Source organism: Solanum stenotomum, chromosome 3 (assembly GCF_019186545.1).
Source record: "Solanum stenotomum isolate F172 chromosome 3, ASM1918654v1, whole genome shotgun sequence".
Lineage (NCBI taxonomy): Eukaryota > Viridiplantae > Streptophyta > Magnoliopsida > Solanales > Solanaceae > Solanum > Solanum stenotomum.
Genome location: NC_064284.1, coordinates 68,823,365 through 68,895,453, shown reverse-complemented (window position 1 = coordinate 68,895,453; position 72,089 = coordinate 68,823,365). Strand labels below are relative to the sequence as shown.

The following is a 72,089-nucleotide window of genomic DNA, read 5'->3' as shown; positions in this document are numbered from 1 at the left end:
TAATTTTCCCCATTTGGCGCGAGATGAATGAAATTTCTCGAATATATCGAAACTCAAAAGTAGTTAGCTTGACACGTTTCCAAAATCACCTGACTAATGGACCACAAAACACGGATATTTCTTACATTTCAAAATAAATGAGGTTTTTAGTTTGAATATACCTTTAAAACTAGTCATTTATATTTTATTTATTCATTTTTAATAAATATCTTCTAAAATAATATACTAGGTTTTTATTACTCTTACTATGTAAAAAAAAGAATAAAATTAAAAAACCGGAAGGAAGTAGTAACAACACTTTTTCATTTTATTTTTAATAAAATAATTTATAATCACTCAAATATCTATTACTTATTTTATACTGCCATAACTTTTTATTTAAAAAATTCTTAAATTTCATTTTAAATCATGTAAATTAAGATTGAAAAAATATTTATAAATAAAAAAAAAATCTTCGAGGATATGGCCCACTTTTCCTTCAGTCTCTTTGTAATTCTGGAACACAGAGACCGTACGTACATGTTTCTCCATGGCCCACGTGGTAAGAGATGATGGGAATCAGCGCCAGTTTTGTTAATATGCAAATGACCATTTGGATTTACGTGGAGTGTTTCGTGAACTCATGCTTTACCCAAGTAATATTGATATACTAGGAAATTTATCTGCGTTTCGCGTGATTAAAAAGATGATAAAATGAAAATAATTTTATGAAAATATAATATAGATAGAAGAAATTTTTATAATATGTGCATATACATTATATATATATATATATCTAGACCTATAAGTGATTTCATAAAGAAAAATATTTGGTCAATAATTATATGACTTCCAACAAAGTCATAAGTTGTTATTTTGAACCAAAAAAATTTATAAACTTAGGATAATAAAAAAAATCGTATAAAATATAAAACAAAAAAATTATGAAGAGAATGAAATAAATAAATAATGCAACATCATTCTTATGATCTTAATTATTAAGAAAAAGAAGAAAAAAAATGTGAAATCAATGCACAATTTTTTAAACTCTAATGTGATCATTTCTAAAAAGTCTTACAATGTCTTTATTTATAGACATTTAGATTTTTATGATAAAGAATAAAAATGAATGCAAAAATAGTAATTAACTTTTTATTATTATAATAATAATAACAATATTTTTTGCCAAAGAGAGGTGTCGATTTTATTCATTCATTATTGTTGTCTTTCATCTTATTTTTCATCATTATCTAAATAATATTCATATTTTTAATTTTGCTTCTATCCTTTTTATAGTAACAAAAACACATCTTTCTTAGAATCTTAATCATAAGAAATATAAATGGTTCTTTGTACTGTAAAAAAAATATCAAAAAAAAATTGTATTTCACTATTTGATATATATTCAAATTTTCTAATCTATCAATAATAGTGTTTGAACCTTGATAATAATTAGCATAAGACAAAGTTACAGTAATTAATTTTTGTCTAACGAAGTACAAACAAAATGCTCTTAATTACATTCCAAGCTTAAGAAATTACATAGAAAGAACACAATACACAATACCTTCATCAGAATCTTAATCATACGAAAATAAATTTTAAAAAATATTAATTAATTAATGTACAACATCTAAGAGTCCTCTTTATTGAGTCTACATATACTACAATAACAAAACATGAAAAGCCCGACTTTCAATATGAAATAAAAAGAATAATTGTGAGTAGGAGTTTCATGAAATAAAAAATTATGATTCTATATGGACAAAATAGAGGAATCTTTAAAAAAAAAACATAAATAGTTTTTTGTACAATAATATTGTTGAGCATTGGTTAGTAGTTAATATTATTACACACAAAGTTACAATAACTGATTTGCATCTAAACAAAAATATAGACTTGCAATAATGAAAAATTATACAAATTCAAACTAAAGAAGTTACAGGCAGAAAACACACACATCTTCCTTAGAATCTTATCATAAGAAAATAGATAAAAATTAGAATACAAAATAAGTGCCCACTTTTTTGAGCTCTTTTTTTTCCAGTCACTTTTTTGAACTCTTGGTCGACACCTTTTTTGTCAAATTAATCAACATTCAAGAGTCTTCTTCATCATGTACTACAAAGAATAATGAAATATAAAAAATAATCTTGAGTAGAAATTTCATGAAACAAAAAAATTGTGAATTTATAATGACAAAAAATGGAGAAATATCATTAAGTATCTTAATTTTATAATTTAATAGCTGGGGGTTATGAATATGAAAACTGAAAAGTCATGAAATTAATTATATTATTAAGAATAGAAGTTTAATAGATATAAGTTATGGAGGTGAAACTTTAAAAGTAAATAAAGAAGGAAAAAAATAAAAAAGATAAAAGAAATACCTTTATACTAAATAGAGATATAATTTTTTTGAATTGAATAAATAAAACAGGTGAAAAAAGAATAAGGAAAGGAAGAGAAGTGACTAAAGAAAATGTTATAAATTAAATATCATAAATGATGAGATTTAGGGAACAAAATCGTAATTTTTTTAATAAAAGAAACTTTATATTATATAAAAATATAAGTTTCTTGAATTGGATAAAAAGTAAAAATAAAAAGTAGAAAGGAACTAAAAAGGGAGAAAAGGTGATTTAAAGAAATGATATAAATATCATTAGGGAAAGAAATTAAAATACTAAAAAGAAGAAGATGAGAAATAATAAGGAAAAAAATAAAATCCTTTAATGATAAAATAAATTAAATATGACTATTGATAAAGAAAAAATTAAATGTGACTATCTTTAATATTTAGGTGAATTGTTTGTATTTTAAAATTTGAAAAATGGCAGAAAAAACCACAAAAAAAAAAGATAAATAGCTACATCAGCATGCCTAACATTCTCTTTTATATAGATATATAGATTAAAGGAAAAAATATAAAATAATTATTTAAAAATATAATTTAATATACTCAATTGTATAATAACTACTTTTATGGCTAGAGAAATGAAGTGAGGAGATTTTATTGAAATTCTAAATAAAAATTTGAGAAAAAGGTTTAGTTATACCCAATCAATCTTAACATTCTCTATTATTACATGATTTTCTCCTTTTTAAAAACTCATAGTTATATTAGGAATTTAACAGTTGAGTATGTTAAGATAATTTGATTTAAATCATAAAAAAAAAAAAAAGATAGAAGAAAAGAGCAAGAGATGCATTTTAAGGAAATGAAATGAATGTTAATAATGAAGAAAATATATTTATTTTTAATAATTTTTATAATTTGTTTGATAAAAAAAATAAGAAAAAAGTTCAAAATTATGAGAAATAAATAAATGGTGATACTTTCCAATGAGACATGTCACTTTATTTTTTTTACTGTCCAACTTTAATATAATATATAAATATAGATCCTTAGAAGAAGAAATGAGGCAAAAATTCGAAAAAAATGACAAATCAAATTTTGTAAAAAATAAAATGCAATGTTGTTAAAGTTATAATAGTTAATTCCTTGAGTTGAAAAAATAAAGAAAGCTAAAAAGAACAAACAAAGGAGAATGAGTGATTTGAGGAAGTGATATAAATAATATTAATGATGAAATTAAGGAAATGTAGACAAAGAGATTGATAACATTAATAATGAAAGAAATTGCATATAATTATTTCAAATATAAAATTGTAAAGTAAAATTTTTAGTCTTCTAAAATTAGAAAAAAGGCCTTTTTTTAAAAAAAAGGACTGTAATGACCCGAAAGGTCATTTTTGGAAAATTTGGATTATTCTTTTAACTTGGGTTAATTAATTGAAGGGTAATTGTAGATAATTGACAGTTAATGGTTATGATTTTAGGTTAAGCGTTTTATCTAGGTTTTTAGGGTTTAGGGCTTTGGATATTTTAGGTTAACGTTTTTTAGGGTTTTATAGGTTTAACGTTTAGGGCTTAGGTTTTTTTTTTTTGTGTTTTTTTGGGTTTAGCATATAGGATTTTGGGCTTTATAGGGTTTAGAGCTTAGAGTTTATTAAAAACCCTATGCCATTAGCCCTAGGTATTAGAAATAAGTTAGTAGGGTTTATCAGTTTTAATACATAATTATTTTTGAAAAGAAAAGAAAAACTAGGTCGATATGCTTTACCTGTTGCGCCATTGGCATGAGATCTACCACCACGTAATATAGCCCCTTTAAGCTTCAACCTTTAATATTTATAATACCTATACTTTCAATAACTGTTGCCGTATATACTAAATGGATGAAGGAAGAAAAAATCAACTTGTTGAGGACTAGTGTTATTGGACAATCATGGGCATAATCACTGTGTAATTATGAGCATATGATTAGGGATTTAGTGATATAATATAGCAGCTATGAATTAAAGTTAAGGGGAACAAGTTTGAGAAAACAAAATATTATTAAGACTTTACGGAAATTCTCTTCTCTGTTGATATATTTTTATACCCATTTCTTTTATGCTTAATTGTTGTTTCCTTAAGGATGGCTTAGCCTCTAAAATAAAGAGAATTTAGTGTCTGATTCTGCTTGATCTAGGTGAATATGGAGTAGCTGAGTTATATGTTATTACTCTTAAAATATAATACACAAATTCATAGAAAGAGATTTTTATAAATTTTAAGTTACAATGTCAGTTCATTAAAGGCTTGGTTAATTAGTATGTAGCAAAAACTTAAAACTTATTTCGACTCTACGTATATATGGGTCAACTGATTTTAATAAAATCTCATGTTTGCCTTTATAGGTTTAGATTTATAGATTGGGTACGAGTTTTTACGTCTAGGCTACATCGGTAGTGCTATAGATGTTGTAAGTTTTGAAACCTTATTATGATCTTTTATTTGAATAGATTGTTTTCAGTTGGAAGTTCAATGAAAGGGGAAGACTCAAGTCTCGGAGTGAATTCTTTATTGATTGAGGCAAGTGGATTTCTAAACTCTTGTTAAGTGTATGAAATTCGTGTATTTCCTTGTAATATGTGTTTGGGGGTAACGAGACTTGGTGATGGGTTGACTTGTCCACATTGATTAATTCTAATGATGAAAAAAAGGTAATAAAAGACATTGTGATTAATTGTTTGTGTGTGATGTGTTGAGAATGGTTTGAAAGGCTTGTTGAATCATTGTTGATGTTGTATCATGATTGATTTGTTGTGAATTGTGCAATGTTATAAAAATGGTCATCTCTTCATTATTTGTGTGAACATGTCATTTGCATTGGTTTTGAGACATGGTTGTGATAAGTGTTATGTGATAAGAGGATGTACCATTTTGAGGGACGTATCGCACGCCGCAATGGATACTATATTTCGAGGGACGTATCGCGCACTGCGATGGATACTATATATCGAGGGACGTATCGCATGCCGCGATGGATGCATGGACAGATATATCCTCTATGGGTCCCGGACTGAGAGACAACGGGTGTGTATCACTAGGTCAGACATGCATCACTATACTTGACATTGCATTCCATTGCATTGCACATATTTATCATTAGTGAACTTGATATTGTGTTTTGCTGATCTTGTGAGTACCTTTCTGTGGAACTTTGATTGGTGAATATTGAACTTAGAGTGTTGTTGTTGAGTTGTGTTCTATGTAAATTATGAATTATTAGATTGGGCTAGTTTTAAGCAAGTTGTAGTCGTGGAGACTATAATTGATGAATATTGAGCTTGTTGTTGAGAATATGTAATTGTTAGAATGTTGTTATTAAGATATGTGTTATGTGAATTGTGAACTGTTAGGTTGGGTTGATTTTATGCAGGTTGTAATTGTGAAGGTTCAGTTGGGGTGTAAGGAGTATCCGTATTCCATCCCCTTAGCTTATGTTTAGAGGTTTACTTGCTGAGTACCGCGTGGTTTAGTACTCACCCCTTGCTACTACATTTTTTTTTGTAGGTTACTAGCCCAGACCTTGTGATATATTCTCTTCTTTTTCGAGGCTTCTGGGAGATTTGTGAGGCAGTTGTTTGTCAACTCAGCATACCTTCTTACTCCGGTTTATGATCTTGTTCTACTCTAGAAACAATGTCATATGAGACTTATATTTTTCTTTTGATTCAATTGTAATACTTTATAGGCTTGTACACTTGACAACCAAGATTTTGGGGTATTTTTGAATTTATTATAAAATTTTTTGTATTTTATTGTAATGGTTGAGTTTTAGGCTGACTTGTTTTAGTGGGTTAAGACGAGTGTCATCACGTCCATTTTGGATCGTGACAAAATGGTATCAGAGCCCCAGGTTCGTAGGTCTCACGTGTGTACAAGTTGAGTCTAAGTAGAGTCTCGATGATCGGTACGGAGACGTATGTACTTATCTTCGAGAAGCTAAAATGACTTTAAGGAAAAATCTTCACTTATTGGATCTCTATCATGCGTACTTGGTCTGGTTTTGATTTTTAGCGCTTCACTTCATTCACTATCACTTATAGTGATGACTCGTGCGTAGTTTCTCATGTGGGTAGTTGAGGTGTTGTGTATGGCTTGGAGTCTAGATCTGGTTTGGAAGTGATAGAGTTATTGAAAGGAGGTTTGGTCAGACTAAGAATGTTCAGCAATTTGAAAGGGTTGAATAAGATTAGTTACCCTAGTAAAGAGAATAGTACTTGTATGGTATATACGACATTTAGAGTGGTTTAACAATTGGAAGTGAAATGATTAAAATTATGGCTAGATAATGAACATGTATCTTTGAAAACTACAATTAATAAAGTTGTCATAACAGGTATGAGTTACCTAGCGAATGGTGAGAATGATGTTGCACCAATTGAGGTTAGAATTTCTACTACGATTTTATAGATTGTGCGTATCTATCAAAAAAGGCCATGAGACGACTACTACAATAGTATCGATGCTTACTCGGATAGATTTGTAGAATAGGTTGTTTTTGATATTGACCTGACCAACGAAAGTATAGATATAGCTTGGGCTAGATACGGAACTGATTTAGTGATATTTTACAGCTACTCGATGGGTAGAAATGTGTGACCTATTTGGATATGATCTTCTCGGTAGGTGTGATATGTTCTAGTGGTGGATCTAATAATCTTTTTTTTGTGGTGTGATACTAGTGGTATATAAAAACAGATACGTCGATTGTTAAGTGCAAATACTAACTACTTAAGGAGTTATCTATTGTATCACATGCTCATATAATAAGATTTGGTGTTGGATTCATATTTGAGAAACCAACTAGCTTATTAGTACGGATGGATGTGTTAAGTATTATTTATAAGAAAACTTTTAGTGGTGGATCTTTGGTATGATATTGATGTATTGAGGTTGTGAAATGTATCTTGAGGATTTCAAATGAGTGTTGATTTCACCGTAAGCTCCATGGAAGAAGATCAACATTAAGATGACAAGCTTATAGGTAAAGGAAGTCTCAACGAGTATACTTGTGTGAACGTAATTGAGAATTTTAGTAAGAAAGTGCGTATAAAATTGTGTTAGTCTTTTGAATTTGATTGGTATAGTTGGTTTTGAGATGTCATGTCGATGACAAAGTTGACTTTGTGGTGATGTCAAGAGCTAACTGAGCATAATGGTAATACGAGTTCGTGATGGATTGTGATTGGGATGAACTATATGATAAAGATTGTTGGTTAACTGGACTTTTGTATGGTAATGACAACTTGCGAGTATCTAATGTTATAGTTTGCTATTATTTGGTGAGTAACATTATTGCATAGAAAGTTATAGGAGGAGAGAACAATGGTATTTACTCTAATTGTAATGGACAATGATGTATCTTTAAGGGGTTGAGAATTGGATTCAGAGACACGTGATTTCATTCATTTTGCTCTTGTCACGGTAATAGTGTCATGGGTTAATTAGATTGGATTAGATTTGAGAAAGAAGTCTATAGGCATTCGATTTGAGTGTGGTAATAAGTGCTTTGTGTTTTTGAGTTTGATAGCTGGCACAGTTGGAATCAGAATTCAAGTTTTTCATTGCAAGCCTCCGTTCGTGGTAGTGTGGTTTGTCAAGGTATGAATTAGTAAGGTAAGAATTGATCGATCACATCGGGTATTGAACATTTGGAAGAACATGTGCAAGGTTGGGTCGTAGAGTTGTTACTTTTGATTGTTAAAGGGCCTAAGAAAGTACTTATCTTAAAATTTTGGTTTAAAATATAAGGTAAAATATCATAGGTGGTTGGTCAAAAGATAAGATTGGTAAGCAAGTCAGCGAAAGGAAAAAGAGTCTGGTGTATTGAAGAGTTCAAGGTATTTAAAATTTGTGTGATAGAAAGAATTTAAGAGATGTGAAGGAATAAGGCCTCTCATATAGACTCTTGGTTCGGAGTTGAAGGATGTAAGAATGTCATACGTAAGTTCTAATATGACTATGAATGTGAATTGGTTCGGTATAGACTTACTAGGATTTTATCATCGACTTTTATAAAGATGGAGTTTTGGTTTGGGTTATAAGCAATGATGTGTGGAAGATTCTATGTGGTTATGTCGACCTAGATTGTTCAAAATATGATAGGTAACTTATGGATGTTAAACGGTGTGGACCTACTGTTTAACATGATTAATGAGGATTTTGAGGGAATTGAAGCTACTTTGTTGATGGGACGATACAGACTATTATGATGTGCTACATAGGCATTTGATGGTGAGTAGAGATTATGAGATGATAGTATATCGAATTTTTGGAAGTGACCTAGAATTTCGTAAGTGTTAGTATGAGGTATATGATGGTTTTGAATATTAGTTGACATTTGGTATCTGAAAGATTACGTGGAGTTGACAATGGACGTGATTCAATTGCTCTGTCTCGATTAGGAAATACTATCAGGTTGGTAATTAATGCTTGCCTTGGGGGGACTCATATATATCATGAATGCTTAAATGGAAAGAGAATGGGCCATAGTTTGAAATTTCGTAGGCAACAATGTGCTAAGAAGATTTTGATAAGAATGTCGATTTGGGAGTAAGGTAAATGGTCGGTGTGATTATGATGTAACGTATTAAGAGTTTTGGCTTTAGTGAAGTATTGCGAGAAGTATATATGGTTTTGATAAATTGAGTATGTGTGCAATTATAATAGGGACTAGATTGGTGATTGTGGGAAGCTAGAAAATCAAAGAGATAGAGTTAGATGAATGAAAATGTTTGATATGGGCACTATGGAAGAAGTATCTAGAGTTATTCGACTTTGGTTCTGTATATTCTTATGTGACCAACTACTTCATTGTGGACATGGTTTAGAGTATGATTCACTTTCTACGTCTGTGTGTGTTTTCGCTTCCATGGGTGAGTTTCTAGTAGTGGATCAGGTGTACCGATCTTGTGATTGTCCTCCTAGTAGGGTGGCATCCTTAGTCAGACTTGGTCATTTTAGTTATGAAAGATTTAGTGTTGTTTGGGATAGTAGAGGTATACCACTGGTTCTACACGTACGACCTTGTTTATGAGAACTTATAGAAAAGCTTCTGTGAATAATTACAGTTAAAAGAAAGTATTGTTAAAGGTTCTGTATCTTGGGTGTACCGTTTGTTGGGTGGTTAGTTGATCTTGAGCTTCTTTGGGTTAGATAAGTTTGATTCTCCCTTGATGAGTACACAATGTCTAAAGATCGGATTTTTTTATAACTTAAACACATGAAAAAATTGTGTTGTGAAAAGGAAATGTTGATAAAATATGTGATGGTTTGTGCATTATGAGTGTGTGGTGGTTGGTTCACGTTCTCTTCTTGTTTTAGCCAGTATTGATTCATGGTTATGTGAGAAAAGATTCATCCTGATGATTGTGTTATGATCTAGAGAGTTTTGGTCCAGATTGGATGAATGAGTTAGTTTATGGCTTGGTAATCACTCCTAATTTGTAGATATATCAAATTTGATTTAAAGTCCAATTCATAGTAGTTGATCTTGATATAATGGTCATAAGGAGGAGCTCACTTAAAGATATGAACATCAACTGACAGGTCATAACTTAGACTTTTGGTAACGTCGGTTATTCTTCCTTCTTCTTTCTTATGATGTTCGAGGACGAACATGATTTTTAGTGGTGGATAATGTAATGACCCGAAAGGTCATTTTTGGAAATTTGGATTATTCATTTAACTTGAGTTAATTAATTGATGGGTAATTGTAGATAATTGACAGTTAATGGTAATGGTTTTAGGTTAAGGTTTTTATCTAAGTTTTTAGGGTTTATGGCTTTGGAGATTTTAGGTTAACATTTTTTAGGGTTTTATAGGTTTAACGTTTTTTAGGGTTTTATAGGTTTAACGATTTTTAGGGTTTTATAGGTTTAACGTTTAGGGCTTAGGTTTTTTTTTGTGTTTTTTTGGGTTTAGCATATAGGATTTTGGGCTTTATAGGGTTTAGAGCTTAGAGTTTATTTAAAATCCTATGCCATTAGCTCCATGTATTAGAAATAAGTTAGTAGGGTTTATCAGTTTTAATACATAATTATTTTTGAAAAGAAAAAAAAAACTAGGTCGATATGCTTTACCTGTTGCGCCATTGGCACGAGATCTACCACCACATAATATAGCCCCTTTAAGCTTCAACCTTTAATATTTATTATACTTATACTTTCAATAATTGTTGTTGTATATACTAAATGGATGAAGGAAGAAAAAATCAATTTGTTGAGGACTATCGTTGACATTTTCCCAAAATTTTCTTCAAACCTCTTCTATTGTTCTTAGACGGATCTCTCACTCTAGTGTTATTGGACAATAATGGGCATAATCACGGTGTAATTATGAGCATATGATTAGGGATTTAGTGATATAATATAGCAGCTATGAATTAAAGTTAAGGGGAACAAGTTTGAGGAAACAAAATATTATTAAGACTTTACGAAAATTCTCTTCTCTGTTGATATATTTTTATACTCATTTCTTTTATGCTTAATTGTTGTTTCCTTAAGGATGGCTTAGCCTCTAAAATAAAGAGAATTTAGTGTCTGATTCTGCTTGATCTAGGTGAATATGAAGTAGCTAAGTTATATGTTATTACTCTTAAAGTATAATACACAAATTCATAGAAAGAGATTTTTATAAATTTTAAGTTACAATGTCAGTTCATTAAAGGCTTGGTTAATTAGTGTATAGCAAAAACTTAAAACTTATTTAGACTTTACGTATATATGGGTCAACTGATTTTAATAAAATCTCATGTTTGCCTTTATGGGTTTAGATTTATAGATTGGGTACGAGTTTTTAGGTATAGGCTAGATCTGTAGTGCTATAGATGTTGTTAGTTTTGAAACCTTATTATGATCCTTTATTTGAATAGATTACTTTCAGTTGGAAGTTCAACGAAAGGAGAAGACTCAAGTCTCTGAGTGAATTATTTATTGATTGAGGCAAGTGGACTTCTAAACTCTTGTTAAGTGTATGGAATTCGTTTATTTCCTTGTAATATGTGTTTGGGGGTAACGAGACTTGGTGATGGGTTGACTTGTCCACATTGATTAATTCTAATGATGAAAAAGGGGTAATAAAAGACAATGTGATTAATTGTTTGTGTGTGATGTGTTGAGAATGGTTTGAAAGGCTTGTTGAATCATTGTTGATGTTGTATCATGATTGGGTTGTTGTGAATTGTGCAATGTTATGAAAATGGTCATCTCCTCGTTATTTGTGTGAACATGTCATTTGTATTGGTTCTGAGACATGGTTGTGATAAGTGTTATGTGATAAGAGGATGTACCATTTCGAGGGACGTATCGCGCGCCACGATGGATACTATATTTCGAGGGACGTATTGCTCGCCGCGATGGATACTATATATCGAGGGACGTATCACGCGCCGCGATGAATGTATGGACAGATATGTCCCCCATGGGTCCTGGACTGAGAAACAACGGATGTGTATCACTAGGTCAGACATGCATCATTATACTTGACATTGCATTCCATTGCATTGCAGATATTTATCATTAGTGAACTTGATATTGTGTTTTGCTGATCTTGTGAGTACCTTTCTATGGAACTTTGATTGGTGAATATTGAACTTAGAGTGTTGTTGTTGAGTTGTGTGCTATGTGAATTATGAACTGTTAGGTTGGGCTGGTTTTAAGCAAGTTGTAGTCGTGGAGACTGTAATTGATGAATATTGAGCTTGTTGTTGAGATATGTGCTATGTGAATTGTGAACTGTTAGGTTGGGTTGATTTTATGCAGGTTGTAGTTTTTGGGGTGTAAGGAGTACCCGTATTCTATCCCATTAGCTTGTGTTTAGAGGTTTACTTGCTGAGTACCGCGTGGTTTGGTACTTACCCCTTGCTACTACATTTTTTTTTGTAGGTTACTAGCCCGGACCTTTGTGATATATTCCCTTCTTTTTCGAGGCTTCTTGGAGATTTGTGAGGTAGTTGTTTGTCAACTCAGCAGACCTTCTTACTCCGATTTATGATCTTGTTCTACTTTAGAAACAATGTCATATGAGACTTGTATTTTTCTTTTGATTCAATTGTAATACTTTAGAAGCTTGTACACGTGACAACCAAATTTTGGGGGTATTTTTGAGTTTATTATAAAAATTTCCGCATTTTATTGTAATGGTTGAGTTTTAGGCTGACTTATCTTGGTGGGTTAAGACGAGTGCCATCACGTCCATTTTTGGGTCTTGACAAGGACAAATAACAAATATCTTATTTATAGTTTGAAAATTATTGCACCGTCAAGTAGTATCTATATTTTATATATATATATATGATTACCCGTATTCTATCCCCTTAGCTTGTGTTTAGAGGTTTACTTGCTGAGTACCGCGTGGTTTGGTACTCACCCCTTGCTACTACATTTTTTTTTGTAGGTTACTAGCCCGGACTTTTGTGATATATTCTCTTCTTTTCCGAGGCTTCTTGGAGATTTGTGAGGTAGTTGTTTGTCAACTCAGTAGACCTTCTTACTCCGATTTATGATCTTGTTCTACTCTAGAAACAATGTCATATGAGACTTGTATTTTTCTTTTCATTCAATTGTAATACTTTAGAAGCTTGTACACGTGACAACCAGATTTTGGGGGTATTTTTGAGTTTATTATAAAAATTTCCGCATTTTATTGTAATGGTTGAGTTTTAGGCTGACTTGTCTTGGTGAGTTAAGACGAGTGCCATCACGTCCATTTTTGGGTCGTGACAAGGACAAATAACAAATATATTATTTATAGTTTGAAAATTATTGCACCGTCAAGTAGTATCTATATTTTATATATATATATGATTGGAAATACGTTACAATAGTTCTTTGCTTTCATTTTACTATAATACGAATAAATTTAAGATTTTAATTATTTTAATAGTCATAAATAATGAAATGATCCCATTAACTAAATATTTTTTGGACATTTGATAAAAATCAATTGTGTCATTGAATATTACTAAACAAATTTGTGTTCGGCGATGTCTCATCCATATATTAAAATATAAATATAAAGAGATTTAATGTTAAAGATATAAACTTTAATTAAAGACACATAAATAAAAAATAAATGAGGAAAGTATTTTTGATTAAAAAAAAACTAAATTAGTAGAATAAATAAGTTTAAATAAATAATGTCACCACTAATTTTGGCTCCTTTTAAATTATAAAATATTTTTTTTATTCTCCTTCTAATTTGATATGATTTCATAAATTGATTGATTTTTTCTTTAAATAATTATTTCTTATTTTTCTCCTAATTTAATTTGAATTCCATAAATGGATAATTCTTCTAAATAATTCTTCTTTGCATTTGAACACTAATCACCCATCCTATAAATTTCTCAATCAAGTAAATTTTTTCTCAGCATGTAGGAGGAATTATAGTGTAAGTCTCTCTTCTTACACCAATATATTCTCTCTTCCTCTTCCTCTTCATCTTTCTTTTTGGATGGAATAGAATTATGTATGCCAACAAATATGTAGTATCAAATGCTGACATTCACTCCTAACAAAAGTGTAATTTTTTAAATTTTTTGTTTTTGTATAAACTGATAAATATAAATGTGAAGAAGTAGAAGAAACGAAAGAAGAATAAGTGAAATCATGGAGTCCATTGTTGGTTATGGATGCTCAAATCTTTTTTAATTTATAGGCAAAATCTATAAACAGTAATAAGAAATGAAAAGATTTTTTGTTTTTTTCATCTTCCATTTACTTAAATGTATAATAATTTAAGGGATGTTTTTAAGGAGAGGTGATTAATTGGGTAAGATACTAAGTGCCTGTTTGGATTGGCTTTTGACATATTTTTGTTATTTTGGCTTTAAAATAAGTGCCTATAAGCACTTTTTAACTTTACCCAAACACTTCAAAATTGCTTTAAAACTATTTTGGCTTAAAAGCACCTAAAATAAGCCAATCCAAACAGGTTCTTAAATACTTTCAGTTTTTAAAAAATATCAATTTAAAAATAGAAAAAAATCCAAAAAAAAAAGATAAAAGACAAATAAAAATGTTGATCATAGAGAGATGCCACATCAGATTTTTTATATCCAGCTTTATATATATATATATATATAGATTACTCCCTCCGTCCCATTTTATATGTCACATTTTTACTTTGCACTTGCATTAAGAAATGATGTAATTTTACCCTTCTACCCTTATTTAATGTTTTCTTAAGTCAACTTTATTAATAAATGACAAGATTAATTAACTATTTTATCAAGGGTATAATAAGCAAAATATGGTAATTTATCCATAAATTTTATAAAATAACAAGTATTGTGATCCAGCTATTTATAAAAAGAGATGACATATAAAATGGGACCGAGGGAGTAGTGATTTAAAATTTTGACTTCACTTTTTATTTTATAGTATTATATGAGGGGAAAAAAAACAAAAATACGTTGTGGTCCTAATACGTGCATGTATGGTGAGACAACCAGGACAAGTTTTGGCTTGTGTAATCTAATCACAAAACCTCATTCAAAATTTCCTTTATATAATATACTAGTATAGTTTAAAAATAATAGGTTAAGGTACGAATAATTTAATTTTACGTTAAGGAGATTTAAGTTTATTGTGATATAATTATTGATTTATCCCTTCATGATACAATAATCTAATATTGTTGTTAGAAAAATGATTCTAGTATCTCAGAAAGAAGTGTTATGTATTATTTTTTATATTCATCATATTAAATGTGTGTTAATATCCAGTTAATTGTCTTATAAATCATTATTAATTTTGGCCTAAATATTGCAGTTGGCCAACGTCTCTTTCCTTCTTATTGGTCCTCAATCGTTTGCCTTTAATCTTCTTAAAACAGCCTTTATAATTCTTAATTCTTCTGACCGTTGGTTGATGATTATTTTTGGGTATATATATATTCCTCTTGTGTTCTTATGGAGAATAAGAAAAGATACAAAACAATATACATTTTGAGAGTAAATCTTTCCTCCTATGTTCTATTGGTGTGCTAAGTTTTGTTCTTTAAATCTTTATTAGTTTCTGGCTCCTAGTTTTATACTAGAAGAGCTTATTGAATCCTAGGGGATACACCCATATCGGGTGAAATATTCTTAAGGACGGTGTCTTTTGACACGCCTCAAGCTATGAGAATTTTCTATATGAGTTAATTGGTGAAGTACAAACTTTGATGAATTCGGTACAAGTGTTCGTGATGAAGATAATTTTCGTAAGATTTCCAACAATTTAAAGGATATTTTATTATAATCTTATGGAAAAGCCATTTCAGGTGGATATATTTAACTGTAAATAATTAGCTATGGCTAAACTCAAAATGATTAATATTTTGTTAGTGGCAAACTATGTTATCATATCTCTCTATATTTGAGAAGATTCGGAGAAATGATAATTCCGCTAAGTAAAAGTAAATTTAACTAAGCGGATGATATAAATTGTTGTGGTTATTTACGAATCTTGTGGCTAATATGTGAAAGTGAGAAATTGGGTGTTAGAGTTTTATTATTATTGAGTACATTTATGCTAACTAAAATTATTTTCTGTTTCCAAATTAGAATAGAGAAAAATTTATATATGTTGGTGATTCTAGAACTACTCAAGTTCTTGGAATAGAAAAGCTCTTCTTATTAAACTCACATATGAAAATATTGACATTATTTGAGATGGTACATGATTTTAATACTTGTGCTAGATTGATGCTCATGGATTTATGAGAAAAGATTGAATGAATGTTTATTTGAATTTGATAATGTGTTAACAAATGTTATTATAGACAATGATGTTATGTTAAACATGATTTATTTATGGTTAATATTGTTCAATATGAAAATGCTAGTGATTACATTTACTTGATTGATTCATTTGAATTATGACATGAACTTAAATTTATATTTTTTAATTAGTTTTATTTTAATAGTATACAGTGTATTATTTCTATAAAATCTTGAAGTGTGAAGTTTGTGTTGGAATTGTGCATACTAGAAATAAAATAAAATTCTATGCTTAGGTTTAGAGTATTTAAATTGTTCAAAATAACTCTTCAATTTTTTTGTGAGACTTGTATAAATAATGAGTAAAGGTGACAAATGTTATTGTGTTACATTTATTGACTATTTCTCTAGATATGCTAAAGTAATTTTTTGTTGAGAAATAAAAATGGAGTCTTTTGATATATTTTAATATGCTATTGTGGCATACAAAATTGAAAACTTTATGAACATTGAAAAAGTTATTCCTCTATCATGAAATTTTTGAAAGTGTACGGGTGTCTTGCTAAGGTTGTGCTACATGATCCTAAGAATGAAAAAATCAAATTTAAGATTTTGGATTGTATGCTAATAAATGTTGCATATACATATTTGTGGTAATAAATTGTGATTTGATTGAATGCAATGTTAGAGTTGGAAAAAATAAAATAAAGTATTTTTGAGATTTTAAAAGTGAAAATACTTCTAATGTTCTTGTTGTTGAAAATGATAGTGATTCTTGATACATTATCTTGAAAAGAGTCTTTGGTAATACATGAGAAGTACGATAAGTACAATACTAAATAAATTGAATATTTTGTTGTACAAAGGTTACAATATAAGATTAAAAAGGTAAAAGAAGTTGGCACATTTTAGTGAATGTCATAATATAAAAACAATTAATTAGAATTAGTTGGTGTGGAGTTGATTGGTGATGAGATTAAGTGGTTAAGACAACTCTTAGTGTGTATGTGACTAAATTAGATACATGTGTTTAAGACACAATGTGATGAAAATACTGCAGTGAGATGAATTATTTACGTAAATACATAATGTGTAGTCGAAGGTGAATCTGATCAATTCACTGACAAATGAAACATCGAGGGGAGTAAGACTTTAGTCAATTTGAGAAGATCAAATGGTAACCCAACTTATGTGATTGGAGATCCCATGAATTAGGTTCATATGGGTAATAACAAGTCATTATTTATCAAGTAAGCACTATAAAAGTATGTCCCTCCTATGATGTGTGAATATAGTGCAATAGACTGCAAGGCAAAGTGAGGTTGAGTTAAGCTCTTAATCCAAGTCATATCCTTTATAGGTGGTGTATTGCTCTGCAGAATACATTTGATTATTGGACTATTATGAGTGTGAAGTGGCTCCGCTTCTATGAAATAGTAACAGATTTCTAGAGCACTAAAGAATACCAGGACACGCTGATAAGTCTACAAATTGGACTCATTTAGGGATATATTTTAATAGAAATTGTGTCCACGAATGCTTATTTTATCTCAATATCTGATAAAAACCTTTAAGTTTCAGGTATTTCAAGTTTTAGTGGAAGCATGGACACTTAGGCGCAAAAAGGAACAAAAAGGATAAAAAGAACGAAGAAGCTGAAGCAATCGCCAAGCTTGGCGATTCATCGAAATGACGTACTTATCCCTTTGTTCCAGTACGCGAAGCCCTGAAGGAGCAGGATAAAAAAGGCGATGAAAGAAGCAGTCGGTGTGTCGCCGAATAATTTCACGACGCAGTACTATGTTGTCCAACGACACAGAGCACGTCGATGCTGAAGGCTAGTGCAAGACGACGACGAACTACACCAAAGGGCGAATCGCTGAGTTAATCAGCGATTCCGACTAATCTCGCTGAACGACCCACCAGCACTAATTTCTAAAGTCTATAAATACTAAACTCTTCATTAATTTTTAGGAGTCGAACATTTATTTTCATTTTCACAATATAATAGTGCTTTTTGCTCTAAGTGAGAGGGTTTTGGAGACTTGAAGGAGATGAGGGTTCTCATCTTCAAGATTTGGAGTTGTGTCACTTAGATTCTTCATTCTCGGCCTGTAACAAGACTTAAATCTTCATACCCATTTGAATGCAAACTCATTTAGGTATAAATTTCTATCTCTTGATGTGTGGCTAAAATCCTCAATTCTTGGGGTGTGATTTAGCGAATATGGGTTAAGATATTTGTTGGGTCTTGCTTGCTGATAGTTTATTTGTAGTTTAATTGTGATTTCATTTAGTGGTTGTGTATGAATCTAATGAATTTGTAGTTGCAAATACAAGTTTATTTATGTGTTTTCGGCTTGCGAGAAAGAGAGGTCGTAAAACTAAGACCATTAAATTGATGGCCTAAGGAGTGGGTCGACATGAGGTTCAGCCCGAGAGGGTGAGCCCTAGTCCCATATCCTAACACTCAGCTTGAGATAGTGAGTGGGGTAAGGCATAGACAGGCCTTCATGCGGCAAGTGGATGTCCGAGAGGAACCCATTTGAAACGGGGTAAGTTGCTCAAGAGAGAACTTATTTCCACATAAAGATTAGCCTAGTCACTATTACTCTATAACTTTTCTATCGAAAGCATGTACCCACTACTTTAGATTAACCCGTATTCCGATCATATCCCAAGAATCCCCTTCTCATTGCTTAGATTTCATTGTTAATTTGTTGTTTTTATTTATTTGTGACAAAACCCCCCATTTGATATTTGACACTTTGTGTTACCCCCTTTTATTTATTATGTTTTTACTCGTTAATGTCTTTAGCTACGACTAGTTAGAACTTAATTTTATTTTTCAATAAATTCTCAAAGCCACTCTCTTGGGACGACCCCAACCCTTGGTTGGATTATTATACTATTGCACGATCGTAGACACTTGAATTGGAAGTTGTGTCATTGATTACGACAAAACTCGCCGAATTGCTCAGCGGTTTGCCTAATGGCATCATTTCGCCGTTAACTGGATGTTGTAAGCATCGAGTGATCTATGGCTTTAGGCGATCAGCCTAAATCGCAAGTCGCACTCGGTGACTCGCTGAATGACCCTTTTGTTCTCCTTTTGTCTGCGCCCTTATATCATTTGTACATCATTTTCAGCAAATAGCCTAGCTAGATAAGCACTTCGCCAACTAGCTTGGCAAAGTGATTCTACACCCAGGACTCTCCTGCACATGTTTAAATATTGTCAAACTTTGTCTTGAAGTCTTTTACAAAAATGGTTAGACCAAAGGTCGCAGGGAAAGATATGCCACATCGACATGTAAGAGCATGAGATTTCAAAAGAGACGAGAAGATAGCAGAACTGGAAAATAAAAAAGAGAAAGTAAGTAAGCAAGCTCCAGCAGAAGGGTCCCCATAGATCCCTTCATTCGTGGAAACGTGGAGTCTACACGACTATAAATTCTTTTTTGGCGAGCAATGCCGTGCATAGAATGGGTGCTGCTAACATCACTACAGAAGCTAAGGCAAATGAAAACAATGAGAACCAGAATGACAATCCGGTAACCATTGTCGAATTTGAGGCTAAAGCATCAGGAAACAGTTCCCCGACAGATGGAGCAAGCGTGTAGACAGGATCCCCTCTTTACCTTTTTCTCTATTCTTTCTTTATTTTAACTGTTGGCTACTTTTATTTGCACTTGAGGAAAAATGATTTTTATTTGTGGTGGAGTGAGGCCCACACCTTTTGTGCTGATAGTTGTGTTTTGTGTATATGATTGGGTTGTTCTGTGTCAAAATTATGTTTATCTGCTTTTCTGTGGATGTTTGAGCTTGAGGCTCCTTTTATTTTTAATTACAATATGATTTTGACCCTTTTGAAAAATTTTAAATTTTTCGCACATTTTTTCCACCCCTCGTGAGTTGAGTGTGATTGTTCTTTTGCAAAAATTTGAGTCTCGGTTTCGATTAATACCGATGACTTGAATAGTGCTTTCAATTGAACGAACATGAATGTGCAGCTACGATGAGGCCAAATGAAGTTGCATAAACAATGTGTGAACTCTTTGCATCTCGTTGTGATTAGCCATTTATCGAATTGATTCTCTTGTAATGACCGTTGCGCACTAGCGAAAGTGTGTAGTCTTGTTTGACTTAAGTATCAATGCCTTGTGTGATTAGCTTGCTTTGAACCATGCATGAATAAACCTAGAATTTGCCCCGTTAGTTTGGTTGATTTAGAAAGGTGTCCTCTTGAGATGATCTTAGACAACTTTAAAGAGTGTGTGCCAAATTTAACATATACCTCTTTTGTGGCCTACCCGTGAAACTCTCTTGAAAACCCTTTGAGCCTTACCTTTCTTTGGAAGAACCTTGATGAACCCTAGACCTTACTTGACCCACTACCTATAATCCTCTTGATTTGTGATTTAGCGAATAGACAACTTAGGGGTGGCGGTGTGGTGAAAAGGAAAATGAGGAGTCAAGAAGTGCAGGCAAAGTCTCCCTTAACCAGTGGTGTTGCATAATAATGGAACCCCTAAAAACAAAAAGAAAAAAAATGTGGAATAAAGTACAAAAGAAATTAGATTGCCAAGAAATCCATGAAGGTGAATAAAAAGATGACTTAGAAGCACTAGAAAAAGAATTGATAAAGGAAAATAAGGGAATGCCTTGAGAATACCACATCTCACGAGGAAAAAGTCACTGAGCCTAAATGACCATACATTTGCACTCATCCCCATTACAAGCCTTAGAAAGACCTTTTTGATCTTGAGTGAGCCGGACCGAAGATCGATCGAAAAATAAGTGCAAGCCTATGGGTGAAAACATGCATTGTGTTCCTATTTTTGAGTGTGACCGTTGCATTTGATTCCTGATCTTGAATTGATTAACCTATGTGTGTGAATATGGAATCATTATTTATGTGAGGGCATTTAGATACTTTTTGTTGAGCTTGAACTTGCACAAGTAGCAAGTATTACGAGCATAAGAATCTTTGGTAATGGTGTGTCACAACTTGAATCTTTGAGTACACAATTGATTCCTACTTAAGTAAATTGAGTCTTGTTGTGTGCATTCATGATTGAGTCTTGTGTAGCACTGTTTGAGACATCCTATTTGAACTGTTGAACTTGAGTTTTACTTGAGGACAAGCAAAAGTTTAAGTTAGGGGTGTTGATGAGTTCACAAATTGGACTCATTTAGGGCTATATTTTAATAGAAATTATGTCCTCGAATGTTTATTTTATCTCAATATCTGATAAAAATCTTTAAGTTTCAGGTATTTTAAGTTTTATTCGAAGCATGGACACTGAGGTGCAAAAAGGAATAAAAAGCCTAAAAAGAACGAAGAAGCTGAAGCTTGAGCATCACCAAGCACGCTTGGCGATTCACCGAAGGGACGCACTTTGCCCTTTGTTCCAGTACGCGAAGCCCTGGAGTAGAAAGATCAAAAAGGTGATGAAAGGAACAGTCGGCGTGTTGCGAATAGTTCCACCAAGAAGTACTATGTCGCCCAACGACACAGAGCACGACGATGCTGAAGGCTAGTGCAAGACGGCGACGAACTACACCAAAGGGCGAATGCCGAGTTAATCAGCGATTCCGACTAACCTCGCCAAACGATCCGCCAGCACTAATTTCTGAAGTCTATAAATACTAAAGTCTTTATTAATTTTTAGGAGTCGAACATTTATTTTAAGTTTTACAATTGAATAGTACTTTTTGCTCTAAGTGAGAGGGTTTTGGAGACTTAAAGAAGAATAGGGTTTTCATCTTCAAGATTTGGAGTTGGGTCTCTTAGATTCTTCATTCTTGACCTGTAACAAGACTTAATTCTTCTACCCATTTGAATGCAAACTCATTTAGGTATAAATTTCTATCTCTTGATGTGTGGCTAAAAACCCCAATTCCTGGGGTGTGATTTAGCGAATATGGGTTAAGATATTTGTTGGGTCTTGCTTGTTGATAGTTTATTTGTAGTTTAATTGTGATTTCATTTAGTGGTTGTGTATGAATCTAATGAATTTGTAGTTGCAAATACAAGTTTATTTATGTGTTTTCGGCTTGCTCGAAAGAGAGGTCGAAAAACTAAGACCACTAAATTGATAGTCTAAGGAGTAAGTCAACATGAGGTTCAGCCCGAGAGGGTGAGCCCTAGTCCCATATCCTAACACTCAGCTCGAGAGAGTGATTGGGGTAAGGCGTAGGCTGGCCTTCATGCGGCAAGTGGGTGTCCGAGAGGAACCCATTTGAAACGGGGTAAGTTGCTCGAGAGAAAACTTATTTCCACATAAAGCTTAGTCTAGTCACTATTACTCTATAACTTTTCTATAAAAACATGTACCCAATACTTTAGATTAACCCGTATTCCGGTCACATCCCAAGAATCCCCCTCTCATTGCTTAGATTCCATTGTTAATTTGTTGTTTTTATTTATTTGTGACAAAACCTCCATTTGATATTTGACACTTTGTGTCACCCTCTTTTATTTACTATGTTTTTACTCGTTAATGTCTTTAGCTACGACTAGTTAGAACTTAATTTCATTTTTCTATAAATTCTCAAAACCACTCTCTTGGGACAACCCCAACCCTTGGTTGGGTTATTATACTATTGCACGATCGTAGACACTTGAATTGGAAGTTGTGTCATTGATTACAACAAACATCACACGCGCATGGCCTCTTAGCGCAAAACCGCGATAACGACAAAGATTGTGAGAGTATAATGTGATAGAATAAGACGCTGGACTTATAAAAAAAATTATTGGTTCATAGAAGTTCTAAACTTCACCAACTATTCTGTAAGTTTAATCTTGTTTTATCTAGGTCTGGTTCATAGTCTACGGACACCAAATTCGATGTATTAAACTCATATGTGAAAACCTAGCAAAACTTCTTATTTCATTCTATTTATTAATATTCTTTTTGAGATATGTAGGAGATTGTTAGAAAAATGATTCTAGTATCTCAAAAAGAAGAGTTCATATTACCTTCTATATTCATCATATTAAATGGGTGTTAATATCCAGTTAATTGTCTTATAAATCATTATTAATTTTGGCCTAAATATGGCAGTTGGCCAACGTCTATTTCCTTCTAATTGGTCTTCAATCTTTTGCCTTTAATCTTCATAAAACAGCCTTTATAATTCTTAATTCTTTTGACCGTTGGTTGATGACTATTTTTGGGTATATATATATATTCCTCTTGTGTTCTTATGGAGAATAAGAAAAGATAGAAAACAATATACATTTTGAGAGTAAATCTTTCCTCCTATATTCTATTGGTGTGTTGGGTTTTGTTCTTAAATCTTTGTTAGTTTCTGGCTCCTAGTTTATACTAGAAGAGCTTGTTGAATCCTAGGGGATACACCCATATCGGGTGAAATATCCTTAAGGACAGTGTCTTTTGACATGCCTCAAGCTATGAGAATTTCCTATAAGAGTTATTGGTGAAGTACAAGTTTTGATGAATTCGGTACAAGTGTTCGTGATGAAGGTATTTTCCGTAAAATTTCCACAAATGTAACTCAAATATTTCTAAAATAATTAAAATGTCCAAAAAGTTTCACCAAAAGACACCTTCATTCAATACAAAAAAAAAATCTCTTTAATTTTGATTAGTGAATAAGTTGGAGATTTAGAAATCACTTCACTAACTGTACTATACACTACAATATTTTCCACACTTCTCATAATTCTCATTCTACACAAAGGAAGAAACATTATTTATGGGCAACCAATCTTACTAATTCAAGAGTTAATTACTTGTCTTCCCGTGAATTTTCAATATTACTATTTCTATCATATTTTAGTCTCTAGATACATGAATCTAGCGCATCAAGATACATGTATCTCGAATACAGGCTAAGAAAATACATCTAACTATGTGTATCTAAATATGTAAGGTAAGTAAAACACATCAGTTTACACTACATCTTAGTTGATGACTCTCGTGATGTATCATATAAGGAGCAAATGGCTAGTGTCTTACGCTATTTTGATAGAAGGGGAAGTGTGATGGAGCAATTTCTTCGTATTGTTCATGTTCGTGATACTACTTATTTTTCTTTACAGAATGGATCGAAATTATTGGTTTACTTGATCAACATTCTTTAAGTCAATCTTATATACGTGGACAATGTTATGATGGAGCAAGTAATATACAAGGTGATATAAATAGGCTAAAAAAAATTATGCAACAAGAAAGTAAAGGTGAACTTGAAACTGGTAAGAACTTTTGATGCAACAAGAATGCATTGTTTTGCTCATCAACTTCAATTAACTCTTGTTATGGTTTCTAGAAGATGTGATGAAGTGCAAGAACTGATATTGTTGATTTCTGATATACTAAATATGGTGGGATCTTCTTTCAAGCATAGAGATTAACTTAGCGAAGCACAAGCAAAAGAAATTGTAAAGGAATTACGTAAAAGTGAACTTGAAACTGGTCAGGTCTTGAATCAAGAATTAGGTCTTGCTAGAGCAGGTGATACTCGATGGGGATCTCATTACAAATCTTTTAACAACTTTATCCTCATGTTTGGTCCTAGCATTGATGTATTTGATGATCTTGTTGTTAATGCTCGTTTTGAAGAGAAATGCTGGACAAAAGGATATCTTACAACATGTTTAACATTTTATGTTATCTTCATGTTGCATTTCATGTGCATTGTTTTAGCAATCACAAATTATCTAAATGTCATTTTTCAAAAGAAAGAGCAAGACATTGCAAAGTCCATGTTACTTGTAGGAGTGGCAAAGCATCGATTGCAACAACTATGAGATGAAGGTTGGATTCACTTATGAATAAGGTATCTAAGTTTTGTATCAAATATGATATTTTGATATCTAAATTTGATGAGCTTTATGTTATCCGTGGAAGATCACGTCTTAGAATTGTTGAGTATACTGTTTTACATCATCATCGGGTTGAAGTATTTTATAAAATTATTGATTGACAACGTCAAGAACTCAATAATCGCGATGAGGTGACTATTGATTTGCTACTTTGAATTGCTTGCTTGAAACTAGTTGGTTCTTTTTCTAACTTTGATATTGAATAAATACTCGACAGTTGACCTTCGCTTTCAACTTGAAGAAACATTGTTGGTGTTAGCTAGGGACGATGATAAAAGGTTTTTCAGTCTTAAGAGACTTGCTAATCTTTTCAAGATACACATAGAGAAAAAGAAGCATGAAACTTATCTTCTTGTAGTTCGACTAGTTAAATTTGCTTTACTTTTGCTGGTGGCTACTGCTATAGTTGAGAGACATTTCTCAGCGATGAAGTTGATTAAGACTGATTTACGAAATTGAATGGATGATGATCTTTTGAGTGGTTGTTTGGTTCCTTATATAGAGAAAGAAATATTTAGTACTATCTACAATGAGGCAATTATGAATACATTTCAAAATATGAAAACTCGTTGAGAATAGTTGTAGTAGTTTACTTGATTTATGTTTTATGAGTACATTTTAAATAGTTTTTATTAATATGATGTTGTTATTTTATCAATTATTTATTATTTATTTATTTTAAAATATCGACACCACTTACAAAAATTCTATGTATGTCACTGCCTCTATCCAACAGTTGTACACTATTGACTTGACACACACTTTAAGAAACAATAATTAATATGGTAATATTACTATATTACCCTTTGAATATATTAAATTTAATGTTTTGGAAAATGTATTAGATACTCCTTTTATCCACTTTTAGTTGTCATGTTGCGCTTTTAGAAAGTCAAGACTAATTTTCAAAGTTAAATTAGATTACATTAATTCGATATTTTAAACCAAAAATTTAGATATTTAAAGATTATAGGAAAAGTACTATAAGTTGCAATTTTTTTATAACAATACGATGAAAAAATGAATTGTAAAATGTTAGTCAAAGTTCTTATAGTTTAACTTTAAAAAAGAAAACCATGACAATTAAAAGTAAACGAATGGAGTATTAAATAGTATATAATAGCAAGAGAAATAGACACAAGGGCTCTTAATTTTCCAAACTGAATTAAGTATTGTTGGATAACTATTTTTAATATAATAGATAAATAAACATGGATGGAGGGAATACTCCTCCATTCAACAATAGTTGTCTACTAAACTATTTGTGAGATAACCAACAATACTTGCCCACTTTAAGCCCCGTAAAGTTGATTCGCTCGGTCAGGTTCAGTTATCAGGTGTTGGTTCATCCCACGAAGTAATTGAGGTGTAACATAAATTGAAACAAGCGTAGCGTGATAACAACAACGCAAAACTTGAATCAATTGAAATTGACTTTTTCTGCATTTGTATTACCAAATTCATCATTATGATAGTTGCTACAAGCAATTTGGCAATATAGCTAGCAATAAACAAAAGAAACTGTTTCCTAGTAAAAACAACACTGCTTAAACATAGGGACTTGCCGCAACATGTTTTTTATTATCCTCGCGAAACAAAGTGCTAGTTGAAATTAGGCAAGATGAACTATGCTGATGCTAGCCATGTGATCGCAATCGGGCTTCTTACTTTATGTGTTCCATCTTTCCATATCAGGGATCCAAATTCAGGTGCTTTTTGACGAGATATCGTTTTGAATGTCACCTTGTAAGACAGTTTCTGGTTTTTGCTGGTGAAATTTAATTGTGCTGGCTCGACCTTCACGACTGCGCCTTTGAATGATGAGACTACAACATGGTAATTTGAGATGGGAGAACCCACATTAGTGACTGTTCTATGAAGGGTCAGCATTGAAACTTTTTCAGGAAATACTGCAGAGATGGCTGGGTAGTTCAAGTCCCCTGGATTAGCAAGCGAGTGGTGGCAAGTTCTGTTTGAGAACTTTCCGAAAACCATTAGCTGTGAAGGGCTGAGTTCTTGCGTGCACAAGAACTCAAAGTAATCTTGTGCCCCTATGTCATAAATCAGACCGGGGTCAACAGCTTTCATTGGATTGATGTGTCCTGCACCGTGATCATATGGGGTCGAAGGAGTCACGGATGAGGCATCTTTTAGGGATTTGTAAGTGTTATCATGAACATAAGCAGTTGTCATGAGTGCGGATTTAATTGCTGCTGGACTCCAATCTGGATGTCTGGCCTTGAGCAAAGCAGCAATGCCACTAACATGTGGACATGACATTGAAGTTCCAGACAATATATTGAAATTCGTCCTTCGTTGATCAATTGGCAAACTAGACGGACCCAATGCACCAGTCCAACCAGCAAGGATATTCACTCCTGGTGCCACCATATCTGGCTTTAGAATCTCCAGAGTGAGGAAGTTAGGTCCTCTGGATGAAAATGCAGCAACCACCGGCGAAGGCCTGATCCCTAATTTAGTCCCAAGAAATCTCAAAGTGGCAGTAGCGTTTCTACCAGACGCGTAACGCTTGATTGCTCTTCCTTCTCTTTCACCAACTGCTACTGCCGGTAGAAGGTGACAATCAGCAACCAGCTCTTCACCATTAGCTGCAGTGTTTGTCAAAATCATTCCTACTCCTCCAGCTTCTTTTACAACTTGCCCCTTTTGAACTCGAGGACTAATTCCCCTGTCACATATCACAATTTTTCCAGCAACTGAAGCTTTATCTAAGGTACCATCTAAGCACAATGAGCTCGGCATGAGACTGCTCGAATTACTTCCTAAGTAAATCAAAGGAAACTGTTTTTGTGTTGAAAGATTCATCCTACCTTTATAAAGTGAAGCTCCCGTCACAATTTTCCCCGTCCCCAGCTTAACAGTTGCTGGAAAATCTCTATCCATAGTGCTTGCTCCTACTGTAGTGATCCATGGTGACACATTTGTTAGACTAATTGGATCAGGCCCACCATTTCCTGCTGAACATGAAACAAAAACCCCTTTCTCCATGGCCCCAAAAGCAGCAATTGACAAACTGTCGCGATTATAAGACGAAACTCCACCACCCAAAGAGATTGACAGAACATTAACCCCATCAGCTACAGCTTGATCAACTGCAGAAAGTATATCCGAGCTAAAACACCCACCCACCCAACACACCTTATAAGCTGCAACTCTAGCACCAGGGGCCATTCCTCTGGCAGTACCATAAGCATAACCCAAAAGATTAGCACCACGGACTACAGACCCTGCAACTGTTCCAGCAGTATGAGTACCATGCCCATCTTGATCTCTTGCCGATTTGAACTCACCCCTTTCATTTATTTTACCGGAAGCTGCTTCATACCCACGGAAAAACACTCTAGCACCAACAATTTTCTTGCTGCAATGATGCTTCTCAAAACCCCTCCCTGTTTCACAAACCCCTTTCCAGTGAGCTGGAACACTAGTCATTCCAGTATCATTAAAACTCGGGCTTTCCGGCCAAATCCCAGTATCAAGAACGCCCACAATTACATTGTGGTCAGATAATCTATCTGCCCACAACTTGCTGCTATCCTCACGGTCAAGCCCAAGAAACAGAGGACTTCTAGTGGTATGTAACTGATACTTAATCTCAGGAAAAACAGCTAAAACCCCATTTCGTTCTTGTAATTTTTTCACTTCTTCTTCACTAAGCTGAGCAGCAACACCATGAAAAGCAGTTTGGTAGCTGTAAAGTATCCTTTCTTCTTCATCCCCTGTTTTTTCTCCCTCTGGTGTAGATGGCAGTACTGATTTTACTAGTGATGAGTACCATTTAACATGGTCGATGAATACATCTGGTTTAGCCCATTTATCCATTTGGATAATGTAAGTTTTCTTTGTGTTTGGGATACATTTGGCTAGGTTGATAGCAAGACAAAGTGATACGAAGAAAAACAAGCATTTCACTAGTATTCCAGCCATTCTTTGAAGAAAACAAAGGAGAATGAAGAGTTGAAGAAGAGAGGTTTGAATATGAATAGTGTTATCTGGGAGTGCGTCGGTGTGTTAGATAGTATTGAATACTTAGCAGAATGGATGGGCAATTAATGTGTCTTCTTGTGTTGGTAATAAAAGTAGGTGGTTGTTTTCATGAATGGTAAGTTAGTTAAGGCATTTATTGAGACTGTGGTGCATGCATCACTATTCTTTTCTTAATCAGAGCTCTTAGGTTTGAATTTTAGAACCTTATAATGCACAAATCTAAAATAGTCAAAATTTAATGCAAATATCAAACGGACAAAAAAGGCTTTTATTAAGAAAGGGAAGCTGGCTCAAGTGGGTTAATAGTTATGGGACTATGGTCCATGTGTTTCCATGGTTAAATAGTTAAATGCTGCATTATTTTTCATAATAACACACTTGTACTTTGAGAAGTTTATAAACCACTAATTATGTTTTACAAGACATAACTTAATTTATATATATTTTTTTTTTGTTTCCCATTCAATGTCCAAAGTTTATATTAGAGATCCGACTAAATTCAAATCGCACACTGTAGGACTTATTCACGAGTGGCATTTTCAACAAGATTTTCTTCATATCCAAAACTCGAACCCGAGACATCTGTTTAAGGTAGAGCAGTCTCACCACTGCACCATAATTCATATTGATGTTTGTTACATAACTTATGTTAATAGAAGTGTAAATTAAGTTTAATAGTAATTCATAAAATTATGTCTTGACATAACAGGGTTCAATAAGAGTCTGTTGATATTTGATTTTAGTGCACTATTCTTAACACAAGTAGATTGATCGGTTTTTAATCATATGGAATTCATGTGGAAGAATTACGCCATATTAGATTCCCTCATTCATTCATCGATTTCATTGCTTTTTTTGTTCTAGGTATGAACAAAGATCGAGATTCTTCTAAGATTCAAGTCGATGATATACCTTTTCTATTGTTCTTAGACGGATCTCTCACTCTTGATAAAGAAAAAGACTTCAACTTTAAAGATTTGATCTTCTTTTCATTCACCGATTCCTTTAATAAGAAGAATGCGAGAAATGCGTAGTACTATAATCTTTTTGCTACTAGTTTATTCATGTCACACTTTTGCTTTCCCCACTCTTTGCTTTGCTCGCGTAGTAAAAAAAAAAAAAAAAAAAAGCATCTATAGAGAAGGCAAAAATTGTCTATTAAAAATAAGATATAGTAAAAAGTAGTCAAAAATAGATTGACCCATAAATTTTCATTAATCTAGACATAAATGCAAAAATTAAAATTCATCCAATAATGCTAAAGCTTGCCCAAATAGGAGTATTGTTTTAACTTCAGGTACTAACTCTGTCACTTGAGACCTGACTACTTTTTTCCTTACGATTTGAAAGCCACTTTTAATTTTCAAATTACTACTTATTTGTTCAATGTCCCATTATTAGTTGGCTTCTCGTACCAAATGGAACATACAGTCAGAGTTCTGAATAATTATGATGAAGGTAACAGTTTATGTTGCTTTATAAGATTTGAGCCTATAATATAGGCATAATGAACGAATATTTTAGACATATCGCATCTTATCTGATAATTTATTTATATTATATCACATAAAATAAGATGTATGTAACTATTTATTTAATTTTATAGTTTCCTTTATTAAATTTTGGGTGAACCCATCGGCAGCCCCTTAAACTTGGCACTAACTTTCACTTAGACACCTCAAGTAAGCTTTGTTTATTTTGAACACTTTAAGTAGGAGTTCGTTGTGTCATTTTGACACTTTTCGCTAACATGGCATAATGAGTGTATAACACTCACTACCAGCAAGTCGAGCTTTATTTAGCCTTTTTTTTTTTTCTTTTTTGTCTTGTCCTATTTTCAACTACCATTTTCATAAATTTAAACTCCTTCCATGGTGAAAAGTGTTGACAGACATTTTAGAGTTAAATATATATTTTACTGATTTAAATTTAATAGTCAAATTAGTTTATTATTTGTTTTTAAATCAGGACTCGTTTAAATTATGTGGTTCAAAATTATGATTGAAATTAATACAAACAATTTTGTTGCTTGATAGTTTACCCTCAGATTCATGTTAGATCTAATTCTCTCAAAAAATCCTTTTTATCTCTTTCTTAGATTCCATTCTGTATTTTATGCTCTAATTAGTCTCTAACTCTCCATGGGAAACGGCACCTGCACTTAAGTTTTCAATGATGATATTGAAGATAAATTTCTTCATTTTGTTTGGTCCTAATTTCCTCAATTTTCTGTTTTTACTCCACTACAGATATAGAATAGGAATTATTTTTCATTCAAATCATTCAAATTCCATCGAATACTTATTTTATAGGGAAGAGGATTTAATATATTTTGAATCTTTAAAGAATAGAGAAAGCTCGGATATGGCGGAGAAGACGAATGGGGTAGGGGTGGATTTGATTTATTTTCATGGAGAAGACGATTGGTGTTGGCGGGCAGGGGGGGATAGGGGTCAGGGGTGGTTTGGTATTCTGCAAAACACTTCTTTTTAGAAGTGATTAAGTTTTCCTTTTGTAATTATTTGGGAAAAATGTCACGTGTCATCAATTCACTTGTTATCTTTTTTGTTAGACCAAAATTCATTGTTTAAGAATTATTTTGGGGGAAAATGTCAAATGTCCTTACTTTATTGGACACTTTACAGGTCATCGCGAGTGTAACGCACGCACATTATATATTTTTGCTTATTGAAAAAAAAGTGTCAAAATGACATAACGAAACCCTATATGAGGTGTCTAAAGTGAACATACTTCAGTTGAGATGTCTAAGTGAAAAAATTGTGTCAAGTTTAGGAAGTCAGCGATGGGTTTGGCCTTAAATTTTTATGGGCATCACAATCAATAATGGTCACCATCGGCCCCGAATCCGATGTAAAGAGTAACCTATACAGTAATTTAGAACAGCAATTTTCCTAAAGACACTCATCTGTCTGACACACGCTCATCTCTCACTATAATTACTCACTAAAAGAGAAGTAGCTACGTGACCAAATATTGGTAGTTCGGTTCTTCGGTTTGGTTTTTAAACTTTAATTTAGTTTTTTGATTTTATTTTAAAAAAGTGAGCATCGTATTTTAAATCAAACTAATTTGGTTCAATTTTTTCTATTTTGATTTGGTTCAGTTCGGTGTTTTTAGATTAGTTTTTTGGTGTTAATGAAAAATAAAATGAGGACAAAATTAAAATATAAGATATTTAAAAATTTAAAATTATGTTAATGAATGATGTGTCTCTTCGTGGAACACTTATTGTGCTAACTAAAAGATCCTATATTTGTCTTTGTTAAGAACTTTGTGCCTCCAACTACTTTTTGAGAAAAACAAGGACAAAGACGGGTTCCTTTACATAATGTACATTGATAAAATATATGTTTGGGTTCCTCTTGGAAATTAATATTTGAAGGTAACTATTAAATTGTACATTTGTTGCTACTTTGATTTGTTCATAAATGATTTGATTGTTAGTTGACTTTTTATTTTTAGTTAGGAGAATGCTTATATATATATATATATATATATATATAATTATTATTTTTAATTTTTAATTATTTAAATAAAAGTTCAGTTCTTAGATGTACCTAAGTTCTGAGACTCTTACATTGAACACCGAACCGAAGAATCGAACTTTTGAAAAAATAACATCGAACCGAAAAACCGAAGAACCAAATTAGTTCGGTCTTTCGGTTTTTCAGTATTTTTCTCACCCCTACCAAATAGGATTGTGGTGATGTGATAAGTATTTATTCATCCTTAATTAAGGGTTTGAGGCCTTTGTTAGGAAGCGACTTTACTTTCAATGTGACACTTTTCAGCATCAATTCAAATTTTAATATAAATACTGAATACCGAGTGAAAAAGAAAAAAGAAAAAAGAGAAGTAGGTGGGTATATAGGTAAGAAATTGAATAAGGAGCATTCAAAGCCATGTTACTGTGGGGTTTGTGACAAGCAAAATGGTCGCCAAATTTGACTACTTTCCCCTATCAGTTAACACCACATCAAACTGTTGGCTCACACTTGTTTGCTAATATTTGAGGATATGCCGTTTGGACATGTAATATATTATAAAATTATGATTCGAAATTATAAATATGATTAAAGTGATATAAAATTAAAATTTATTTAGATATATAATTTAAATTTTGAGTTATATCTTTTCATATATATATAAAAATCTAACAAACTGAGAAATTATAAAAAAAATATTTTTTATATAATTTTATCAAATGAATAAATTATAATCATAAATAAAATATCGAAATATTTTAAGACGTCGCCATAATAAATTACATATCTCATGTTATTTTTAAAAATAAATATTTGAAATTACAATCTTTTAAATATATATAATTATATAAAGATTTATTAATCAACAATTATAATACTCTCTCTCTATGTATCATATTAGTTGTCTAAATTACTATAAATAGTGAGCTCAAGTTAATAGTCATTTACAAATTCAATATAGAATTAATCAAAATTTTCACATTCTACCCTTAATACTTATTATTTTTTTTAAAAAAATAAACAAGTTTGTAAAGTTTCAAAAAAAAGTTCTCAAGAGGTAAATTATTAAAACCACTCTCTTTCTTATTTATGTTTTCTTACAGGCATGTAAAATAAAACTTAATTAGATAACTATAATTAATATGAAATGAAGAGAGTAACTAGTTATTTTCTAATATATTTTTTTTCACAAAGTACAAACAATCTATTTACGTCAAACATTAATTTTTTAAAAATTAGATAACTTGCACTCTCAAGAAGAATTGAACAGGCAAATTAGAGAGAACAGTTGCGGTCCAAGTTGCACAGTCCTATTCCACTATCTTATCACTCTTCTTTGTTTGACTTAGTTGATTTTTATATTTATATTTTATATAAAATTTAATATAAGGGGAACTCTCTAACTAGTGAATGTTGTGCTCCAGGTTCATTTCTTTTCGGGACTTAATTGTAATTGTGCTCTTTCATTTGTTTGTTTTTGCATATACTTAACTAGATGTACTTTATCGAAGGTCGTAATGGAGTCATAAGTATTTTTGAATTCGAATCTTCCTGAATACAAAGTTAGATTAGAGTCTTTTTGGATACATAGTCATTTTTGTTAGGAAGTGTTTTACCACCTAATGTAAAATTTTCTAATGTCAATTCAAATTTAATTGAATTTCAACATAGATATCGAGGACCAGGTATAAAAATCTCATTAACACCGTGTCTACGTACAATCACAAGTAGTGGCCTGCCAGCATCTTAGAGCTACTACTGGCTCCAACAACTTACTTGCGAATTAATTAACTCCACTCACTAATTAAGGAAAGTTGAAATAAATGAAAAATATGCCACTAGGGAATAGGTTTGTTTGATATTAATGTAAAATCACTGTCAAAAGAATGATATTAGGATGGATGAAATTTATCTGCCATTAATCAAAGATCTTCAATTTGAAAATAAGTAAAAAAAAAGTAGTATAATAATCATAGGTAATAAGAAGTTAAATTAATCAGACTAGTACATACTAAATACCAAATAATTATGTCGACTAAGTGCATAAATAGTCATTTTAAGGACTCCTATTTTAAAAAAATAGCAAAAGCTTAAGGGTCTGTTTGGAAAGCCACCTGGTAATTGGAATTGGTGTAATTACTAGGGTAGTAATTACTAGCCTAGTAATTACACAATCTAGTAATTACATTGACCTGTTTGATTGCCACAGTGTAATTACAGTGTAATTCCCTTTGTCCTGTTTGGTTGGACGAATGTAATTACACAGCTAAATTTTAAAATAGATCAGATTTTGAATAAATAAAATTACAATGTATAACTGATTGTTAGAATCGATTTTTTAATTTTTTTTTTTAATTATTATTATTATTATTATTATTATCAGAAATTAAAGAAAAAAAATTAATTCTCATATTTATTTTAATCTCAAAACTAACAGGAGAAAATACAAAAATAAAATTCATACATAATTTACCTAGACATCAAAATATGAAAGTAAAATGAATCAAGAAATAAATCTTACTTGAAAGAAGAAGTACATGGCTTGTTACTGTGCTAGCGTTCTTAGAATGGAAATGTCCAGACAAAAAAGGAAAAAGTGTCTTGGTATTCCAAACAAAAAAATATTAAAAAATTCATGTAATTACATGGTGTAATTACACTCAATTCCTTACCATTCCTTGGGAATTGAGGAGTGTAATTACTTCCCTTCAATTACACCCAATTCCCCTCTTACCAAGTAATTACTTGGTCTACCAAACAGGACAAAGAGAGTAATTACACCAATTACATCAATTCCCAATTCCATTGTGGCCTTTCAAACAGGCCCTAAGTAAATTTTAATTTTTAACCATCTCAAAATCAAAATCAAATTCAGATTCATGAGTTCAAGTTGGAATTGGCCAGGCCTAACTTCATACCTGAGTGTCTAAAGCTGAATTTTAAAGTTTGAAGTTTGAATAGAAAGACCTAGTAGATTTGGAAAAGAGTTTTTTTCTCTCTAAAACATGTGGCTTATTTTTGAGAAAATGATCAAAATAGTCTTTCATATATAGGGTTTGAATTATTTTGATCATTTATCTATATCATCTTATCTAAATAGTCCTTAATGTATACATAAAAAGTATCATTGGTCCTAGCCTTAAAAACTAACTAAAAACATAAAAAAAAACTTTTAAGTTTAATTGTGGGTCCCACACTCTTCTTCCTCCCTCTTTCTTCGCCATTGCTTCTCCTTCATGTTCTTTTTTTTTTTTTTGTCATTTCTTCTACGATTTCTACTCCCAAAATCCTCTCATATTCGGCAATGAAAGCGATAATTTGTGATTGATTGTAATTAGCTTCCTTGAAAAGTTGTCAAGATCCCCTTTCCCCTCCATGAAAAGGAAGGAAAATAAACATAAGGGAATCAGTAGCTATGGTACCTTTAACTGAAACATTTAAGTTGGTCTTTCCAGATCAGCCAGGATTGCGAAGAGGTATAAAATTTTATCCAACTGATCAAGAGATTATTTGGCACTTACTTGGAAAAGTCGAAGGTGGTGATCAGAATTCCCATCCTTTTATTGATGAGTTCATTCCAACTGTTGATGAGGATGATGACATCTGCTATACACATCCTCAAAATTTAGCAGGTATACAAATTATCACTTTCATTGCCGAATATGAGAGGATTTTGGGAGCAAAAATCGTAAAAGAAATGGTAAAAAAAGAAGAACATGAAGGAGAAGCAATGGCGAAGAAAGAGGGAGGAAGAAGAGTGTGGGACCCACCGTTAAACTTAACAGTTTTTTTTATGTTTTATGCTAGTTTTTAGGGTTAGGAACAAAATGATACTTTTTATATATACATTAAGGACTATTTAGATAAGATGGTATAGATAAAGGACCAAAATAATTCAACCCTATACATGAAGGACTATTTTGATCATTTTCTCCTTATTTTTTACTTATAAACTATTTTTTTTTAAGCCAATCCAAATGGGCTCATAGTCACATGCTTCAAGAAATAAGTACTAATTTACGTTTAGTTAAAGTCAATAATTATACATTGTCTATATAACATGCAAGTATGATACTAATTAAACCATACTTTGCACTTTGTCTAATGTAAGATAAGCCTTTTCAAAAAGGTTATTGGGGTCTTTCATCAAATTGAACTTTTTTGGCAATCGTTTTGTATAAATGAAAAACTTAAAAAAGAACTATCTTTCAAGCTTTATGACATAAGAATGCACTACTTATTTATCTGATAAAATACATTTGTGTGTTAAGTTTACTCAACTTGAAATGATTAATGCAAAGTGTGTTTATATTCGTTGGGGTTTGAAGTGTCAATTTTCTCTTTCGATGCTAAAAATGATTTAAGGTGACACATTTGTGTTATGATTAGTGGAATAGCCACATGTATTTCAAGAGATGTAATTGATATCCTTAGTTGGAAAATTGTCTTGTATAGCTAGTTCATCTGTAATTTCACCTAATGACATTGGGAACGATGGTTTTAAACTTTTAATCCGGATTTGCCTTATGGGAAAATCTTCAAGTTTAAAAGTCATAGGTGTTGTCCATAGAAGAGTCGAAGTTTTACTCATGAGTCGAGTCAGGTCAAAAGTATATAGTAACCAAATTTGTGATGTTAAGTGCAGCAAGAGTCGCAACCGGATTATATTGGGACGGAGAAGTTGGATTGATGGTACCAACAAAAGGTGATTGAAAGGGCAAAGAAACAGTGCTAACAAATGGTCAAGGTAAAGTATATGACGGAGAAGGACAAGGGATTGAAGTGTGCAGGGATGGGACAGAAAAGGATAGAGGGGGAAAAGAGAGTGGCGGGGTTGTTTGATTGGGGAGAGCAGAATCTGAAATTGAAGCGGTAGAAGGGGAGTACTACCGTCGATTGGCTAAGAAGGCAAAAGTGGTGATGATGTCTGCTCACTACGGCAGAAATCGACATATTTTGGCAAAAGGATCGCAAGAAAAGGGAAATAGGAGATAGAATAGGCCCTTAGCAATAGATGGCTCTGATACCATGTGTAAAGTAATGTTTTTGCACATTACGCTCTTCTCGTGAGCCTTGTATATATAATAAACAATCATATTACAAGGTTCAAGTCGTTAAAGACAACAAGTACTATAAGGACTCTTGTTGACTAGCAAGTATAATTGTACAATGACTCTATTTATGTTCTAAATAAAAGTTCAAGACTACTCACCTCCAACATCATTTTTCAAATTCCCTCTAGGCTCTAATTGGGCCTTGCATTCAATTTATAACGTTAAGTTACAGTTCTATACAGTTCAACCAACGAGTTTATCAATACGACTGAAATATACATTGATAGTATATATATGTTTTGTATAAATATGTATAATATATGTATATAAAGTAAAAATATACACAATATATAGATTTTGCATATATTTCGTAAACTAGTTGACCGAATTGTTTAGGATGGTACGTATTCATCCTAAGGGATATCCATCAATACTATCAGCCCATGGACCTCTTTGGGCTTCCCCACAAATGGGCCTAATACATTCCCAAATTATACTAATACACTTAGGACCACTTCCCATCCCAAGCATCCAAGCTTTGACACCTTTTTTCACCCTTTCTTTAGCCTCCAAATATGCCAATTCATACCACAAAGAAGAAGAAGATTGATTCCCAAATCTATGCAATGTCATCAAAGCAGCTTCCATATCACTCTCACCAAGATTCAACCCTTTTCCTATCTCATTTATCACTGCCCTTCCTGAAGTTGGTAAACAAAAATGATTTATAACAGACTTAAAATTAGGCACATAAATATCTACACTTGATTTTTTGTCTACCATTTTCTTTTTCAAGATTGAAACCCCATACAAAATTTTCTCAGTAAAAGGCAAAATTTGTGAACCAAGAATTGTTATATTAGACCTAAGTGTTTCTCCTGCTGTTTCCAATAAGTTTCTCTTTAGTGTAACTCCAGTATATCCATCTGTATCCTCTTCGCGATACGCAGAAAAATACCCCTTGTCATCATAAGCTCTCTGAGTTCTTAGAGTTTTAACAAGCTCGTATTTTGCTCTGTTTTTCGATTCTTTTTTATTTGAAATTAAAATCCCAGCAGCACCCATTCGGAATAAGCAATTAATAACGAGCATTGATGGTTCTTTTCCAGGATACCAACCTGTAGATAAAATCTCTGTGCTAAGGACAACAGCTATTGAGTCCTTATGAGATTTAAATATGTTTTGAGTTATGTCAATAGCTAACGCGCTAGCACTGCAACCCATGCCACTAATTGTGTAACTTTTAATGTCTTCTCTCATGCCGAATTTGTTTACAATGATGGAAGAAAGGGATGGGGCAGGGCAAAATCCACTGCAATTGACAATTAAAACATCGATATCACGTGGGGTGAGCTTGGTTTTAGCCAAAAGGTCTTCAAATACAGGGAAAAGCACCATGTGCACTTCACTAATAACTTCTTGATAGTCTGATTTTGGTGGAATGTAATGAAGTGCAGGAGGTATATATGTTTCATCACTTTGTCCTGATTGATTCAAGATTTTAGTCATGAAAGTTATGCTCTGTTTATCCATGAAATTTCGGGTATGTTCGATGAAAGTTGAGTGAGGAATTTGACAGATACTTGGTGGCTTTAGACATGAATAGTCTACAAGGTATATTGGTGAAGGTCTTGATTTCAAGATTAAGAGGAAAATGTAACATGAAAGGATCACAAGATGAAACATGTTGAGCTCTGCTTGTAGAAGAATAAGCAGAGCTTCTATAGTAAAGAAGATGAAAAGACAGAGAAGTTTGGTTAGTTCCATGAGGATTAAAAGAAAATTGAAGGTGGAGTGGAGTGGAGGAATGAAGTTGTGTTGAAGGGGATTATATAGGCCATATACATACCTATGACATGAAATTTCATTCCTGATTTAAATTTGTGAGATGAAATTAGTGTTTCGATATGTGATTTTATATTTTTTAAATACAAAAAATGATTCATAAATTTATATCTTATTTTAAAAAATTCTCATCATTTTATATAATATACGGAAATATCAAATGAATGATAATTTTTTTTTACGGAATATGAATATGATGATATAGTTACTAATGATATTGACCATGTTCAATTTTATTAGGCGCTATCCATCAACAAACTACCTAAAGTTCGCACTAACTTTCACTTAAAAATTTTAACTAACATTTGTTCATTTTAAACACCTAATGTTGGGCCTGTGTGTCAAGCCACTCTTTGCTGTTGTTGCAAAGTGAGTGTGATACACACATGAATGATACGTGAGAGACTTATTTAACCTATTTTTTTTTATTTTTTATTTTTCTCCTTTTCTTCCTCATTTTCGAATCAAATGCATCTCCCATTATTTCTCCAAAAGCTTATAGTCCTTCCATGGATGTCAAATTTTTTTACACAAATTTGTTTTTTAGTTGCAATAGACAAATTGAAAGAAGATTGGTTCATTCCAAAATTAAAAATAATATATCAATGTTGCAAGTTAAATCTTAACTCCTTTTTCCAAAGGATGGAGAATAAAATTAAGTAAAAGAAAATAATTTTAGCCTAATGCACAATGCAAGAAGAATTGATCTTTATATATAGGGGAAAACATCCCTGATTATTGTCTACAATATTCACTCGAGTTTTCATGCATCCATTATAACTCACACTTATACTTCTAAACATTAAATCAAATGTAGAATGAGAGGGTGCGACCAAAAAGACGATAAAATGGAGTGGGTATGGTGTAAAGACCATGAAAAAGGAAGAAGATAGCAGAGAAAATAATAATAATATGTAAATAGCGAAAAAGACCATGAAATTTGAAAAAGGAGAAATATGACAAAGAAGATGACTGTGGAGGTGGAGGGGGGAGTCCACTTAGCAAAATAATTTTTCTTTTAATTATTTGGATAGAAAGACCACATGTCATTTATTCATTGGTCACTTTGTTATGTGTTTTTGACCCTTATTTTTTGCTCTTTAGGGAAAATAGCAATTTTGATCCTCAATTGTATTTTTGTGTGTTTAATAATATTGCTTAAAAATGAGTTGGCATAATATAATTGATCATTTAATTCATGTGGTCACGCTTGGTTAATGATGCGCCTAGGATCGCTAGGAGATCGTGAAAAAAGTGTCAAAATGACACAGTGAAGCTGACATTAGATGTTTAAAATGAATAAGGAATAGTTATGGTGATTAAGAGAAAGTTGGTGTCAACTTTAGATAATCCAATGTACTAAACAACATACCAATATTGTTGCACAAATAAAAGAAGCATAGTACCTTACTCTTTCTCGTTAGAGTGATGCATTTTTCGCATAAAAAAATATTCATAAAAAATAATATATTATGTATGTATAATTAAAAAATAATATGTATATAATTTATCAATTTGATTTGATTTTTTTAAAATAAAACTAAAATCAAATATTATAATTAGTAATTTTAAAAAATATAAAATCAAATTAAATAAAACTCGATTTGGTTCAATTCCTTTATTTAGATTAATTTTTACCCAAATCGTTGCAATAATAGAGAAGAAATTGTGAAAATTTTAAGGGAAGAATAAAAAGGGAAATTATTATGTTTTCACTCACATTCTCAAGAAAAGTTAGGAACACCTCTTTATCATGTCACCGTAAATGACTTAATAGACATATTTTAAAGAAAAAATTGCTTAATTATACTAATATTCCTATCGTATTTATTAATTCTCCTTATAGTTTAAATTAATTACATATTATCTCACTAATTAATAATTGCCAAATTTCAAGTTAGATACACCTAAAGATACATGTATTCTTACTACCAAATACACTAAATAGGGAGAGAGGTGAGCGAGGAAGATAGGAGGGAGACGAATAAGGTAGTCTATGTATCCTAGATACATGCAAATTACACTAAATACATGTATCCGAGATATACATGCAAATACACTAGATACATGTATCTGAAATACAAAATACATTGCAGATCCACTCTGAAATACAGATACATAAGGAGAGAGGCGAGCAAGAAAGGAAAAGAGGTGAATGAGAGAGACAGACACATGTGAATCCAATTGTATATAATGTATCTAGAACAAATTACACTAATTTTGACCTTATATATCCGAGATACATGCAAATCCACTTAGATACATATATCTGACACGTCTAGATACATGTATCCGAAGTTCAAATTCTGATAAGATTCGTAATATTAGAAATTCGCGTGAAAGGAAGTAATTTGCTCCTAAACTAGTAAGATTTGTATTGTTTACCCTATTATAAGTGAAGATGGAACGCCAAAATGGAATAAGATTAAGTTAAAGTATCAAAATAGACGATTTCAAAACCAGGCGGCTATGTATTTATTTGACCGATTATATACCTATATTTGGAAAACGTCTCAACTAATTTTTGTTGCATTATTATTAAAATCCAATCTAAATTTTCGAGTGGTAATTGATCTTATAAATGCAAATTATGTACATGTTCTGCAATATATATAAAACTATGGTATTCTAGTTGACTTGTATGCCATTGTGCTATCCACTTGAATCCAGTGGCTGACTAGATCACTGTTCATGTTGGATTAGTTTCATTTTTATACACAGACACTATAAATTTTGTATACTAATCATGTTACTCAAATAAGTAAGTGCAAGTAAATACTCATTAACCAATGGAATTAGTTATTCAAAAAATAAGATAAGTGACCTTTGAAAACAGATTAATTGCATTGATTATATATACCAACATTCATTACATGTCATTAATTAGTGGATATAAGTTACATTGTTTATAAGAGAGATTGTGATAGAGTGGTAAGTACTTCTACCTAGGGGTGTTCATGGTTTGGATAAAAACCGATCCAAACCGAAAAATCAAACCAAACCGATTAAATAAACCGATTTAATTTGAGTTTTGATTTGGTTTGGTTTTAGATTGTTAAGAACCGATAGTCATTGGTTTGGTTATGGTTTTGTTAAAAAAAAATCGAAGAAATAACCGAACCGAACCAACAAGTTATATACATAAATTTTATTATTATACATACATAATATATTATATTCATAAACAATTTTAAAGATTTTATATATGTTTCATCAAAATTTATTTGTAATTTACTTGTGAAAGAAAAAATGTCCAAGGTGAGAACATTTTTCTTATTGGTTTCATGTATATGAGTGTCTATGGAAATTCATTGTGGGATTGAAAATGTCATTGTCTCTTCCTTCTATGCCAAAATAGTGAATTTTGAAGTTTTATTCAGTAAATTCAATGATCCAAAGTTCTGTAATGCTAGTCATTTTAACTATCTTTTCGTTGGAATGGATTGTTGTCACTTTTTTCACGTTTTGAATGAATTGTTTCTTTTATTTTATGTATGGTTAATAACCGAATAACCGAACCAAACCAAACCAAAACCGAAAACAACCAAACCGATAAATGTATATTATATTTGGTTTGGTTTGGTTTTGATAATTTTAAAACCGATTAAGTTGGTTTGGTTTTGATTTTGACCAATAACCGACCCAAACCAACCCGTGAACACCCCTACTTCTACCTCTTTAATCAGAAGTTTCGAATTCGAGTTTTTTTGAGTGTGGAATTGCCTTTGATATATAGAAAATATTTCACCCGTAATGTAAGACTTCTCTATGCGAATTCAAATTTAATTCAAGATCTAATATAAATAGCTGACATTGTTTAATGAATCAATCTCTGACTAACTAGTCATGCATCTAGACTCTAGAGTCCACAAACCTAAGGAGGACTTTCCGAGAGAGTGAGTTCTCTTATGCAAGTTGGTTCTAAGTTCTAAACTCTAACTACTCTCTCCTTTTTTTTTTTTTGGTTTCCCATCCGGTGTCCGAAACCCCACTTGGAGCTCCGATTAAATTCGGATCGTGCTCTGCAAGTTTTTTTTTTTTTTGGTTTCCCATTCGGTGTCCGAAGCCCACATTGGAGCTCCGACTAAATTCGGATCGCGCTCTGCAGGGCCCATTCAGGGGTGGCGCTCCCAACATGATTTTCTCCATACCCAGGGCTCGAACCCAAGACCTCTGGTTAAGGGTGAAGTACTCCCACCAGTGCACCACAACCCATGTTGGTAACTACTCTCTCCATCTCAAAATATTTATAGTGTTTTTTAATTATTTATACATCTCTAATATTTTTTTGTCTAACATTAATTGTTCACATTATATAAATAATTATTTCAAATTACTTGTCAATTTATAAAATTAAGATAAGATTAATAAAAAAATTTGTTTCATCTTTACAATTAATTCTTTTTTGAAAGTGTCAATAAGTTAGTAAAGTTCTAAAAATATTTCTTAAGGAATACACTAGCAAAACTGTCCTTCTTATTTATAATTTTTAAAGGACGTGTAAAGGAAAAAGTGGACAACTAATATGAAACAAATGGAGAATTAAAAAGGTATTTGACTATTTTATTCTTATTTATATCTTAAGATGTTCTTTTCATTGGATATTTACTCTATTTATGTGTTATAAATAAAGATAGTTATTAATTACTAAGAGTAAAGAAAAAAATAATTAATTTATCTTGAACTTCTAAAATGACAAGTATTTTGAGACATATTGTAAGAACCTTACATTTGGACATGCGATATGAAATCATGATTTCAAATCTCAAATCCATTAAAAAGCATGATTTTTTGGAACTTCAAATCATGATTTCAATTTTCAAATGTAAAACTTGACCCATATATAATTATCATGTACTCGTTATACAATGAGTATACATTTGCATAGTTGCATTAGCTACCAAGGTTATAACTAGGCGCACATAAATATTTTTATTGTATAGGTAAAACCGTAAACTTTCTAAAGTTTTGAGAAAGTTTTGATTCTCATCGCACCTCATCATAAAAAAGATAATTTTTCGTGAGCTTGATTCATAAGATAGTTACTCAACTTACATGATATAAGAGTAAAGCAGAACTCTAGAATTCAAGTGTCATTGTTGCTCACTTTTTAATTTTTTTTATGTGTTTGGACCGTGAAGAAGAACAAACACATAAAAAAGGTGATAAAAACATAATATTTTTTGTCTTGCCAACAGATTCAAAACGTCTCTAGTTAAAGTATGTCTTACTTTTTGTACAAACAACATATTATGTTAGTTGGTAGAGTGTGACATTGAAATTTTGTGGGACTCTATAAGATGTGTTCAATTCGAGTTGGGACTCTACAAGGTGTGTTCAATTCCAATTAGAAGTCTTGGAGGCTACTCAACTCTAAACCCTAGTTCAGTACCCCTATATAAATGTACTATATTCCTTTGAAAAGGCATCTCGAGTATTCCACAAAAGTCATGGAATATTCATAGAGATCAAATACAAATTATTCTAGTTCGAGAAATACGCCACTAACGGCCCTCAAATCATGAATAAATCTTAGGAAAGTAGATAGTGGCGCTCGAATTATGGATAAATCTTAGGAAAGTAGAATCAAGGGACGAACAAAATAGTACCCACACTATTATCAATAAAATATTTATGTTTTTTCAGATTTTAATTGTGTGGTTTATTTATTTTCCATATGTTTAAAATTTATTGCAAAACATACTGAAACAACCTGCAAATTGCAATCATATAAAATATGACTAAAAAGTAATGGCGGAGTGTGCAAGAAGACTCAGTGCCTGATTTTTATTATATTATATTATGTAGAAAAGTGAACTCCCCTCTATTAAAAAAAAAGGTAATGAATTTTGTTTTCATATTTAATGTACCAAAAAAAAAGAGGAAAAAATCTAAAGAAAGAAGCAAATAAAAGAATTTTAAGGAAAAGGAATCGAAAGACGGTAACAAATGTACAACACAATGGAGCAATAGTTGCTCATGATTAAAAGGTGAAATTATTGAATCAAGAATAGAAGAGTACAGTGCTTAACTTGAATGCTATCGGTTTTGTATCTTTGTAGATTTTTTAAGATATACGTGTTATTTATTTTTTTATTTGCTTATGCAAGTGATTATTCTAGCTATTTAAAAAAAAATATTTTAACGTATATTTAAGTCAAGCAGATTTTATTTTGAATTTCTTATACTATTTTAATCATTGTTCTAACTAGGGTTATTCATAATTATGGTTAAATAACCAAATCGAATCGTAATTCAAACCTAATCAATTAAAAAAAATTGATATTTGGTTTTATTTGATTTGGTTAGATTTGGTTTAAATTTTGAAAACCGATACTATTTGGTTTGGTTCTGATTTTACTAAAAAAACAACCACAAAAATAACCAAATAGAACCGATAGATTAGATAAATAAATTTTATAATTATTTATATATTATTCATAAATAAAATATAAATATTTTGTTAAATTTTAATTAACTTAAGCGTTTAACTTTACCATTTTCTCAAGCTCAACACTTAAATTTTAGCCCAACTATTACAATCCTAGGTCCAAATCCATCAAAATCCTTTACTTAAGTCTTTACCCACCCTACCTTACATACGATAGTCACATTTTCTCTTAATTGAATCACTCTGTTTGTGTAATAATAACTAGTATTGCTTAATTGAACTGACAATAGCTTTCATGTGGATTGTTCATGTCTATCGAGATACGTATGTCCTCAAAAAATTTATTACTTTCAAATCATAAAAAACAGACAAACTAAACCAAATCGAACCAAACATAAAATAACCAAACCAACGGTTATTTTTTTCGTTTGATTTGGTTTTAGAAATTTAAAAAACCGACTAAATTGATTTGGTTTTGATTTTAACCAATACCTAATCCAAATTGAACCACGAACACCCCTAGTCTAACTCATGGAAATGTAATTTAGTCAATAAGACTCGCAGCAGTGTAAAGGGACAGGAGATAATATCTCAGATGGTCACCCAAATAAAGCTTTTTTTCTCAGAAAGTCACTCAACTATGAGTTCTCTTCTCAGAAAGTCATTCAACTATCTTTTATAACCTCAAAGTCACTCAATTATGAGTTTTTCTCCTAGAAAATCGCTAAACTATGAGTTTTCCTCTTAGAAAGTCACTTAACTTTCTTTTATAACCTCAAAGTCATTCAACTATAAATATATTACTTACAAAGTCACCCAACATATTTAATTAATTTTTTCATTAAAATTTGTTGACATGAAATTTTTATTTAAAATAAAAAATTATAAAAAAATAGGAAAATATCCTAACAAAAGTAAAATTTAAATAATTTTAATAAAAGTAGGTTTAAGTCGACTAACAAGACCTTCTGCTATCAAAATTTGGTGTCTTTCCAAATTGCTTTTAACTGGATTTTGGGTATATGTTTTTTTTAAGTTAATTTTAAATTATCTGTTTTAGCATAGAAATTAAAATGGGCTCATTTTACATAAAATTGCTTTTTAAAAAAATTAAGGTTCATTTTGTGTACTGTTCAGCTGGAATAAAAATACAACTAAATAATCGCGTTTAAAATAGTCTTAGGTTAATGACTAATAATAATAAAATAATAACAATATTATTATTATTCTATTTTTTACGATTTTTATTTTAAATAGAAAAATTTCATGTAAACTAATTTTAATGAAAAAATAAATTAAATAGGTTGAGTGGCTTTTTAAGTAAAATACTCATAGTTAAGTGACTTTGAAGTTATAAATAAAAGTTGAGTGACTTTCTAAGAGAAAAATCAATATTTGAGTGAATTTCTGAGAGAATAACTCATAGTTGAGTGACTTTTTGAGGTTGTAAAAGAAAGTTGAGTGACTTTCTGAGAAAAGAACTCATAATTGAGTGACTTTCTGAGAATTTTGTTTTTAGTTGAGTGACCATCTGAGATATTATTTCAAAGGGACAACCATCTTCATATATAAATTCGATGTTTATCGGTGGAGCCATATATGTTGCCTATCCATATCCATATTTGGAGACGTGTTTTAAGAAATTTGCTAACAATACATACATTATTCCACATTTAGATTTTAGCCTTTAGAGTCCCAAAATTTTATTTTCATATAACCATTAGTGGAATCATGTGGTTTACTAGTATTTAGGCGTATTAAATGAGTGAATTGAGCTGAAATTAGAGAGGTTAGAAGGTGTTGAAATGAAGATTGGTTGGATCATGACCCGCCTAAATTTAATTTGAGGTAAAATAAATTGAATTAAAAATTGAGGCCATTTCCTATCCTGTTTTGATCCGCTTAATCTAAACAAAGATTATGCATACTTCAAGCTTTTATACACACACTTAAACGGTAAAATATTGTATATTAGTTTGTATTTTGACATAGTTTTGTGAATTAAGAAATTTGAAATTGTCTTACGATAAATAAAATCACTAAAACTTTTCTTACTGTTGATTGCTGTTAAATTATACATTAATCTAAAGGCAAAGCGAAAGTCAACTGTAGGACAGTCCTAGTAATTTTATTGACAATTCCAAGTTTCATAATTCACAAAACTAGGTAACAATTTTTAAAAATAGAGATTAAAATCATGAACTCCTAACTTGAATGTTAAATTACTATAATATTCCTAACTTAGGTTGACTTTTTCAATGAGTTGTGACTTTTCCGATAAGTTGTGACTTTTTGCAAAGGGTTGTGATTTTTCAAAGGGTTGTGATTTTTCGATGAGTTGTGACTTTTCCAAAGAGTTGTGACTTTTTCAATAAGTTGTGACTTTTCCAAAGAGTTGTGACTTTTTCAAAGGGTTGTGACTTCTCCGAAAGATCATGACTTTTCAGATAAGACACAAATAAGTTGTGACTTTTTCAAAGAGTTGTGACTTTTCCAAAGGATTGTGACTTCTCGGAAAGGTCATGACTTTTAAGATAAGACACAAAAAACATTTGTTCATACTATCCTTTCTTGATTATAAATAGAGAGGCTTCCTCTCAATTTTCCACCACAATTTTTTTTAACCTTCTACTCTTCTTCTTCTTGCATTTAAAATTTTATTGTGTGATTTATTGTCGTTGAGTGAGTTCGAAGTATAGTGGAGTATGAGGTACCACTATTCTGATAAAGTAAGTCGTTTTATCCTAAGAGAGTATATTACATAACCTCGAGTACTTGAGGAAAATAATTTTGATGATATAATAACTATATTTTCGCTTAATATATACATTAGTATGTAATGTTCCAATATACGAAGTTAACATGATGTAGTCTAAATTTATTTGTTTTTGTTAACAATTTCTCTTGTGATGTAAATATATGTTTTTGAATATCTTTTTCTAGAATTTAGAGAATTGTCAAGATTTGTTTTTTGATGCTCAAGACAAAAGAAGGACTTAATTTATCATTGTTACTTATGTGATTTAGACTCTCAGGAAATTTGCTTCAAATAGTTACTACTCCCTCCATCCCATTTTATGTCGCATCATTTCCTTTTTGGTCAGTCCCAAAAAGAATGTCACATTTCCTTATATGGTAAGTATTTAAAGGTACAATTCCTCTTTTATCCTTGTTGGTCCCATTTAATCTTAAAATAATACTCCAATACATTTATGAGGAGAGAGAAAAGTGAGTCTACTTTTTAAAGGGCAATTTGGTAAACATTTCAAAATCTTCATTTATTTCTTAAACTCCGTGCCCGGTCAAATGTTGCCACATAAAATGGGACGGAGGGAGTACTATATAAACATTTCCCTTTTATTTTACTTACTTACTGTTTGTTAATATTTCAGTATATTGGACGAAGAAAAGTTCATATGACTTGTAATAATGTCAATTGATGTTTGTATTAGTTTAATTTTAATTATTTATTTAATAGCTAATTTTATGAGAAAATTATTTTCATTAATTCAAATATATATTTATATTTGGGTAGGTATTTGTATTTAAATTAAAGTATTATACATGTCACAAATGTGTGTATATAAATATATATATATATATATATATAGAGAGAGAGAGAGAGAGATTTATATGTTTTTAATTGTTACATAATTTTGTGAATTATGAAATTTGGAATTATCTTATAGATATTGTCACGCCCCGAGCCTACACCGTGGGCGAGACTGGCACTCGAAGACCATTGCTGGCCCTAAGCAAACCCTTGGTCTGACTTACTTAACTCAGCGGAAGACTTAAACTCAACAAAGGTAAGTTCATATAATAAACTGGAATGTCATAAATGAACATTCAACTGACAATTAAGGCAAACTCAAGTCTCAACATGGAATAATGACAATGAAAAGACTAAAGAACTAACATTTGATTGTCTATGAAGCCTCTAATAACAAATGAGATGGATGTTGGGACAAACCCCACAACATCCTAATGAACTAAACTAGAAAACAATGAAATGGATCTTCCAGAATACAAAGAGGCTCAACAACAGACTCTGAACTGCTCACTGGATCAATGATGTGCTGAAATGCCGATCCTAGTTACCTGCGTCTGCATCATAAGACGATGCAGGCCAACTGACATCAGTACATTGAATGTACCAGTATGCGAGTTGGAATGCTAAACATAATATAGGCTTGAAAAGGATCTGAAAGAAACACTTACCCTAGCTCTTCTCAACTCATGAATACTTAACTGAACTCATTTCATTATAAAGCAGTTTAAAACAAGTGCAATATAAAGAAAAAGAAAATTGTTTAAACATGTTGTCAACTCAAAATCATAAACTCATAAAAGATATATCATGATCCCTCTCAAAGTCTACTTGTGCAATGTATGAATGAAGTCTCATACCCCCATCCATACTAAACAGAACCCCTTGAGGAACCATGCAATTACTGTTGTGGGAGTTTCTCTAACCGACAATCTTCACTTAAGAACTATAGTGATGATACAACGTTATTAGTCTCACGCTGCCCAGGCCATCCTATACCTTGCTGTTGTATAGGACCTGAACTACTAAGTGGATCCACTAGTCTATGCGAAAATGATTCATCTAAAAAGTATGACTTTTTTCTACCCATGATGGCTACATAGTTTATGGGGGCTGTGAGTTGTCGGAACTCTCCCCATATCGGTGCTCAATACTACTCTCAAAATATACTAGCTCTTTATGTTTTAAAAACATACTTCTTTCTGTGGTTTGAGATTAGTGCTCAAAAACTTAGCTCAAAGAATATCTTGAAAATCTCAGTTTTCTCTCTTGCTTCATTTAAAAAGCGAATACTCTTTTCTAAAAACTAACCCGAAGGCTCTTTGAAAATCTCAGTTTCCATTCTTATTTATATGTGAAAACATTTTAAACTCTTTTGGGAATACATAGTCCCCATATACTTTTGAAGAAAAGAATTTCAACTTTACTCTTTACTGAACTTAAAACTTAAGTCTTAAAATAAAATTAAAACATTTGTGAAAGACTTTTTGAAAACTTTAAGAACTTATCTTAACTTGACTCTTGACTTCTCTTGACTTTGATCTTAACTGCTCTTGACTTGAGTTGTCACGACCCGAGTCTACACCCTGGACGTGGCTGACACTCAAGAACCATTGTTGGTCCCCAAGCGAACCCTCATCCTGGCTGACTATAAGCGGAAGACTAACTTAAGCATGAAAAAAAGCTTAAAAATTGAATAAAATTCATGAAACTGAAATACAAAACTTTAACTCAAATGAAAAACTCTGAATATAAAAATAATATTCAACTCGCCATAAAATAGGCAACTTAAGTTTTTAAAACATTTAATAAAATGAATAATATAGACTTCTCAACTATACTGACTATCTATAAAGCCTCTAGCTGATAAAGATGGAAGTCAGGACAAGACCTACAACATCCTAACAACTGATATAACTGAAAGGTAAATGAAATCCTCCGGAAGCAAGGAGGCTCACCATAGCTAACTCAAACTCTCGGATGTATTAACGAAGCTCCTGTTGATGATCCTGAATACCTGTGTCTGCATCATGAGAAGATGCAGGCCAAATGACTCAGTACGTGGAATGAACGAGCATGTAAGGGGAATTCTAAAACATAACATAAGCTTGGAACTTGATAAAAAGGAAGCATATTTACCTCTTCTCGAACTTACTCAACTCAAAGAATACTCAAGGATACTCAAAACTACTCAAACTTACTCAACTCAGAAGTACTCAAGGATAAGATACTCAACTTAGAGATATGATATTCGACTCTGGGTACTCAACTCAATATAAAGCAACAATACACATGCAATATATGGAAAACTTTATAAAACAGTAAAAACAACTTAGTTTGTTAAAGAAAATGCAATAACAAACTCAACTTTACTTATATAATAAAGTAATATAGTTTCTGTAGGAGATTCTCTAACCAACAACCACCACTATGAGCTTAAGTGGTGATACAACGTCTTGCCCATGCTGCCAGAACTGTCATATACTTTGTTTTCATATAGAACGCTTAACTTAGTGGATCCACTAGTCTATGCTAAAAGCATCTTAAGGAGTCATCTAAAAAGTATGATCTTTTACTACCCATGATGGCTACATGGTTTATGGAGACTTGAGTTAATATGAAATCGCATCCCCATATCGATGCTCAATACTACTCCCAAAATATACTTAGCTCAATATTTGTAAAAACAAAACTCTTTCTTTGAATTGAGATAATTACTCAAAACTTAGCTTAAAAGATCTCTTGGAATCGATGTTCCGTTTTCTTGCTCAAATGTGAAAACATTTTCAAATTTCTTGGGAATACTTAGTTCCCATATACTTCTTTGAAGAAAATGAACTTTACTCTTACTCTTTACTCAACTTCAAAGCTTCTTAAAACAAAGTTTAAACATTTGTAAAAGACTTCTTAAAATATGGTTCACACCGAATTATGGACTTGAACGACTCAATGCAAGGTTTTCAATAACCATAGATAGAACTCAATACTTGGAACTCAAGAACTTCAATGATACTACTCACTTTAAGAATGCTCAACTCAGAGGGTTCATGCGGAATTATGAGTATGAACTACTCAATTTAAGGACTCAAGATACTTTTCATCTCAAGATTGTTCGACTTATAATGTTCATGCGGAATTATGGGCATGAACAACTCAACTCATGGACTTTATGGGTAATAGGTAATAGTCCCGTGATTACGATTATAATCTCAAAGAGGATTAGAAATTCAATACTCAAGACTTAGAACTTGAAGATACTACTCCTCTCAAAGGTACTCAACTAATGGAGTTCATGCGGAAGTTATGGGCATGAACGACTCGAATCGAGGGTCGACATAACATTATGGAACTCATGTATACAACTCTTTTGTTTCTTTTACTTACTTCCTCAAAAGGGCTTAGGAACTTAACACTTAAAGGCTTAAAACTTGAAGATACCACTTCTCTGAAAGATGCTCAACTTACGAAGTTCACGCGAAATTATGGGCATGAAACAACTCGATGCAATGGTCTACATAACAACATGGACTCATGTATATGACTCTTCTCATTCTCTTACTTACTTTCTTAGAACTTAGTTCAAATCTATAGTTAATCTCAAAGGATTCACAATTAAACTCAAAGGCTTACTTGAACTTTACTCTTAACTCTCTCTTGAATGTGAATTATGAATTCAAGAGTTTTGGTTCATGATATGAAGGATCTCATGATGACAAAGTATATTCATGAATACATTCTCCTCATCCTCATACTCACTTGCTTGAGTCTTGAAACAAGTTACTAAAAATTGTAGAAGACTCTTCAAAGACTCTAAGAGACCTTATCAAAAGGTTTGAAAGAACTCTCAAACTTGACTCTCAACTCTACCTTGAATTTGATTTATGAATTCAATGTTATGATCATGTTAGGAATGATTTTAGGTATTTAGAAGTAGCTTAGAGTAGTTAGAATTGAAAAGGAGTGAAGGTGCACTTTAAATGAACTCAAACGGGGCAACCGACTACAAACTGGATGGGGCAGGCAACCCTGGGGCTATAGATGGTGCGGGGCGCCAGCCCCTAAACTTCAGAGGTGGGTTTGGGGCGCTCTGGCAGGCGCATCGCGCCAAGCCTCAATCCAGAAAATTCAGCAAGTTTATTTTCTCGTTTTCTCACCCTATTTCGCCTAGAATCAAATGGTTTCTTCCCCAATCACTTAGAATTGATTACTTAACATAAGTACACTCTAATCTACTCAATAAATCCCTTAAATCACTCACTTTGATCTCAAGAAATCATCCAAAACCCAACACAACAAGATTTAGAATGAACTTCAAAAACTCATCAAGAACTCAAATCTTTCAACTTCAAAAATGAAATTTGTGCTGAAAATAACATATTTGGCGTGTGGGTGAACAAACCCAACACTATGGAATCTTACATACCTCTTAGGTATCAAACTCATGGCGAAAATTCGCTACAACACGCAAGAATCTCGACGAATGCTTGATCATCTCCTCTTTTTCTCCTCTTCTTTCTTCTTTTCTCTTCTTGAACTCTCAACTAAAACCCTAGGCTAATTTTAGGATTATAAAACTGAACCTAATAGGACTAGACCGTTAAATATATATTAAAAATGAATTAAATATGATTGGGTAAAGAAAAGACCAAAATACCCCTCTTATTTTCGGCTAACTTTCCTTAACTGGATAGTCTATCCTCAAATGGTCATATCTCACTCATCCGACCTTGAAACTTAGCAAACTTGGCGGCGTTGAAAAGATAATTCAAAGATCTTTCCTACGGTATCTAGTAGAACACCTAACTCATTCTNTGGGTAAAGAAAAGACCAAAATACCCCTCTTATTTTCGGCTAACTTTCCTTAACTGGATAGTCTATCCTCAAAAGGTCATATCTCACTCATCCGACCTCGAAACTTAGCAAACTTGGCGGCGTTGAAAAGATAATTCAAAGATATTTCCTACGGTATCTAGTAGAACACCTAACTCATTCTGAGCTAGGAGTTATGATCATTTGAAGTCGACCCAAAAAGTCATACTTAGCTTAACTTGCAAAATTTCAGATTTTGCTATATCCAATATAATTCTTTTTGGAACTCAAGGTGATACATCTAGTGACCTTAACACTTAAGAAATTTTAATTCCTCGGTAAAATCTCACTCATTACGATGAATGGTTCGAGTCTTAGTTCGAAAAAATTTATGTGGTGTTACATGACTCTTAACTGATCTTGACTTGACTATTAACTGATCTTGACTTGACTCTTAACTGATCCTTGAATTGAATTATGGATTCAAGGATTAAGATTTGTGATTGGAAAGATCTCATGATGTTTAGGAATGACTTTGAATAGCTAAACCTAAGAAAAGTTACGAAATCACCGTCTTGGAACAAGTCCGCGACGCGGAGACGTTTCTGAATAAATGCTCGTGAAATTAATTTTTGAGACAGAGGAGTCCGCATCCTAACCGTGACATGGAGACAATTTTTCTTTACTGGGGAGCAAGTCCGCAACGCGGACCTGCGCGCCAGAACTTGCTCGACATTTCCTTTTTCGTTTTCCAGCCCCAAATCGCCTAAACTCGATTATAGAACTCAATTTTTTTTTAGATCCCGATACCCGGCATATGTATTCAAGAACCTAACTCAATACAACCCTAAAACTCAACGTAAAGATCTCAGAAACTCCTCAATTCATCCCAATTCAAGAACAACATTCAAATTCAAGAATACATGTCAAGAACATCAACTTTCAAACTCTTTTAGGACGAATTTCGCAGAACTAAACTTGTTTGGCGCGTGGGTGAATGAACCCAACGCTATGACAGACTCACATACCTTGTAAGATGAATTCCTTGGCGAATCCACAACCAAAATTGATCGTTCTTGGCGAATTCATGTTGTTCCTCTTCTCCTTTCTTTTTTCCTCTGTTCTCCAAGCCCTAGCGTATTTTCCAATTGACTAAACTGATCTCCTTCTGATTTGACCCTTAATTAATTCACTAAAATGAATTAAATTAATAGGTTAAGGAAAAGACCAAACTACCTTTACAAAATTCGGATTGGACATTTCCTTATTCCAACAACCCAACTTCCAAAGGGGATAACTCAGTCATACGATCTCGGAATCGCACAAACTCGTCGGCGTTGGAAAGATAATTCGAAGACCTTTCCTAAGGTGTCTGGTAGTACACCTAAATCATCATGATCTAGGAGTTATGATCGTTTGAATTCAACCCAAAACTCATACTTAGCTTAACTTGCAAAATTTCAGATTTTGCTATTTCCAATTCGATTCTTTTTGGAACTCAAGGTGCTACGTCTAGTGACCTTAACACTCAAGAAATTTTAAATTCCTTGCAAAAATTTCACTCACTACAAATAAGGGTTCGAGTCTTAGTTCAAAAAATTTCTGGGGTATTACAGATAAAATCATTAGAATGTCTATTTCTCTCTTTTGATAATTCTTTAATTTCAATTTTGGTATATTTTACATATTTTTAATTTTGGATCATAACATTAAAAAAAATCTTTACTTTTTTCTAAATTTCGTGTCAGTTCAAACTAGACAAATAGATCGAAATAGAGATGATATAAAGATATACTCCCTTTGTCCCCTTTTAATTGTCACGTTGCGTGTTTTGAAATTCAATTTGATTAAATTTTCAAAGTTAAATTAGATTACATTAATTCAATAGTTTAAACAAAAAAATTAGATATCAAAGACTATACGAAAAGTACTATAAATTCCATTTTGTTTGCATATCAATATGATGAAAAAATACATCGTAAAATATTTGTTAAAGTTATTATTGTTTGACTCTAAAAAAGAAAACTATGATAATTAAAAGTGGACGGAGATAGTATAATAAACCTGTTAATTATTCAAGTATGCTTATAAAACTATCATTTATGACAAAACTCTTTTTGGATGAGAGATGTAAAAGACAGTAAAATTCATTTATTGAGAGTGAAATTATCAACGAAAAGCTGTTGGTATTTCTAACGAAACGTACTTTTAATTAACGGGTGATGGGGAATATATAGATTATTGTCCAGCTGGATTTTTATTAATGGAAGAATTCTCTTATGTAATAAAATATAGTACTATAACCGTCACAAAATGTTTAGTAATTAAGTTATTCTGCTAAACTTTAATTTGTAAAAAATTCTAAATATGGCACAAGTATGTAGTTGTAAGAAAAAAATTAATTACATGTTAAAATTTACTTTTCTTCTGCCTATGGTCTAAATGACTAAATTAATGATTAAAAAAATTGACTTTTTATTTTTTAGTATAAGCATATACTTTACTATTTTTTCAAGTCTAATTTTTTTATTAATTGCAAAATATTTAGTTTCTTTTTAGTTTAATATGTATGAGGAAAATAATATATTCTCCTTATTTTATTCTCTTTAATTGCTTATGAATAGTGAACTACACAAAGAGTTATCATTCATTTTTTTTTTAAATTTAATTGCATTCTAGTTTCTTCAATTTCATAATACTAGACTGGATTAAAACTTTTGAAATCAAACAAAAACAACAAAAGGGGAAAAAGAGTATTATATTTGATTTCAAGTGGTTGTCATTGTTCGGATTTTTCAAATATGTCTCACGAAATAGTGACACTGATATATTAATATTTTTGAAGAGTCCGAACAACCTTATAGTTGGTGTTTGTTCCATAGTGAATGATAATTGTCACTGTTACTCTTCTTCATTGGGAAGAAAACAGCGAAAATATGTCCATTACTTGGTCCAAGGACTATAGACACTAGGAGGCCAACCCGTGAAGAGTGCAAAAAGGCAAAAAAGTAACAAAATCAACTTCATATTTATGATCACCTTTTACTTCCTTTTTTAACAACCAAACAAAATAGTTTTCATATTAAAGAATCTCATTATATATATGGTACATACACAACAAGAAAAAAGCATAGGGAAAAAGGTCCCCACTTTGGTACTTATAATTCATTCTCTCTTCTCCATTTTTCTTCATAAACACAATTGAATTATTAGACATGACCATACATTATTAACATTGAAAAAAAGAAAAAAAATCATGACTAAGCCTTCTTATACTCCTTTGTCATGTCTAGTCATCACCTTATTGCAATTGATCATTTCTAGCCAAGAAGCACAAATAACACCACCTCCATTGCCAATTCTCCCATTACCAAATTATGCTCAATTAAAATGGCAACAAAGGGAACTCATCATGTTCCTACATTTCGGTGTCAACACGTTCACGGATAGTGAATGGGGCAGTGGGGATGAAAATCCTTCGATTTTCAACCCCACAAACCTAGATGCCAACCAATGGGTTGACACCGCGGTTCAAGCAGGAGTATCACTAGTGATACTCACTGCTAAACACCACGATGGTTTTTGCTTGTGGCCTTCTAAATATACTGATCATTCGGTTATAAGAAGTCGTTGGAAAAATGGGCAAGGCGATGTGGTTCGAGAATTTGTCAATGCGGCCAAGGCTCGTGGCGTCGATGTTGGTTTGTACCTTTCGCCATGGGATCGCCATGATAAGAGTTATGGGCTAAATAAGGAGTACAATGAACATTATTTGGCTCAACTACAAGAACTTCTCAACAAGTAAGGTTTTATCATCTTTTCTCCCCTTACATGTTATGTTATAATACACGTAACACAAAAAGGAAAAAAATAATTTACCTATATACATTCGATCGAATGTGTAAAGAATTTTTAGCCTATTATATATATATATATATATAGCAGGCAATTTATCTTATTTTTCAGGGAATCAATAAATTTTATGTATTATGGTGTAAAAGTTATTTTCACAATCTAATCATTTATTAAATAATTATAGGTGAAGCTCTTGATAAAATATATAACTTCCCGTCTAAATTTATGTGATACTTTTTTTTATTTTTAGTCAGTTACAAAACAATTTAACTTTAAATCTCTAATTTTACTCTTAATAAGTTGATTTTTTTTGGCCCAACCCATCGGTGGCCCCCTAAACTTGGCACGATCTTTCACTTAGACACCTTAACTAGGCTTTGTTCATTTTAGACACCTCATGTCACGCCCAACTGTGTCAATTTGACACTTTCTGCTGAGATGGCATAGTAAGTGTGATACACTCACTAGACGCGCGTGAGAGCCTCATTTTACCAAATTTTAATTTTTTTTTTTTCTTCTTCTTCTTCCCCATTTTTTGGCTATCATTTTCCAAGCTTAAACCCTTTCCATGGTGAAATAAATTTGACGATGTCACAAACAAAAAGTGAATTCTAGCGCCCATAAATGTTAAGCTTAAATACTTTCTTTGTTGTCCTTCTTCCTCCTCAAAATAATTGAGAAAATCAACATAAATTTCAAGAAGAAAAAAACATTCAAAAATGGCAAGAAATCATATTTTCAATTATCAAAATCCTACATTTGGTGGGGGAGGGTCGGGGGTGGTGGTGGGTGGAGAAGAAAATCTGAGTGAGAGAGAGGGGTTGGGGTTTGAGATGGAGGTGGGTAGTAGAGAAGACAATTTGGGGGTGGTGTGGGTATAATTTTCTTTTTATTAAAAGTGTTTTTTTAAAAAAAAATTATTTAGTTAAAGAAATGCCATATGTCAAAGAGTTATTGGTAGTTTTTTTCCTACTCAAGATTCATCATTTAATAAAATTTTTTATATATATATGCCACGTGTCTTTATTTAATTCGTCACTTTGACACATCATCAGCGAGTGTTTTACACACACCTTACAAATTTGGCAGATTGTCGAAAAAGTGTCAAATTGACACAGTTGGGCGTGACATGAGGTGTCTAAAATTAACAAAGCCTAGTTAAGGTGTCTAAGTGAAAGATCGTGCCAAGTTTAGGGGGCCACCGATGGGTTAGCCCTTTTTTTTTATACCAAAAGTTTTTCTTTCATTTTTAAATTCGTGCCCAACCAAACATATCACGAAAATTGAAATGGAGAGAATAGTAATTGATACTATTAATTTGGTAAAGATGATAACCAACATGTTTATAGAGTGCACATAACTTAAAACCCTTTTTCAAGTTGCTAATCTAACTTCTTCTATGATTACTTAGATGTAGTTATCTTTTAGATGAATTGATAGCACAATTTCTTTTATATGTTATCATCGTATATAAGTTAATAAGTTCATGTAACTAATAATTTTCATTTTTAAAATTAAAGATATGGAGATGTTAAAGAGATATGGTTTGATGGAGCAAAGGGTTCAAATGCACCAAACATGACTTACTACTTCGATGATTGGTTTGCAATGGTGAATGAATTGCACAGTGCAATCAACATATTTTCCGACGCCGGACCGGGGGTCAGATGGGTCGGAAATGAGCATGGATTCGCCGGAAACACAAGTTGGTCCACCATCAATCGAACATTGTTGTCTATTGGCGGTAGCAACGCTGAGTACGTAAACTTTATTTTTTCCAAACCTAGCTAAAATACAATTATTTTCCATAATATTATTGTCTGTGCTAGCTGTATTTATAAATCATGTAGCTAAGTGTGTCCACAAGACTTGTAAAAGGAAAAGACGTCACTAGAAAACAGGACTAATTTGGCTATATATACATTTCAATCACCCTTTTATGAAAAACAAGAAGATACATGTCAAAATGTCAATTATATAAGATAATGACTTTCACTAGGTGCAAAATTTTAAGAAAAAAACGAAAGATTATAGAACTTATGATCTTCAATACAATCTCAATTTGTGTGATAACAAAATTATCATGTCTTATTTTCTTTCCAAAATTATCATGTTATTAAGCGTACATTAATAAAAAAAATGTATTATTAGTTTTGAACCCTTAGTGTTGTCCTAAGTAGTGGGCCAGGGAACTACATGTTGGCAAAATATATTTNCTAGGTGCAAAATTTTAAGAAAAAAACGAAAGATTATAGAACTTATGATCTTCAATACAATCTCAATTTGTGTGATAACAAAATTATCATGTCTTATTTTCTTTCCAAAATTATCATGTTATTAAGCGTACATTAATAAAAAAAAATGTATTATTAGTTTTGAACCCTTAGTGTTGTCCTAAGTAGTGGCCAGGGAACTACATGTTGGCAAAATATATTTGATACCCCCTCTGTCTCTAATTACTTGTCCATTTTGTTAGTTGTCCCTAAATACTTGTCCATTTTGACAAATCAAGAAAGGACAATTTTTTTTACCTATTATACCCTCAATTAATTACTTTGGAACTTCTTGGTAATCTTAAGTTTTTAATTCATCCTTCATAATTAACAAGGGTAAAATGGTAAACTCACTATGTCAATAATTGTTTTTTTAATAGATGTGCCAATTTAAAAATGGACAAGTAATTAGGGACAAAGGAGTATCTCAAAATGAATGGAATTCCTTTTCTTCCTATAAATTCCAACAAATAATGTTGGTTAAAAACTGAGTATTGCCAAAACGTTTCAAGCAATTTAATTTGGTATACTAAATTGTCTTTATGGACAATTGTTTTCATTGCATTTATTAGCCATAAATCAGTAGCCCTTATTGTTTCATAATCTCCCTTAGTCATTAATCATTAGCACTTAATTGTCTTCATGTCCGTTGAAGGCTAGGAATTCTTTCAACCCTTTTTTATATTGTGATCTTATATATTGATTTTCTAATCCTAAATGTTGATGTAGGAGAGAAAGAAAGATATCAATCCAAATTCCCTTGTTGCTAGGTTTTATATCAAAAAGATTTTTTTGTTAGTTTCTGTGTTCCTAGTTTTATATCAGAAAAACTTGCTGAATTTTGAGGATACATCTATACCGAGTGAAATTAAATATAATTAAGAAAACTGTCTTTTGACACACCTCAAGCTATTAGAATTTCCTACAAGTGTTCGTGATGAAACATTTTTCATTAAGATATCCAAAACTAAGTATTGTCAAGATTAGAGTAAAAATTATCCTCCTTGGTTACAACTTACATGTGAGCTGTTGAATCCCTTAATAGAAAGAAATAAATCAAGTATAGTAATTAATAAAAGAAGTTCAAACTTGCTTTAGGTCATATTTTCAAATTACAATTGAGACATTTTATAATTTTTCTCTTATATAAATTTCTGACTTTGCCAATGCAGTTATCTCAACAGTGGAGACCCAAAAGGGATAGATTGGTTACCACCAGAATGTGATGTATCAATTCGACCAGGATGGTTTTGGCATAAATCACAAGAACCAAAGAGCCTAAGTGAGTTGCTCGAAATTTACTACAATTCCATCGGACGAAATTCCGTATTGCTACTTAACGTGCCTCCTAACACACAAGGATTAATAACCAACAGCGATGTGCAAAGACTCAAAGAATTTAGAAATGCAATTGACACAATATTCTCCACCAATTTAGCCAAGGAATGTTCAATCAAAGCAAGTAGTCAAAGGGGAGGTAAGAATGGAGGATTCGGACCCGAAAACGTGCTAGACGATGACCATTTATGGACATATTGGGGTCCAAAAGATGATAAAGAGGATAATTGGATTGAGTTCAAAACAAAGAGTAATAAGTCGTTGAGGTTTAATGTGGTAAGGATTCAAGAAGCAATTGGGCTAGGACAAAGGGTAAAAAGTCATGAAATTTATGTTGATGGGAAGAGAATTGCTAAGGGAACTACAATAGGATACAAGAAGCTTCACAGGATAGAAAAAGGGGTGGTGAGTAATGCTAAAAGTGTGAAGATAAAGATAATTGGATCAAGGGGAACTCCTTTAATTTCATCAATTGGTCTCCATTTTGATCCCTTTTGGTAGCCACATGATGATATGATTGTCCACTTAGTTAAGCACATTCTGATAATTGGCCTAGTTCTTATCTTCTATAAACTAGAAAAACAGGATGTGATAATAAAGTGTCGAAGTTGCTAATTCTAGTACCCTTTGAAATGTTTTGGAAATGATTTCAATAGAAAAACAAGTTCTTTAAAATAAGAAAAATAACTTTCGTAATGAAATAAGCAAATTAAGTTTTATAAGAATTTTTATTGTTTCAACTTTAATTTTCTTTTATTATACAAGAGAATCTTTATGTGTCCAAGATGTAGTAGTGGTGGGTGACCACCATGCATGGGCTGTTCCATTATCACTGTAGTCTGTAGACTTTAGTGATCAATCATGCATGTACTAGGAACAAGACAACTCGATAGCTATCTCTAACACATTTTCCCATTCAAAAAGTGAAATGAAGAACAAAAGTGACAAGTTCATACTAACTATAAGGACTCAGTTTCTCCAGATAAGACTGTAAACTAATAGGCGTTTGGACATGTGATATGAAATCAGTTTCTCGAGATAAGATTGTAAACTAATAGGCATTTGGACATGCCATATAAAATTGCGATATGAAATCATGAGATAAAATTTTAAATTCTTCAAAAATCGTGATTTGGGATTTTTCAAATACTAAATTTAACCCACAAGTTTATATTTTATAAACAACCCCACATACATAACTACTAACCAGGGGCAAGTGGCGGAGCTAGAATTTTTAATAAGGGGGTTCAAATCTGAAGAACTAAACACACGAACTATCCGAAGGGGGTTCAACATCTACTATATATATATAAAAGATAATTTTAACCATATATAAATAGTAATATTTTCTGCCGAAGGGGGTTCGGATGAACCCCCTAACAGAAGGTTGGCTCCCCCTGCTAGGGGCGGCTCTACAACTTTGAAAAAAAAGCAATTGCCTTAGGCTCCAAAATTTGAGGGGCCTCATCTATCTATATATAAAAGGAGAAGAAAAAATGACACATGTCAACACCACAAATTTTCAGAATTTTAAATAATTTTAATTAATTAAATAAATAAATATAGACACGTGTCAATAATTAGAATGACGCATGTCTAAACCAGAAAAAACAGCATTTTTAATTCTTAAAATTAATTAAAATTAAAAGAAAAGAAAAAGAACGGAAAACTGNATCTTAACCATATATAAATAGTAATATTTTCCGCCGAAGGGGGTTCGGATGAACCCCTAACAGAAGGTTGGCTCCCCCTGCCAGGGGCGGCTCTACAACTTTGAAAAAAAAGCAATTGCCTTAGGCCCCAAAATTTGAGGGGCCTCATCTATCTATATATAAAAGGAGAAGAAAAAATGACACATGTCAACACCACAAATTTTTAGAATTTTAAATAATTTCAAATAATTAATAATCAATAATTAAATAAATAAATATAGACGCATGTCAATAATTAGAATGACACATGTCTAAACCAGAAAAAACAACATTTTCAATTCTTAAAATTAATTAAAATTAAAAGAAAAGAAAAAGAACGGAAAACTGTACATAATGGAAACATTTTCCATTCATCCAAATAGTAATACATATTTAGATTAATTAATAAATAGTTATTAGTTATCATTTAATGTTCACAATTTTTTATTTTTTAAAAAATCAATATTAATAATTGTTTTTATTGATTTCAAATGAAAATTTAAGATAGGTGGGTTGTGCAACAAGAGAAACATGGGGAGTTGTTATAAACTAAATTATATTTTAAATAATTAGTTAAAAAATAATATATATATATATAATATTTTTTAAAAATCTAATAGTAAGTCAAAATAAAAGAAACTACATTATTAGGTTTTAAAAAATAATACAAAATAATTGTCAAATAAAATTGCCAAAACATGTGGATTCAGTTTTTTCCAAAACATGTGTATTCCGTTTTCAGATTTTTTAAAATCATAAACTTATTAATAAAAAAAACTAACTTTAACTTCAGTTACTGCAACACGTAGCCCATTTTCCTCTCCCCACGTCAATTAATTTGCAGACTTTTAACTGTTTAAATTTATCAATAAAACAACAAAAATAAATCAAACTTTTAAATTCAAAAATTGATTATTTTTTTTTAAATAAGGTGGTTGCAACTTACTTTGTCAATCTCAACATTAAATATATATATTCTCACCGTCTGACATTTGTGGAGAACTGATGAGAGAACAAGAGAGAAAATAGCAAAAAATGAAGTGCAATTCAAGAGTATTCTTATCCGGCATTAAGAGAAGAAATTTATTTCATGGTACTATCAAACGAGCAGCATATATTGATTAAATCGCTTGAGTTAGATTTAAATACTAGGAATTTCAGGTTATTTGTGAGACTTATGAAGGTTGTGATAGAAAATTAATCCGAGCATACCGTAAAAAATGAGTGATTATACTAATAGTCACTTGAATTTTGTACTTTCACTCCTTCTGTTTGGTATTGCTATTATAGCAAAAGATATTTGGATTTTTTCTGAAGTTTTGTTTTTGCTTAAAATAATGGCTACTCTTTTTCTTTGTTCTTTGAATAAGTGATAAATAATTTATGATGATTTCACAATGAATTGACTCTATTTGATGAAACTTAATATCTGATTGATTTGTTTTTCATGTTTTTGCAGGGATAAATTCCTTGGATAATTTATATTGGAATGGCACAGATTACATCCCATCTTAAAATCATACAAATAAATTAAGAAAAAAAATCAATCTTTTGAAAGATATTCTAAAGGTGCTAAATTTTATTTGTCCATCTTGCAATTTTCCCCAATCAGATATTTAAGCTATATACATTTTTTATGTTTTATTTAATTTTAGTATTATAATAATAATAATAATACTAATAATAATAATAATAATAATAATAATAATAATAATTATTATTATTATTATTATTATTATTATTATTCTTTACATTTATCCAACGTCACATATGTAAAGGAGGAATACGAAGCTTTATAGATGCAATAAATATGAATTTCTCCTAAATACGGAATGAATATTTGAAATATAAATAAAATTATCAAATAACTTAAGTAAGGAATGACCATGAATATACAAGTGTTTTTATTTGATATTATTTACTATTTGTGACAATAAAATATTGTGTTGTGTCATATATGTTATTTTATTTTTGTTTTTTTAAATTTTTTAATTTTTTGGTATATTAACTTATAAATGGCTAATTGGCTATTATCTTTTTCTTTTGTTGGCAGTAAAATGTATTCATTATTTTGAAATATGCATATCAAANAATGACCATGAATATACAAGTGTTTTTATTTGATATTATTTACTATTTGTGTAAATAAAATATTGTGTTGTGTCATATATGTTATTTTATTTTTGTTTTTTTTAATTTTTTAATTTTTTGGTATATGAACTTATATATGGCTAATTGGCTATTATCTTTTTCTTTTGTTGGCAGTAAAATGTATTCATTATTTTGAAATATGCATATCAAATTAATAAATAAATAACAAAAATATGATAAGATACCATTGAAATATATGTGATATGACAATACTTAAATTTCTTTCTGCATTTACTTTTAAATTTATAACAATGTCAAGTAATTTTATTTTTCTCCACTTGAAATAAATAGTTTTTAATATATATAAAATAGTGATTTTTAATTAAAAAAGTATTCCTGAATGATAGTTCAAGTAATGTTTCTATTTTAAAAACTAAAATTTGCATATTCTCCCTACAAATATTCATTAATTTGAAATATGCATGTAGATCAAATTAATAAATAAATAACGAAAAGATGATTAGATACCATTAAAATATATGTGATATGACAATACTTAAATTTTTTTCTATATCTACTTTCAAATTTATAACAATGTCAAGTAATTTTATTTTTCTCCACTTAAAAGAAATATTTTTTAATATATATAAAATAGTAAATTTTTAATAAAAAAATCTTCCTGACTGATAGTTCAAGTAATGTTTTTATTTTAAAAACTAAAATTTGCATATTCTCCCTACAAACATAATGTTAATTTATTCAAAAAGGTACTTTGTTAGTATTAGAGAAAAGAATAGTTTTCGTGTAATAATATTTTTCTAAAAAAGTATTTTACTATACACAAAAGCTAAACCAAATTGTTAGTATTAGAGAAAGGGATATTTTGTTTTTAATTATATTTTTCTAACAAAATATTTTAATATACACAAAAGCTAAACCAAATAAGTCATAATTTATAGGCAGTATAATTAAAAAATCGTATCATAATATGTAATATAAAAAAATAGACAAAAATGAAATAAAAGTAGAAGAAATTCAAATAATAATATTTATTTTAATTAATCTTAAAAATATTGCTAGAAGATGTACAAAATAATAATTAAAAAAAATATTGTTTACACTTCATATGAACTCAATTCACAAATTTTAGTCTGATATTTTAAGTTATAAATGACACAATAAAAATGAAAAGCTAATTACAGTATCACAAAGGAAAATAAAATACATGCAAAAGATGACAAAAATTTTATACAAAAAAATTATTAAAATATTTATCGAATTTTCAGTTTGGATATTTGTTTAAAAAATTATCTTCAAAATAATATAATTTTAATTTGATAAATAACTATAGCAAAACTGTCACATAAAACTGCCAAAACCAAAAATTGATAGTTATATATTATTAATATTTGCAGATTTTCAAAAAAATAATAATTTATTAATTACAAAAATACTAAGAAATTACAAACACGCGTAGTCCTTATTAACTTTCCTTTTCTTTTCTTTTTAACTATCCTTATTAATCTCCACAACATTCTTTATAGTGATAACATAATTTGCAACTATTCTTATTAATCTTAACATCAAAATAATGTATATTGAATTTTTTATATATGGTTAATAATTTGAAATTAAAATATTTTGATCTCAATTTGTGGTGTAGTTATTATAATAATTCTATAATGTAACAATAATGTGCGAAAATCATTTTTCCGGTTGATAATATTGAAAAGTTATGCACATAACATTAAACAAAAATATTATTATAATTAGTAATGATGATTTCAAAAAATTATAAAATTGTTATTCTCTTCTAAGTGGCAATCTAATATCAAGTCACTTGATAGTTTTATAACAAAGTATAAATGGATAAAAAACTTATAAACAATAAAATTAACTATTTGATTAGATAATAAATTAAAAAATGTCATGATTAAAAAAAATAAAATCAAAACAATTACGAAAAAAGAAGAAAAAGAAAACTATAATAAAGGAATAGTTAAAAATATGTAGGTAAAATATTTAAATAAGTTAAACATAAAAATAAAAATAAAAACTAACCTAAATCATCCCTAAAATTCCTATATATATATATATATTAATCTTCTACTTATACAATAGAAAAGACAAAAGAAATGTTTCAAATCAGTATTTTGTAAATAAGAAAAACATGTCTTCAACAAAAATGTTTTCAAATTATCATTTCTTAAAAAGAATAAATTGAAAATATTATAAATCTGTATTTTACAAAATATGTCACATGTCATCATTAAATAATTATCAAATTTTTAATATTTTTTTAAAAATTATCTCCAAGAAAATATTAATTTTAATTTGATAAATAATTATGTAAAAATCTGTCACATAAAACCGCCAAAAACAAAAAACTAATAGTTATATATTATTAATAATTTTCAGACTTTTTTAAAATAATAATTTATTAATTAAAAAAAACTAAGAAATTACAAATCAACTAAATGCACGTAGTCTACTCTCCCATTTCTCTCCCACTTCATCTAAATTTTATTTATTAATTAATTTGTAGATTTTTAAATCTTTTAAACTTATCAATAAAAATAATAATTTTAACTCTTTTTTTTGTTGTATAAAGATAAGATTAGTGCTAAAAAGGTTGCAATATGCTTTGTATATTATATTTAGATTTTAGCTAAAAGTAGAGACAAATATTTTAATACTAGATTTTAATTGATCTATAAATTTGTAAATTTAATTACTTAGGATAATTTTCAATTGAACACACACCAGATATGCTATATATTCATCTTCATTATACTAGAAGAAAGAGAAATTGTTAGAATAACGTTTATTGTCTTTGACGAACATACACTTATAGCACATAAATTAGTGTAAAATTTTGTTAGCATTAATTGTACATATACAATTAAAACACTATTTTTTTTTTAATTATACATGCACTTTTGTTACTCAATAATAATTTGTTTAGTTATTTCTAAATTTTAAAAATATTACTATATTTTAAACATCCGCGCAACGCGTGGGTACATATACTAGTTTTTAAAAAAAGTGATAGGTTATAAGTATTTTTTTTAAAAAAAATATCGAGTATTATTTGTAGAAAATAAAAACTTTTTATAAAAGAGTGAAGAAGTAATAGAAGTTTGACAAATTGTTAATACTATGTCTCAAGAAAGATTAAATAATTGACTATAATAAACTTCATAAAAAATATATATTCAAATTTAAGGCCTTCATTCGAATTTGGCTTTAGGCCACCAATTTATTAGAGCCGCCCCTGCTACTAACTATATATTTCATATGTAAATAAAATTTAATATTTATATCATTACTTTTTAAATCATTTATATCTCATATAATGATTATTCTCGCTTACATAAAATTTATTATTACTTCAAATCAATTTCTACTCTACTATTTATATTCACCAAATTCATTATTTTTCATCAAATATATTTACCAACCAAATTGACCAACAAATGGTTCAAACTAACAATGTTGGTTCGTTTTCTCAACTATTTTTAGTAGTAACCATAAGAAAGATTACATCCACTATTCATAGGAACTTATACTTTATTATTTTATTTATAAATTTTTACTTAAATTATTGATTTTATAATATTGATATTATTTTTTAAAATAATGTAGTACATGGTTTGATATTCACGTGCAACACACGTGTCTCAAAACTAGTTATTATTAAAAGTGGAAGATCAAAAGTGCAAAGTTGGATTACCATTTTACCCCCTACACTAAATGAAAAATTATAGAATATTTAATTGATTAAATAACAAATAGTAATTATATCATATTATTAATATATAATACTAAATTCTAAAAGTAGGAAAGTGTTAAGTGAAAATTGAAAGAAGAAAATATCCATAACAAAGTTAAGTTATTAGGCACTTTTATCATTTTAAAAACTAAATTAGTAAATATTATAGCCTCCTCGTCATAAGTGTGGTGTGGTACACACTTATAAAAAGAACTCTACTCGACACAGTTTTGTAGACCCCCTAGGATACTTGATCCTTAGGCTTTGATATCAAGTTTGTCACGCCCTGAGACTTCATCGTAGACATGACATGGCACTCGGAACCCCATTAGGCCCGAGAGCACCAACAGCCTTACTTAACCTGGATAATCCAATACAAATATCAATTTAAATACCAAGGCGGAAAGTAAGGCTCATTCAATTAACCTTTAAGAGAATTCAAAAGAGAAAACCCAATTCGACTCTTAATTGAAAAACCATATTCATCTAACCATCAGTCTACGAGACCTCTATTAACAGAATAACAATGTCTATATCGGGACATGGCCCCTGACATACCATGAAAACCAAAGGTAAGACTAATAAAAGAAAAGTCTGCTTTCTAAAAGATAGAAAGCTCATCACAATGCTAACGATTATCTCTCAATGATCTACTACTACCCAAAACAAAGAATCCGTGACTCCGATCCTTCATCATGAAATGATGTAGCGTCCAAGGAAGATCAGTACGACAAGTACTGACATGCAGCTAGGGAAAGAATACAAAATATACATATATATAACATAACCATAAAGGAAAGACAAGATCATAAGTGCTGACCCAAAACACGTAGACATAGACTTTTCAAAAATCATTAATCCTGAGAAGGGTAGTGTTCACTGACATAATGCGACCCACATACTATATGGATCCGGCCATTGCCCGAGCGAGGTCCCCAATCTAAGCATACCACATGAATTTGAGAAATATACGTATCTGGCGAACCAAACTCTTCCTAGGAGAAGACTATAGAGGCTTCTCTAATTAACAACCTACAACGGTCAGCCATATTTTTGGAGAAGGACCTCCCACATCAGCAAATGCGGTTTTGGGATAAAAAAATGGCCTAATAATACCTGGATTACAACCAAGTCCTAACTATGAGCCAACTCATGATCATTCTATCCAATTCAAGGCTTTTTCCACATTTAAATCAAGTCAAAACTCTCCTCCAAGAATAATATCCAAGATTCTAAGGCTTAAGAATCAATTTACAAGATATGAGAATAATGGACATACCTTTACCAACAAATTTGGTGAAAAATTGAGTAGAAACTGCCTTAAATTACCCCTCTCAAACCTAAATATAAACTTGTGGAAAATAGGAGGTTTAGAGACTTTTTCTGTATAAAATCCTGACTTGCCCCGCTATAGCAGCCTTGCTATAGTAGTCCGACCCACTATAGCAGTTATCATCCCGCTATAGCGCTTGTCAGTGCCCGCTATAGCGGCATGTCGTTCAGGATAGTGGATTGCATTATCTTTAAAGACTCATAAACCCCTAAAAATCCCCATTTTCACAACATACCTTCGACCCTTGACATCCCAAACTATCCTTTCACGCCAAGTTTGATTTCAGGAGTTTTACTAATCCGAATCTATTCCATAAAGCCCTATAAGTTTTCTAATTTCTTGTCTACTAGAAAATATAAATCAAGCCTAGAAATATTACCCCACCCATTTCTGGATGGCCTTATACCTCACCTAGCCCAGATTTCGTCTAAAACTAGCTTAGCCTAAAAATTTTAAGTCACTATCCGACAATTTTTCTAACTCAATTTCTTTCACTATTGGCCTACTCATAATGGTCTGTTAGATACCAATTTACCGATTGTTCGTCTCGGAGTGATCAAATAAGAAAAACTGGGCTAATTTAGAAAAATGGGTAGTACCTGAATCCTCGAACAACTGAGGGTACTTTTCTTGCATGTCTTTCTCGGTCTCCCAAGTAGCCTCCTCAATCGGATGATGTTTCTACTAGACCTTTATTGATTTGTTCTCCTTTGACCTCAACTTTCGGACATCCCGATCATGAATTATAACCGGTTCCTCTTCATACTACAAGTTCTCATCCAACACTATTGAGTCTCACTTGATGATATAATCCTCATCTCCATGGTACTTCTTTAGCATTGACATATGAAAAACTGGATGGACCCCAGACAAGTTCGGCGACAATGCTAACTTGTAAGCCACTAGCTTCATACCGCCAAGAATCTCAAATAGGCCAATGTAGCGAGGGATAAACTTACCCTTCCTACGAAACCTCACCCTTTCCTGGGCTTCCTTAAGAAAATCAACACACAACAGTTTTACATCACCATCCTCAAACCACCCTATGGGCGATCTACATCTCCTCCCATAGAGTGACTCAAATGGTAACATATCAATAATGGAGTGATAATTCTTATTATAAGAGAACTCATATAAAGGCAAGAACTGATCTCAATGTCCTCCAATATTAATCACACATGCTCTCAACATGTTTTCCAATACTTAAATTATCCTCTCTGGCTGACTATTTGTCTATGGATGGAAGGTTGTGTTTAAAGTGAGTTGCGTACCCAAACGCCTCATGCAACATACCCCAATACTTTGAAGTAAACTATGTGTCACGGTGTGAAATGGTAGAAAGGGCACCCAGTGCGATCTTATTATTTCCTTGATATAAATCTTAGCCAACTTTTGAGAGTTGTAGTCCACTCTGACTAGAATAAAGTGGGCTGATATAGTCAACCTGTCCACAATGACCCAAATTGAGTCATACTTTCCCAAGGTCTTAGGTAGTCCCACCACGAAATTCATGGCTATCCTTTCCCACTTCCACTCAGGAATGACATTCTCTGAAGTAAACTTGCAGGCCTTTGATGTTCATACTTCACCTATTGACAATTCTCCGAAGGAACAAGTTCTTCAATCCTGTTTCT

At 31.4% G+C, this 72,089-nt stretch overlaps 4 protein-coding genes across 4 annotated transcripts; 2 read left to right on the top strand and 2 right to left on the bottom strand.

The window, feature by feature from the left end:
• Positions 1 to 19,567: 19,567 nt before the first annotated feature.
• LOC125859251 (uncharacterized) lies at positions 19,568 to 25,398 on the top strand. The gene is made up of 3 exons (XM_049538947.1): positions 19,568 to 19,699; positions 24,535 to 24,709; positions 25,157 to 25,398. Exons 1-3 carry the CDS (start codon positions 19,568 to 19,570, stop codon positions 25,396 to 25,398), a joined length of 549 nt encoding a protein of 182 aa, XP_049394904.1.
• A 969-nt stretch (positions 25,399 to 26,367) lies between these two features.
• On the bottom strand, positions 26,368 to 29,024 carry LOC125860149 (subtilisin-like protease SBT1.3). Its single transcript, XM_049540050.1, has one exon. The coding sequence runs from the start codon at positions 28,885 to 28,887 to the stop codon at positions 26,566 to 26,568; it is 2,322 nt and encodes a 773-aa protein (XP_049396007.1). The 5' UTR covers positions 28,888 to 29,024; the 3' UTR covers positions 26,368 to 26,565.
• Positions 29,025 to 37,865: 8,841 nt separating this feature from the next.
• On the bottom strand, positions 37,866 to 39,301 carry LOC125860158 (3-ketoacyl-CoA synthase 6-like). The gene has a single exon (XM_049540059.1). The coding sequence runs from the start codon at positions 39,272 to 39,274 to the stop codon at positions 37,916 to 37,918; it is 1,359 nt and encodes a 452-aa protein (XP_049396016.1). The 5' UTR covers positions 39,275 to 39,301; the 3' UTR covers positions 37,866 to 37,915.
• A 17,940-nt stretch (positions 39,302 to 57,241) lies between these two features.
• On the top strand, positions 57,242 to 62,230 carry LOC125860157 (alpha-L-fucosidase 1-like). Its single transcript, XM_049540058.1, has 3 exons — positions 57,242 to 57,903; positions 59,478 to 59,714; positions 61,403 to 62,230. The coding sequence occupies exons 1-3, from the start codon at positions 57,359 to 57,361 to the stop codon at positions 62,067 to 62,069; spliced, it is 1,449 nt and encodes a 482-aa protein (XP_049396015.1). The 5' UTR covers positions 57,242 to 57,358; the 3' UTR covers positions 62,070 to 62,230.
• Positions 62,231 to 72,089: the final 9,859 nt, after the last annotated feature.

Coding starts and splice junctions, on each gene's coding strand:
- LOC125859251 (XM_049538947.1), top strand. CDS start 19,568: ATGGGTGCTGCTAACATCACTACAGAAGCTAAGGCAAATGAAAACAAT. Junction 19,700..24,534: donor CCCCGACAGATGGAGCAAGC/GTGTAGACAGGA, acceptor GAAACTGGTCAG/GTCTTGAATCAAGAATTAGG. Junction 24,710..25,156: donor AAAAGGATATCTTACAACAT/GTTTAACATTTT, acceptor AATACTCGACAG/TTGACCTTCGCTTTCAACTT.
- LOC125860149 (XM_049540050.1), bottom strand. CDS start 28,887: ATGGCTGGAATACTAGTGAAATGCTTGTTTTTCTTCGTATCACTTTGT.
- LOC125860158 (XM_049540059.1), bottom strand. CDS start 39,274: ATGGAACTAACCAAACTTCTCTGTCTTTTCATCTTCTTTACTATAGAA.
- LOC125860157 (XM_049540058.1), top strand. CDS start 57,359: ATGACTAAGCCTTCTTATACTCCTTTGTCATGTCTAGTCATCACCTTA. Junction 57,904..59,477: donor CTACAAGAACTTCTCAACAA/GTAAGGTTTTAT, acceptor TTAAAATTAAAG/ATATGGAGATGTTAAAGAGA. Junction 59,715..61,402: donor ATTGGCGGTAGCAACGCTGA/GTACGTAAACTT, acceptor TTGCCAATGCAG/TTATCTCAACAGTGGAGACC.